Source organism: Ochotona curzoniae, unplaced genomic scaffold (genome assembly GCF_017591425.1).
Source record: "Ochotona curzoniae isolate NIBS_2020 unplaced genomic scaffold, NIBS_Ocur_1.0 contig_2294, whole genome shotgun sequence".
NCBI lineage: Eukaryota > Metazoa > Chordata > Mammalia > Lagomorpha > Ochotonidae > Ochotona > Ochotona curzoniae.
In genome coordinates this window covers 2,519,023-2,591,111 of record NW_024465405.1, presented here as the reverse complement: position 1 = coordinate 2,591,111, position 72,089 = coordinate 2,519,023, and the positions used below count along the sequence as shown (strand labels likewise).

General features: G+C 45.2%; 1 protein-coding gene across 1 annotated transcript; it reads right to left on the bottom strand.

The window, feature by feature from the left end:
- Positions 1 to 42,334: 42,334 nt before the first annotated feature.
- SPP2 (secreted phosphoprotein 2) lies at positions 42,335 to 60,381 on the bottom strand. Its single transcript, XM_040972478.1, has 8 exons — positions 60,173 to 60,381; positions 59,965 to 60,089; positions 55,345 to 55,467; positions 54,272 to 54,379; positions 50,014 to 50,068; positions 49,214 to 49,264; positions 46,557 to 46,646; positions 42,335 to 42,438 (listed from the first exon to the last, which is right to left on the bottom strand). Exons 1-7 carry the CDS (start codon positions 60,237 to 60,239, stop codon positions 46,567 to 46,569), a joined length of 609 nt encoding a protein of 202 aa, XP_040828412.1. The 5' UTR covers positions 60,240 to 60,381; the 3' UTR covers positions 42,335 to 42,438; positions 46,557 to 46,566.
- Positions 60,382 to 72,089: the final 11,708 nt, after the last annotated feature.

Genomic DNA, 72,089 nt, shown 5'->3' with positions numbered 1-72,089 from the left:
ACCCACGTCTTATCTTTAATACATGTGTCAAGTTTCTATTCCAAATATTCTGTCTCCCATGTTATATAAATACGACTTCTGAAAGAATTGGCTTGAATTGTAGGTTTATACCTTGTTGTGCTCATTGTATGTCCTACTTCCAAAACGATTGACAAAATGATTAGAAATATAGACATAAATGTATAAATAGCTAATAACCAGTCTAATAAACTAGGGAGGCTGGTGGTGAGGGGTGAGGACAGCTGCAGGTGTTGGACGGCAGGGAGCCCCATCATGACCTGGTCCACCCATGTCACAGGGGCGTGCTGGGCGGTGCCCTCCCACCCAGGGCTCTGCAGGTCGCAGCAGAGTGACTCCAGGAGAACTCCCTCCTCCTCGCACGAAGTCAACCAAGACCACCCCATAACTCACGGAGGGGTACAGCGAGGAACAAAGCCACCCCCTCCCTTTCTAACCTCTCTGATTTTCAAATAGGACAGTTCTTTGATCATGGAAAAGTCCCTTTGACTACCTGGTGGTCATTGTGTCATATAATATTCCAGCTCCTAAAAATTTCTGAAATTTATTCCTGTTGTTATTTTCTTTTCCCCTCCCAATGTAATAGAAAAAGGCTGCCTCCTCTCCGTTCTGTTTCTCCCCCAAGAGAAAAATGCACTCTTGGTAAATATTTGTTTTAACGTGTTGAACAAGCACCAAGAAGTCCAGACTGGCACATGAAAATGTGAAATTCGTTGGGTTCAGTTTACCTCTTGGTAGCCCTTGGATCTTAAGGCTGAAGACACTAAGCCAGAGCAGGGCTCAGAGTGGAGTTCCACTGCTTGCCTTCTCTCCTCTGGGGGAAGCACTTCCTGGGTTCTTGTTGTCATTTTCCTATAGTCTGATGCTCTCAGCCCAGCGCTCGGGGCATGACCCCGTAAGGTGAGGACACACAGTGCACTGCCTGCTCCATTACAGCAGCTGACCTCTCGTTCATTTTCTGTTGTCGGCTTCTTTGTCAACTCTCCCTTCCTCCCATGGTTATTCCTGTGATTCTGCAGTATCTTCACCTCATTCTGCAATATTCACATTTTTGAACATCACACTAGTGGCCCCTGAGGAATGGATGTCTTGCAGTAAACTGTCATGTTGCATTTAACGATAATGGATCATGGGTATGAGTCCGCTCCACCAAGCTAATAGGGGTGTGTATTAGATGTTACGTCGGCTTGGTGAGTCATGTCATCCGCTGTAGTGTGCTTGGCACTGTAGTTCATATTCTCAACACAAGCTGAACCCAACTTGGGCATCTTCAAGCCAAAAAGCTGAAGAAGAAAGAATAAGAAACCAAACAGGGTCTGTTTACCAGTTGTCCTTTGCTGAGGGGGCTGCGTACCTGAAGCCATGCCAGGGCTCACATGCAGTGTCCTCTGACTGCCTCTCAGATGATTCTGCCCAAGCAGGCGGCTCGTGGACCAGGGTATTTCCTGTGAAATCACCACAGCAACCTTTGCAGAAAACAGAAGGATGTGGGAGAAGGAGAGGGAAAGAAATAAGGACTCCCCAAATACCCTTCAGGTCAAATCTCACTGGACTCCAACAGGACCAGGGACTCTACCATGCCCCCAGGTGGGGAGAGAATTCTTACCGCAGGAAGATACCTTCACCACAGGGCATTGATGACTGTATGGCACTATCCATGATTTTCGCTGTGTTAAGAGGATTTAAGAAACATCGGTTTCCAAACAAACAAAAAAAAGAGATAACATATGAATTTATAGTTCCCAAACCCTAAGAAGACATCAAAAAGTCTGTGAACAACTGAATTAGAACATAAGGAGTATCGTAGTGCAGCAAAATGAGCCACCACTTGAACACCAGAATTCAAATCCAAGTGTCTGACATGGAGTCTTGCCTCTATTTCCAATCAGGTTTCCTGCTTATGCACGGGAAGGCTGCAGACAGTGGTCCAAGCGTTTGCATTCCTGCTAACCAAATGGGAGATCCACGTGGAGTTCCTGTGTTTCATAGGCATTTGGGGGTGAAACAGAAAATGGAAGGTCTCTCTCTCTCTCTCTTCTTCCTACCCCGCTCTAATCTGTCTCGTTCAAGTAAATAAATAAAACCCTTTAAAAAGGAAATGTTTGCCTTGGGGCAAAAGATGATTGAAATCCACACATAACTTTTGGCATAATTTACTTTTTTTTTTTAAAGATTTATTTTTATTATTTTTTCATTGGAAAGGCAGATATACAGCAAGGAGGAGAGACAGAGAGGAAGATCTTCCGTCCGATGATTCACTCCCCAAGTGAGCACAACGGGCCAATGCTATGCCGATCCGAAGCCAGGAACCTCTTCTGGGTCTCCCACGCGGGTGCAGGGTCCCAAAGCTTTGGGCCGTCCTCGACTGCTTTCCCAGGCCACAAGCAGGGAGCTGGAAGGGAAGCGGGGCTGCCGGGATTAGAACCGGCGCTCATATGGGATCCCGGGCGTGCAAGGCGAGGACCTTAACCACTGCGCCACCGCGCCGGGCCCTGGCATAATTTACTTTTTCCACCAAAGTTTATGAAGATTATTTGTAAATTTTTTAGATTATTAATTTATTTATCCAAATGACAGGATGACACCCAGACAGAGGGAGAGAGAAAGAAATTCTTCATCTGGTGATTCACTCCCTCAAATGCCTGCAACAGCCAGAGCTGGACCAGGCTGAAGCTGGGAGCCAGAAGCCCCATCCAGGTCTTCCGTGTGGATGCCAAGGACCCAGGTCCTCCTCTCACCGTCCCCTACTTTCCTGGGAGTATCAGCAGGAAGTTGGGTGAGGAGATCAGCAGCCAAGCCTCAAACTAGCACTTCGACATGGACACTGCTATGCCACCAAATAGCCTCCCAGTAGATCTAGACACTATTGGGAACCATGTTATCCCAGGGTCTGTGAGTGATTCATTAGCGTCTGCATCTTCCCTGATGGGTCGGTCAAGTAAGGATGATGAGTGTTCTCAGGACAGGGCGAGGGGACACACCCAGCTTTCTGCTGCCCCCAAGGCCGTTCTCAGCTGGGCAGGCATGAGCTCCTGCTTCCACCCCATTCCTGAGACGTGGCGTTCAGGTCCCCACGTTCACTCAGAGGTGGGATTACAACAGGCCATGCCCACTGTCCAGCAGGTGTCTCAGTGCAGTCCATACCCAAGGAAACTGGGTGCTGGACAGTCACCTGGCACCTCGTACTCAGCCCTTAGACAACCCTCTTCCTTCTGTGTGTTGTTTTTTGTTTGTTTTTTAGGATTCTGCTACTTTTTGTTAACAAGGGATATTTCTAGATTTTAAAAAAATAAATGCTTATTTTATTATTTTATAATACCGTTCCATAGGCTCTAGAATTTCCTTTCCCTCTTCCCCAATTGCCCTCCTCTCACTGATCCCCCCATATTATTACAGTAGTACGGTTCTTCATAAAAAGTCATAAGCCCATGATTCTGTTATTTAAATATATCCTAACATTGTAGGTATGAGCAACTAGAGAGAGTTCAGCAGAGGTAAGAAGCAAAACCCCCACCTGTCACATTATACAAAAATCAGCTCTACATGGATCAAGGACCTAAATCTGCACCCAGAAACCATCAAGTTGTTAAAGGAAGACTTAAGAACCACTCTCCAAAATATAGGAATAAGGAAAAAAATCTTAGAAAAGCTACCATAAGCACAGGCAAATCAAAGCCAAAATAAACAAATGGGACTACATCAAACCAAGAAGCTCCTGCACAGCAAATGAAATGATTAACAATGTGAAGAAGCGACCAACTAATGGGAGAAAGCCTCTGCTCCCTTTTTAAACTTCCTAACTGCTTTCTCTTCCCCTCTGTTAAGGCTCTAACATTAGGACGCTGCAAAAATCTCCTGGCTGTTTGCTGAAATGTCTCCCTTTCGAGGTTCTTTGAGTCTTTCTCTCAGCATCGGGGCAGGCTGTAGGGGTTTAGGGCACCTGGGAGAGAGCAGAGCTGTGGACCCCATTCTCGTTGCTGTCCATCATCCCAAATCTGAATTCACACCTGCAGCCACAGGATGAGAATACGTATTCTTATCTTTTGAGCACTCACTTGGTGCGGAGCAAAGCACTGGGCTTCCTCAAAGGACGTTCTGTTATCTTGACCTTACAGAGCAGATGGCTGAGACAGAGCGAGTTTTGAGTACACTTTTCCAAAGGGCTGTGGTCAGTGAATTGGGATTTATCAAACTCCAGTTGTTGTCAGTGTGTGGGAACAGCTACCACTGCCCGGATAGCACTCCCGTGCCCTTCCCCAGGGCAGGGCTCCTTTGCAGTCCCAGGTGCATCTCACAAGCTCAGAGCCATTTCTGCAGAACCCTCTGCAGGGATGTTTCCATGGTGAGAAAAGCCCTGAACAGGCCCCGCACTTCCCCCTCTTCCTCCTTCAGAATTCCAGATGCTTTCAGAGAAAGAATAAACCTCCTCTTTGACTTCCATCCATCTGCATGGTGAACCTGAATTTATAAATACCTCTGAGTGTTTCAAAAATCCTTGCCTTGTGAAGCCAAAAATCACAAATCCCTTGTGTCAGGACTTGCTATTCAAAGAAGCGATCACCTGCCTCTCTGTGTCCACCTGTACTCACTGCTTCTTCACAGACAGCTTCAGTTTTCTTTAAATTTTACTTCTTTTTATTATTATCATTTTATGATACAGTTCCATAAGCCCTGGGATTTCCATTAACCCCTCCCCAAACCCCTCTCCACTCACTGAGTTCCCCTATATCATTACCATAGCATAGTTCTTTTTCCACGGTCATATGTCCATCATGGCAGGCATGGACAATGGCAGAGACTCCAACATCCTACTGTCAAGATATAGTAAGCAGTTTCATTGGGAGTCCATCTTTGTCTGGAAGTAGAGATGCATACTGCATTGTATCCTCATATCTGGATGTTAGTCTCCGTTTCACAGCTACTGTACATCCCCTTAAATGAAAAGCCACAATACAAAATCAACAACAAGAAGAAAAAAAAAAGGAATTAACAATACCATGCTTTGGTTTTGGCAGGCTCTATTCATTTTCTTTGTTAAGAGAACATCTTGAAGTATCATTTGTAGGGCAGGTTTGGAAGAGGCATAGTCTTATAACTTTTCTTGACTGTGGAAGAATTTTATTTCATTTTCAAAGACAAAGGAAAGTTTTGCTGGGTACTGTTGTGCCCAGATTTTCAGATCCCCAGAAATCACCAGGAGTCTGAATTCGATCCAAGTGCACAAGGATGGTTTATTCAAACTCATCACATCTGAGCCTGGGTTCTTGGTTGAGACCAGGCAGCTGGCTGACTGACCAGCCAGTCAGCTGGCTGGGACCAACACCACTTACTGGAGTGTGGCCCTGAACAGCACATTCATAGGGTTTTTATAGGGTCAGTCCACATAGCTTGAAAAGGGGCAATTCACAATAGCCTGCAAGGTGAGGAGAAATACCACACATTCCCTATCTATCTTGGCTGGACAGCCCATGCCTCCAGCAACTAAGGCAAGCACCCACTTCCTTACTTGGAGCCACCTGTGAGATAACCAGACTTAGGTGGGCCTTGATTCATTAGAATCAGGGCCCATCAGTGCTAAAGTTCACATAGGCTGCTAAAAGTCACATAGGTCGTTTGGCCTGCAAGCTCACCCAGTTTCTTAGTAGTCATGAACAAATGGTTGGGATTTTGATACTGAGGTTCTTCAGTACATTATCCTGGGCTGACAATTTTTTGCTTTTAGAATCTGGAATATGTTGCTGCATTCTCTTCTTACCTGTAGAGTTTCCTGTGAGAGGTCTCCTGTGAATTTAATTGGCATTCCTTTATATGTCAATCATGTTTTTGCATGTGCATTTTTGTTGAGTATCTGCAATTCTCTGCTCATGTCGCCTGTGATGGCTTTAGCAGGACCTGCCAGGGGCCTCCAGGGAGCCGTAGGATAGCATGACACCTGTCTAGACAGTCTAAACCTCACCTGGACATGGAGCTTCTGTATGCTGGAGTGAGATGAAGGTTCTGCTGTCCATGGTGTGAGTCTGTGGATCCCAACCCCAAAACCTGGATGCACTCAGACAGGCAATGTGGCTACAGCTGACAATTAAATTTCTTTTCAGTATATAAAAAATAATTCCAGGCCAATTGTAAAATGGATCTCCTAGTTTTAGCTGTTTGAATATAGTTACCAAGGTTGTATTGTTTTCAGCACATTATTTGTGCCAACCGCTAGGTCGACAAATGAATCAGTTGCATAAAAAATCCATTTATGACGCAAGGAGCTTTTTTTCCTGAGGAAATAGCTCTAGAAAATTTTAGTAAATTTGGAGTGAAACACCTGAAATACAAACAGAATAGTAATGTGACAATTTTGGAGAACTTTCTTGAAAATGAAACCATAGCCAGTAAATTAGCATCTATTCACTCCAAAGAAGTTGAAAATAATAGAACAAAATACACCTGAAACTTAGAGAAGACCTATTTCTTGGAGAACTGTGATTGCCATTGTCAAGTGGTTGTTTTTCTACATCAAGAAAAGGGGTTTTGTGAATTACCATACATTGTTGCTAAGATAAGGAAGGAAGATCTCTAATGACGAACTCAATCTGATTTCTCTGTAAGTCTCCTAGAGTTCTGAGATGGCATTCACATCTCATCTGCCTTGTGATATGGAACCGATCACCACCACTCAGCCTAGAGCAGCTGGCTAGGCTGCTCTGGTTCAGAGTGTCTCGCCAGGGTGAGGCAGCTGTTGGCTTGGAGAATCCAGCTGGGTGTCCATTCACCGCCTGGCAGGCTCTGGTCAATGATTTCTGCTCCATGTGGACCTGACCCTGGGGCTGGCTCAATGTTCTTATGGTGTTGACTTCCTTGGGAAGGTCCGAGAGACCAGGGCAGAAGCTGACATGTCATTGATACCTAGCCTGAGAAGTCACACATTGCGTCTTCTACCAGTTCTCATGGTACAAAGAGTCTTCACTGAATCAGTGTGGGTAGAGCTCCAGAAGGCCATGCATACAAGGCATGAGGCCCATGAAAAGAAGCCGGTTATTATAGAAGAGCAAGTCTGGGGCATGACGCAATAGCCTGGAAACTCAAGTCCTCACCTTGAACGCACCAGGATCCCATATGGGCGCTGGTTCTAATCCCAGTGGCCCTGTTTCCCATCCAGCTCCCTGCCTGTGGCCTGGGAAAGCAGTCGAGGACGGCCCACAGCCTTGGGACCCTGCACCTGCGTGAGGGACCCGGAAGAAGCTCTGGGCTCCTGGCTTCAGACTGGCACAGCACCGGCCATTGTGGTCACTTGCAGAGTGAATCATCAAATGGAAGATCTTTGTCTCTCCTCTTCGTACATTTGCCGTTTCAATAAAAATAAATAAATCTTAAAAAAAAAAAGAAGAAGGTCTGGAAAGCCGTGGGAGAGACATTCGTTGTCTCAAATTAACATCCACAATGGTTCATACCTTCATGCAGCAGAACAGCAGCTAATCCAGACGTCCACATCTTCCATGGGCACTGCAGTTAAAGCAATGTTGCTATTTTTTCCATTAATAACAATGTGGTTAAATAAAGTATTTCTAAAACATCACAACTTAGTTTGGTAGATTGGTGAAATGTCCAATGATAGCAATAGCAAAAGAAGACAGGTGTGAAGAGATGGCAGCTACTTCCTGAAATGCACTCCAATCACTCCATGTTGAGATTCACATGTAAAAATACATCATATGTATTCTAAGTTGTGGCGTTTATAACATGTCTGCACACTTACGTGCACAAAATTAGAGAGCTTTGAGAAGCTGGGCTATGTTTTAAGCTGCTATGATTGTTTTATGAGTATTAGAATTAGTGTATATAACCAAATTAGTGTATATAACCAAATATATAAAATACAGCGATTTAAACCAAACGAAAGATTCTCTTTCTCTCTTTGAAAGAAGCCTACAGATTGGTACTCCACCCTGGTGAAGGGTGGTTTGCATTCTCACATTTGCTTTAAGAGCTCAAGGTGGCTATCCAAGATCCCACAGTCTGAATCCCAGACTACAAGGGCGAAGAGGAGGAAGAGAAGCAACAAGAGGGCCCACCCACTGGTGGCACTGATTGGCTTCCTGAAGGTCCCACTCGAAGCTCTTGCTAATGAGGCAAATGTTGTCACGCAGCAGATTAAGCTAATTCTTGGGACACCGACACCACACACTGAAATTCCTGCTGTCAAGTCCCTCGTAGAAGCATGCTAACGGATGACGGCCCAAGTACCAGGGGTCTGTTCTTCATTTGTGAGACCTGAATAGCGCTCCTGGCTCTGGCCTTCCTGACTGTTGTGGACATCTGGGGAGTGAATCAGCAGGTGGAAGACCCCCCACCATTTCTTTCTTTTTTCTGTCTGCCGTTCAAATAAACAAATACGTAAGTCTCTGTTTTTTTTTAAATACTTCTATATCTATCACATTGACCAAGACTTAATCATAGCCACACCTACCTGCAGTGCAGGAGGAGCTGGGAGATGTAGCCTCCCTTGGTTCTCACAAGTAAATATCAGGGTTATTTCTCAGATTCTCCAAAGAAAGACAAGAAAATGGACCTTGCATCGGCAAATGGCACCCTCTAGAACAAATTTATAATTTTTATGAGATGACTTACACATTAAAAAAGATTTGTTTCACATGATTTATGGACTTACACACAAAAAATAACCTTGAAAGTACCAACTGAGCAAAGATATATCAAAAACTGCTAACATCCCCAAATGGGGTAGGTTATTGTCATTATAGTGGGGATTTAGCAGGTTTTTAAATACTGAAAATATTGGAAGTTTATAAAGCAAACCTATTATTAAATAGCTCTCGTATGAAACAAATGGTAGTGAACCAAATGGCTTGACCTTGGTCTACATTTAAGCTTTCTTATCTTTAAAAGTGTTACAGACTTTTAAAATTATGCTTAAGTGAAATAAGATATAATGTTCTTTCTTGGAAAAGCAAAAAACCAACATATTGATGATCTAAATAAGAAAATAAGTTGGAAGGAACAAAGCAGTTGTACCATGATTGATTTCTTCTTGAGGTGAAACAAGTTCTCCTTTCAGAAGAGTTTAAATATTCAGGGTGGCACTGTTGCTATAGTACAGGGCATTCAAGCTGCTGCCTACAACACTGGCAGTCCATACAGCCACTAGTTCAAGTCCAAGCGGCTCCACTTCTGACCCAGCTCCATGCTGATGTGCCTGGAAAAGCAGCAGAAGAAAGCTCAAGTGTTCAGGTGCCAGCCACCTCCATGAAAGATCCACATGGAGTTCAGGTTCCTGGTTTCATTGTGGTCCTGCCTGGTGATTGCCATCATTTGAGGAGTAAATCAGCAGGTGCAACGTTTCTGTCTCCGATTCTGTCTCTCTCTTTCTCTTCCTTTCAAATGCATAAACAAATCTTAAAAGATAAAAACCTTTTCAGAGATAGTAGTTCACAAGAAATATGACTATAGCACTGTGGTAAATGTTTTGAGACCACAGCACAAGATCAGGATTAGTACCAAGGTTTTGATAGCATAAAACAGAATTTTAGTTTTTGAGATAATCATTAAACATTTTTTTAAAAAATCTTTGGAGCAGTGTTTAAACGAAAAGAGTCATTATCTGAATTAAAATAATGGAACAGGAGAGACAACTTTACAGAGTCAATGCAAAACTCAACATTGGAAATATGATACACTCAGCATCCCAGAGCTCACTTAGGCTCACTGAAAGCTCCTGGACTATCAGAAAGAGCAGGTTTCTGGATTGACTCTGCCAACCAGTGAGGCCTTGGTTTCAGTTCTGGTTCGCCCAAATGTGTGTTGATGCAGCCCAGCGGCAACAGGAGACTGGAGGCTCTGTGGCCTGCCCCAGATTCCTACAAATCAGAAATTGTAACCAAATGTGGAGTCCTGAAGAACTCCTTGCTGATGTGCTAAACTCGGCTGGTAAAATTGTGGGGTTCAACTACCCTTTGGCTGACTGAATTTAACACCAGTCACTATGTGTCCTTACAGCCCCAAGGCAGCCCCTGTGCGTGTGATTGTACCTCATTCCTTTGTGTCACGCTAAATTTTAACTATTAAAAGGTGATGATATGACAATATAAGATTATACCACAAAAGTTAATGAAAATAAAATTTTAGTTTATTTTGGTATACAATTTTTAAAGTCATGCGCACTTTTTTTTCATAACATACGTTTTTAGTGGACTTCCTGAAGTACAGCTTACGTTATATTCTGTCCAAAGCACTGAACATCTCTGCTCCTGACCAAGATGGAGTAATGGTGGCTCTTCTGCCTTACCCAACTGGGGGTTCATGAAAAACACATGATGAGACAATTTTTTTTTTTGAGAAAGTAGGCAACCCAAAACATAGGACTCCAGTTCCCTGGGTCCCCTGGCTCACTGCCTAGAAGTAGTTACCAAACAATAGCTTATGGAGGAAAACCCAAACAGAACCCAGCCACTTGCACAGCTTGAGAGCAAAGACGGAAATGTAGGAAAGTTCGAGTGGCAAAAATTTTCAGGGAAGAATCCTGGAGTGGAAAGAGCTAAGAGGCAGATCAGCAGTACTGGAGCTGGCCAGGGAAGAGCCTGCTGGGGCTGGCTGGGGGATAGCCTGCGATGGCCAGGGAAGAGCCTGCTGGGGCTGGCTGGGGGATAGCCTGCGATGGCTAGGTCAGAGCCTGCTGGGGCTGGCCGGGGGATAGCCTGCGATGACCAGGGAAGAGCCTGCTGGGGCTGGCCGGGGGATAGCCTGCGATGGCCAGGGAAGAGCCTGCTGGGGCTGGCCAGGGAAGAGCCTGCGAATGTTTGTTTGTGGATCAGTGAAAATGTGAAAGGCAACTGACTGGGTGCAGGAGAAGCTCCACCAGCAAGTGGAATGCAGGACAATTCTTCGGGGTTCCACAGAACTGGAAAAATCTGACATTGCCCACCACTCAGAGAGACACACAATTGCAGCCTTACCATGAAATGACAGTGGACCAGCCCTAACACAGCTTACACTCCAGTCTCAGAAACAGCAAAGGGGGTCCAAGTCATTTCACCAAGCCCAGAACAACATTCAACACTAGCAAAGTATTCAAGAACCCCAGCCCTCAAGAAAAAGATCCACAATGCCCTGTATAAAAGTCACCATGCATACACAGAAACGTGAGAAAAATGAGTTGATGGAAACTGAGCCAGAAATGGTAGTGGTGGCTCACAAGTGGCAGGATGTTAATAGAAACAGCCCGCAGGAAAGAGTGAGACGAAAAAATGTTGAAGTACTAAAACAAAAGCAAGCCACCAGCCTAGAATTCCTTACTCAGTGAAAAATTTTATACTGGCAATACTGGAGAAATCAGTATAAAAGTAAAATGTGGAAGAACAGCTATCATAAAATTGTATGCGATTCAGGCCAGTGTGGTGGCCTAGTGGTAAAGGTCCTCGCCTTGCATGTGCCAGGATCCCATATGGCTGCTGGTTAGGCCCCAGTGGCCCTGCTTCCTGTCTAGCTCCATGCTTGTGGCCTAGGAAAACAGAAAAGGGTGGCACAACGCCTTGGTACTGATACGTAGCTGATAAACAAGAGACCAAGGTATCACTCATGTGGGAGACCCGGAACAAGCTCCTGGCTTCTGGTTTCGGAACAGCTCAGCTCTGGCCATTATGGCCACTTGGGGAGTGAATCAGTGGACAGAAGATCTTCCTCTCTGTCTCTCTTCCTCTCTGTATATTTGACTTTCCAATAAAACTAAATAAATAAATCTTTTAAAAATTATATATTCAAAAATAGTCAAGGAAGGAAGAAAACATTATGAGGGGGGAAAAAAGGAAAACAAATAGCAATGGCAGATTTCTACTCAACTCTGTTAACAATGACACTATACCCAGAAGTCGACATAAGAACAATATTTTTGTTTGAAAGACAGAGTTACATAAAAAAGGTGAAACCAAAAGAAAAGTCTTCCATCCATTAGGTCATTTTCCAAATGGTTGCAAAGGCAGGAACTGAGCTCATCTGAAGCCAGAAGCCAGGATCCAGGTGCTTTGTCCAGGTCTCCCACGTGGTCCAGGGGTCCACGGCTTTGGGTCATTCTGTACCTCTCTCTCAGACCGTTAACAGGGAGTTGGGGACTCAAACCAGTGCCCTTGTGGGGTGCCAGCACCACAGGCACTTAGCCTACTGCACTGTGGTACCAGCAACTGGATTTAAGCCTGTAAGGAGCTGATTTTCAGTAAATGATAACATCCTGGGTAGTGGGTAGGAAGGATTGCTGTGTAGTCTTAAGCACTGAAACTGTTCTGATGAAGAGAAACTGCCAGATGTTGGCAGCCTGCCCTGGGACTTCGGTTTTGCCCAGCCAACTTCCCACAATCGCATTGGCCACCTCCTGACAGCAGCTCTTTCAGAATTTATCTCCACGGGCTCTGCTGCTCTGGTACTACCAGGTAGAAAGCAGGACTCTTCTGAGAAGATAAAATAATAAAACCCAACCAACGGTTGTTTCCAGGAGACCTACTTTATGTTTAAAGACACACTTTAGAAGAGTGATAGAAATACGAAGCCTGGTGCAATGGTTCAATGGCTAAATCCTCAGCTTGCAAGTGCCAAGATCTTATATGGTTAACAGTTTGTGTCCTGGCTGCTCCAATTCCCATCCAGCAACCTGCTTATAGCCTTAAAAAGCAATAGGGGATGGCCCAAAGCCTTGGGACCCTGCAACTGCACAAGATACCCGGAAGAAAACTCCTGGCTCCTGGCTTCAGATCCGCTCCACTCTGGCCATTGTGGTCGTAGGAGAAGTGAGTCAGCATATGGAAGATCTTTCCGTTTGTTTCTCCCCTGCATGAACTTGATCTGCCATTCCAATAAGAATAAATAAATCTTTAATGATAGAAATGTGTCTGTGTTCATGTGTGTATAGAAGGATGAGTTTAATCATGAATAAATCTTTAGCAAGTTCAGGGAAACGTGTACTGTGAAAAAGCTGTGCATGGATTTCAAAGAATTTCAAGCACCAAAAGAAGCTCAGCTTTTAATTCACATCTTCACGAATTCTTTGAAGTTTTGTTTATCTCATGTGAACACTTACCAGAAGAAGCTGGGAGGGTAGCAATATCAGACAGGGAGGTTTTAGAATAAGCAGTATTAAAAAGGGTAAAGGAAAAGTATTTTATAATGACAAACGAAGTATTGCATCAAGACGACAACCTATGTATCAAATAGCAGAACTCCCAATACATAAAGTAAAACCAGATAAAAATGAAAGGAAATTGGTGGGTATACAATTTACAGTCTGAGCTCTCCACCCTGCTTTTTGGTAAAATATAGACTAAGTAGATAAAATTCAGTAAAGATACAGAACAACTTGAACAAGAGACCAAGGTAGCTGATAAAACAGCTTGGTGACAGCACCTGGAGTCAAAAGACTGTTGCTGCCTCCGTGTTTTCAGCGCGCACAGGACCAGCCTCAACACTGGACACACCAGTAGTTCCCCCCCCCCCAGGTCAGGGTTATTGTCCAGGTACAGATGGAGGGCGGGAAACCCCAATGAGCTGGACAAGCAGGGGCACTGTCTAGAACAGAAGGGTGAGTGAATGGCTGGCTTCTGAGAGCAGGGAAAACAGCCTAAGCCTGGGGCCGGGCTGCCGCATACGGTGTTACTAAGCCACAGGACTGGGCACCAGCAGCCAGCACTCACACTCCGTGAGCGCAGCAACGTGCTAACATGCACAACCAGCCACATCCGTGGAATAACACTGCACTTCATGTCAAATTCTTCAACAAAATTCTGCAACATTATTTTGTGGCACTTAAATGACTCCTAGTGTGCTTTCCTTTTACTAATATCCTGACTTTCTCCAAATTATTTGTATAAAATAGTAAAATAAACATTTACATACCCAGTATGTAGATTCAACCATTGTTAACAACGTACTGTACTTGATTTCTTTCTTTCAATATTACATATATACTTATGTATGCTGCATTTGCATATGTGTAAAATATAAATATGTATTTATGATAGGGATGCATACATAATATGCATATGTAAACAGAGCTGTTACTCAGTATGCACATCTCAAGACACCTGGCTTTGCATATACTTTACACACATTGCCTCATATACTTGAATTCATTGATTCATATACTTGAATCATCTATGCATTACTTTCAGTATTGAATACAATAAGGATATGATGTAAATAATTGTTCAGTTATCATGTTAGTAGAGGACAAAGACAAGAAGAGTTTTTGTTTGACAATTTTTGATTGTGGTTGATTGACTCCTCGGATACAGAGGCCCAGTGGTTTGCACGTCTGTATGTGCAGGTAGCCAGTGCATCAGCTAGCTCTCATGCAAGAGATAGAATGGCATGCATGTGAACACTGACCCCTACGCAGGGCTGCTGTGCCTCCAACGCTGGAGCTGGAGGTTCCCAGGATAGGAGGCCAGAAGGGAAGCGAAATGTGAATTAGAGATCAAGGGCAGGCTTGACCCCACCAAGATGAGCTGGCACCTGCCCAGCAGGGGCAAGCACTGCCTGCAGCAACCACTGTTGGGTTTGCATGATTCTGGTCACCACCACCTTTGGTCAACCAGGTATGTGCAGTAGCCAGGGACCCAGCCTGATGGAGCTCAACACACACACACACACACACACACACACACACACACACACACACACACACCCCTACTCCTGACCCAGGAGCTAAGAAGCAGCCAAGAAAAGTGGAATTGCTTCGCAGGGTAATGAATGGGCCTGCACCCAGAAACAGTGAGAAAGCGTTGCTTTGCCGCCTCCAGCATCTCCCATAACCCAGGGACTCTTTTAAGAGAAAGCCCTGTGAAATGGTGCACCCCAGTTGATGCACTAGAAAGCCACCAATTTCAAGCAAGTTCCAGGAATTTGTCAATCACCCTGAACACTTTGGCCCTCTTCTGCAATGTCCATTCATAAATAGCACAAGTGTGTGTGACTCCTATCTGAGAAGCTTCATGTGGTAAATGGGGCAGAGGTTAAGATGCTCCCTTCCCTCCACAAGGAATGTCTAGCTGATTTCTGACTCTCTTCCTCACTCCAGCTTCCTACATCCTGGTTGGAGGAAGCATATCCCAGGAGGCGGCATAATGGCTCAAGTGCTTGGATTCCAGGAGGGAGAACTGGGATAGGTTCTGGGCTCCTGGCCTCAGCTCACGCAGGGGGCTCTCTGGGCTCCTGGCTCCTGGCTCCTGGCCTCAGCTCACGCAGGGGGCTCTCTGGGCTCCTGGCTCCTGGCCTCAGCTCACGGACAGGGTTCTCTGGGCTCCTGGCTCCTGGCCTCAGCTCACGCAGGGGGCTCTCTGGGCTCCTGGCTCCTGGCCTCAGCTCACGGACAGGGTTCTCTGGGCTCCTGGCTCCTGGCCTCAGCTCACGCAGGGGGCTGCTTGGGCTCCTGGCCTCAGCTCGCACAGGGGTTGTTTGACACATTTACAGTCTCCTGTCTTTTTCTCTCTGCTTCTCAAACATGTTTTTAACAGAGTTTCTAGATCTGTGGTCTTCATTATTTCAACAATAACACATAGCAGATGCCTGGCCTTCATACTGGATTCTGCTCTCATTTACTGTATGTGATGTCTTCTTCATTGAAAAAAAAATTTTTTGTTCAATGTCTCTGGCTTCATCTGGCATGGATATTTTAATTTTTTCCCACCAAATAGAAACTGAAACGATCACAATCATTTTTACAAACACGAAACTGTTTTTATTTCAGGAAGAGCTAGTTAGCATAAAACTTCTGCTGGGGAGCCTGTTTCCCAATGAACAGCTTGCGCTTTCCAATGAGTTTTTTGACAAATGGGTAATTTTTTTTTCTCTCCTTCTCAAGCTGTTACGACAAAATTCCCACCCTAAAAAAAAATAGAATCTTTCTTCTTGCAGATCCGTCTCGGAGCTTTTATAAAATATCGCTCTTGCTTGCTTTGTTTTCCCTTCTTGGCACTCCTTGAATAGCTGTTGCTAATGACCAACACTCATAAAAAATGTATGCATTGTCTCTCATTAGAGCCAGAATATCCTTAAGCTGTTGAAACATGAGCTGAATTAGAAGCAGCAGATGAAGAAATTGTAACCAAGCAAGACTCCATAGCAACAAGTAATTTAAGTTGATTGTCACTAAAAGGCAGTTTCTCAGGAGTTTTTTTTTTTTTAATTCATGAGAAAATTCAACATGATAGAACATGTCTCAGAATTTCCAAATACACAACGTGGCCACACGTAAGCACCCCTCACATTAGGCTTGGTGATTGCAAAAGTGAATGCATGTTTTAAACTGGAGGGGAAACTTTGCTTTGAGAATCCCAATGAAATGCAGTCCATTTTCAACCAGGTGAAATCCTACAGATAGGTGTTTCTAGTCGGAGATTCCCCCCTCCCCACAGTAGCATTGTTACACCTGCTAGTTTGGTTTTTGGACCCACACACATGCCCAAACAGCTCTACTCAGACGATTTCAACGACCTCTAGCTTCAGTGTTTTGTGGAAAACATATGCTGAATTCCCAGGTGGAATGCCAGGAATACAACTTGTTGGAACCCCAGAGCTAGAACAGGGTTTAAATTTTTGGAGTAATAAAGAACTGTTGGTAAGATTTTCCTAGATTTCTCAAAAAAGAGGTAGGACAAGACTATGGCCAAGTCACTTTAGGAAGAGCTGCGAAGCCTGTCTGCCTGGGAGACATCAGTGCATGGCTGTGCTTTAACTCTCCTGGAAACCCTACAAAGAAGTCATCTGCTAATCCTTTCTTTTAACTTAATGCTTCCCAACGATATTTGGGTTTTGGCATCAGAACGTTAGGTGAAGAGGTAATCGGGAGAGAAAGAGAGGATTTTAGTTTAGGCGAAGGGTTTTATTTGGGGAGAGTCTGACAGGTCCGTTTCTGGCAGGAGACAGCCCGGGACCACTTCCACATGGCGGCATGTCAGTGTGAGGAAAGTGGTCACCCAGGGTACACAGCAGTAGCATCTCAGTTCACAGGTGTGTGACGTGGAGCACTGGGCACTCATCGTGGCAGGTGTTAACCTGTGCAGAGGTAAGAATCCAAACATTCCTGGATGAGAGTGAAATGCTTTTTTCATTCCTAAAAGTTCTGTTTTTAATTCTAATTTTAAAAAAATTAAAATTTTCCCCAGGTTCCTTCTAAAAGTATCTTATACTTGTGCCTCTTATTCTGAATGGAGAAGCCAGTCCAGGATATCACCTCTAGATCAACTGAGTCAGGAAATTTTGCATGTGATAAAGCACAGGGCATCAGTAACATGCAAATGGGCTTGTCACAACTCCTTGCTGGATTTGAACCCACAGCATTCAGAGTTACCAGCTATCTAAATTGTAATCTGCTAGTCCAAAGGGGAGCAGAGATGTCCCAGGGCAATCAGAAAGCCATTTCAGACACTGACTATTTGGTTCTATTTAAAGGTGCTTAGCTAAATCTTGCTCTCGTCAATTAAACTGAATAAGACACCTTGCTATTAAGTGTGATCCAGAAGTGCATGATGTCACAGGTACATGGATTCTAGTTCTTGATAAGAACCCCAGATGATTCACACGCACGACAGAATTCAAGATGCAGTTCTATGAGTAACTGATTGAAATAATCAGCTGTAAGACTGGTGCTCTTCCAACAGAGACTGAGTCTAGACAGGAAGGGAGCTTGGAGCTTGGCAGGAAAGCTGCCCACTCGAGTCACTGGTTGTCAAGTTAGTGGGTTCAGGAAGGCATTGCAAGGGGTCAAGGCCACACACCACCAACACCAGCAATGACACTAGTAAGCCTAAGGTCAAACTATCCTAAGGCATTGCAAAAGAAGGGGAGGGTTCCTGTAGTGTCTTCACGTTTTATAGAGGCTGGGCCACCAGTCTAGGAGTCAAGGAAAAAGCCACATTATCTTGGAGAAGGAGGTAGAATGGAGGGGCCAGATCAGCTCAATAAAGCCAAGCAGAGACCCAGGGAAGGAAGCCTGGGCTCACAGGGATCAAAGTGGCTGACAAGTGGGAAGTGGAGGGTGCTGGGGATAGAGGAAGCCCCTGGAACTGACCCACCATGGGTTGGTTGCTGAGGTTTCAGTGCTACCTGTTCTGCTCTGGGGCCAAGATAAAGGCAGCATCATCCTTTTCACATGGGAGTAAAAAGCCTCTTACTCTTTGACCAACCATGAAAGTCAGTGGATAAGAAAAGTCACCCCAGGAGCCTCTCCCTTCCAGAAGAAAAACCAAGGGTCGTCATGGTGGAATTCCATGGCTCCAGGCCACACGGAAAAGCTGAGCCTGACCCACTTAAACGTGCTCTGTGCTTTGCTTCCCCCAATCCATGTCTTTCCCAACACCTGCAGTGTCTGAGGCTGAGACATCGACTTGCATTTCCTCTTTTGATTTCTAGCTGCCACAACTGTCATGCTGAAAATGCTGGCCTGTCTCCTTCATGTTAGTTTCAAATTCATTTTTAAAAGAGATAATAAATGTACATGAAGCAAAACTCACCAAGCAGCAAATGCAGTCTAATGAACACTGTCTCTCCTCCATGCCTTCTCTGGCCACATCTTCTCTGACCTGTCATTCTGTTCACTTGAGTCGTATGATTCCAGCAAACCTGTGGCTCTACCATTTCAGTCCTAATACTATAACGCAATGGATTTGGTGCTCGTAGGTGGGTTTTTAGCAGTTGACCTTTCCATGGGGTGAATGTGACCTTCTGGAAGCTTTTGCTGATTTGAAGATATTCTCCACTGCCTTTTTTTTAAAATCTTATTTTTGATGATGTTTACATAGCTGATTAGGGTGGGAAGGGTCCAGGATCAGGGGGAAATAGGTGAGACTTTTGTTTCCATATTTTCTTTTCCTTTTTCCTGTATCTGGGGGAAAGGGAGAGACATGGGGAGAAAAACACACCCAGCTTCTCAACTGCCTTAGTACCTGGGGATGGGAAATGGCCACCCCATTGCGGAGGATTTCTCAAGGGTTCTGCTCAAGTGGTTTCAGTGGTTCTGAAATGCTGTCAATCTTGCAGATGCAAGGCCGATAACCTTTCAAGGTCCATTGGCTGACACAGTCCACCTCTGAGTCATGTATTTGCTGATGTATTTGCTGTCTTGCTTCACTGGGGAAGTTGATCAATTTGTTCCACTCTTCTTCCTCTGCTTTGGTACTAGGTGTCTTCTGCAGGCTCCAGTGGGATATATCCTCCATGTGCTTCCAGGTCTGCCAACCCCTGCTCCATCAAAGCCACTGAGGGGGCCCAGTTTTGAGTCAGACCACAAGTCCTACCACTCCCCCCACAGTTGGAGTTATGAGTCCAGCGGTTTAGTTGGGGGATCTTCAAAGCAATCTCATCCAAGACGATCTCAGACCTATCTCTGGTATGTGTGCCCACCTATAACAGGATGCAATTCATTCTGTGACATACATCAGCCTACATCCTCACTGGTAATTGCAATTGCTAGGTCAGATCTATCTCCAGCCCCATTTCTTACACAAATTAGTGGTGCTGTGGCTGAACCCAATCCTGCCCTCCATGTAGTTGACCCTCATGCTCACCATCGGCAGCTACAGCCCAGTCAGAGTGACCCCTAATAACCCCGCTATGCTGGCCCCCAGCCCTGGCTTCTGTGTCTACCAGCATGTGCAGTGGACTGATTCAGTCTGTCCCACCTCCCATTCAGCTCTCACATTGGAGCCAAACTCAACCCAACTGACTCCAACCTCCAGCCCACACTCAAGCCATCAGGTGCAATTGCTTGTCTATAAAGGCCTGTCCCCAGCCCTGGTTATCATACTCGCCAGTGTGGGCTGTGACCCATCAGGGGTGCCCATAGTTTCCCTACTAGGCCCACTCCCAGACCTGGATCTTGCACTGTCCAGGAGGTTCTACGCTCTAGCTCGACAGGATCTGCTTCTTGTCCCAGCACTTGCCAGCTGATGTTGCAGCAAAGCCCAACCAGCCTGCCATTATTCTGGCTTATGCCTGAATCAATGGATAGTCAGTTAAGACAGCCTAACTCTCCTCCCAAACCAATTCACATGCAGGCCAACAGATATTGTAGCCTTGCTGAGCCTAGATTGTGGAGCTGTGGCCCACCAGAAGAGTCCCCATAGCTCCTATACTGGGTTTGCATCACCCCCACCAGGTCTCATGTGTGCTGGTGGGCATCACAGCCCAGTCTGGCATGGTGCATCTCATCTCAGCATTTGGCAGCAGGTGCTGTAGCCTAGCCCATCCCAGTGTATCCCCAGTTCCAGCTCATGCTGGTGGGTGCTGCCATACCTGGCATAGCCAGTGTCCAATCCTGGCCCTAATGTTTACTGGCTAGTGTTGCGGCCTGACCGGGCCTGTCATGCACCCTGTCTGGTACTCAGATTTGCCACTGAGTATTATGAACTGGCCCAGCCTGGCCCACCCCGAGACCTGAGCCACACATATGCCTGTGGGCTGTGGGTATTGTAACCTGGCCTGGTTTGAGCTACTCTCAGTCTTGGTTCTTGAGTTCACCTGCAGGGACTGTATCCCAACAAAGAAATTCCCCAAGCTCCTTTATCAAATCTCTTCTCAGTGGCAGATCTCACACACCCCAGTGGGTCCTTGGCCTAGGCTGACCTAGTCTACCTCCTGTCATGGTAGGAATGGTGGCCTTGCCCAACTGGCTCACATTCATTCTAGTTCTTGTTTTGGGGAACAACAGCCTAGCCACAGCTGGTCCATACCTAGACACAACTCTGATGTGGCTTAGCAGAAGCTGAGACCCAGCCAAGCTAATCCTATACCCACTCTGGCTCTCACAAGCACCAGTGAGTGCTAGAGTCTAGCTCGATCTGGTACACCCCAGATCTAGCCCACACCTGTGCCGAGGGATACTGCAGCCATGGTCCAGCCCAGGATGCTGCACCCAGTCCAGCTCCTGTGCTCACCAGTAGGGACCACAACCCACTCAGGATGTCCCCTCAGCTCCCCAGTTAGACCTGTTCCCAGCCACAGCTTTATGCATGCCAGTGGCTGCTCTGACCCAGCTCAAAATCGCCCATTCCCCATTTTGACCTAAACCTTTGGATGCTGCAGCCTGGCCTGACCCGACTGAACCCATAACCCAGCCTGCGGGTGTTGCAGCTTGGTCTAGCCCGGCCTGTACTCAACCCCAGTATCCATGATTGTCAAAGGATTTCATGACCATGCCTAGTTCAGACCATCACCATCCCCAGTTTAAGCAAGCCAGCAGCTATTGCAAATCACAGGGGTGGGCCCACATACACCCCCACAGACTCTGCCCCCAGACCTGATTTCCTTGTGTGTTAGTGTCATAGCCCAGTCCAACATTGCCAGTCTCCAGTTCTAACTCTCACTGGCAGATATTATGATCCAGCCCTGTCAGGCAGTTCCCAGTCACAGCTTTAGTGAGCACCGATGAATTGTATTCAGAGGTGGTCAATGTTAGCTACCCCAGCTCTTGTCTCCCATGTGGGCTGGTGCTTCTGTCTGACCCTAAAATATCCTCCAGTTGCCCCCTCCAAACTGCTCAGTTTCTACCCAGTTACCTGCAAGTCCAGTGGCTTTGTCAATGGAAGTGCCTCAGTATTTATTCCTCACCTGCAACACACACCCTCATTGGTCCTCCCTCCCACACATTTACCTATCCTCTTCCTTGGCAATCTGCTCTCCCTCCTCTGCTATGGTAGCAGATATTCTCTGCAGACCCCTGTTGACTACCATGTCTTCTTTTTGCATCTGGGTATACCAACCTTTGCTCCTTCTAAATCGCTGAGGAGGCTCTGATCTGCAGGTACAGGGATCTTATTCATGCAGGTGCCTCAAAAGTCATTCTACACCTGGAAGTGAGCCCTCAAGTCCCTGCACGTCCCTACCTGTGCCATCCCCCAGACCACCTGTGAGCCCAGACACTCAAGTGTTCAGAGGACAGCACCAGGCAGCCCATGGACTTCATCCAGCACCATTGGTGCCTGGGCCACCCAGGCCTACTTAGGCAGGTAAACCCAGGTCCCACAGGACACCTCTCCCCTTCCTTTGGGGCTCAGAGGCCTGGCCCAGCAGCACCACGGACACTGCTCAAGAGGGCCTGGCAATCCCAGGCTCCACTGGGTCCTTCCATCCCCCACTGCCTTTATCTGCGAGGCAAGTCTAAGAAGCTGGAAGACTGTTGGGCGTGTTTTCTCGTGGGGCCTCCTAGACCTGTTCTTGGAGAATGGGTGTCTGCCATGCCGTACTCCGAGAGGTGATCCAATTATCTCATGTCTTGATCTGGCTGTTCCATATAAGATTCTTTCTGAAGTCAGATGAAACTGCCAAATGTCCACACAGAGGCTTCTGCACGAATATTTTCCTCTGGGGCATGCTGTTGGGAGCTTTAGGAATTAAACAACCCAGTCTGCCTTTATTTCTGGGAGATGTGTTTTGAAAGGGTTCTTTAAATATTGTTTCTGCCCATCCTGCTGTAGTCGCCTTCGGAGATTTCACCTGTGTGTGTGTTTGATCTCGTCCTCACTTCCTCTCCAGCTGCTTGGCAATGCTTCCCTCATCTTCCTTCTGTCCTCGATTCTGCTACCCTAACCTGAGCTGCGCATTCCCCACCAGCCCTGCCCCTCTGGCACCCTCCCCTTGACGTTCTTGTCTATATTATTATGTTACACCTACTCTTCTTTTACATTTTTCACAAGATTTGATCACAGTGTTTATCTTCTCATGGAGGCAAACATTTTTCTGAGGCTTGCTTATCTGTTATGCATTTTCTTCCTTTTTCCTCTTTGTTTTTATTTTATTATTATTTTTTTTTTACACAGATTGCTTGTCAGTAATTCTGTGCCAGGGTGTTGGTTCTTTCTTTGCTAACACTCATGCATCAAAGCATCAAGCTCCTAGTAAAAAACATACAAGAGGCTTTTCAAAGAATTTTTATTTATTTCTTTTTAATTTATTTGAAAGACAACGCGACAGAAAGAGAGAGATGTCCATAATAGGCAGGGCTGGGCCAGCCTGAACCAGGAATGGGGAGCCCCCATCCAGGTCTCCCACACAGGTGGCAGACACCCAAGTGCTTGAGCTTTTAAAGGGTGCAGCTGCATCAGCAACAGAGGACCTGGAGCCAGCCAGCTCCTGAGCCAGGTACTCCTGTATGGGATGTGGGTCCCAAGCTGTGACCCAGTCTCTGCTAGGCTTCCTTCTCCTCAGAAGTTGCTGGTGTCTAACACAGCTCCTCTCGACACCAGTTCAAGAGCCATTGCTTCCATCTGACCTCAGGCTTCCAGCCTCCCCAACAAGATTGTCGCTGTACAGTTGTGTATGAGCAGAGCCCCACCCCCTTCATTGATGCCCACAAGACATCACTGTCAGCAGTTTGGGACTCAACTAGGTTCAGAGAAGGGCGAGCTTCTGACCTATGCATAGATGCTCTACATTCTCAATAGTGAGTTGACACTGGTGGAGGGGTAAGTGAGGACAGAGTGGGGAGAAAGAACGCCACCTTTACACCAGGCCTGGCGTGTGTTCTCCATGGCTGCATCAGTTAGTTCATGTGTTAATCTTCTCTCTTTATCTATGAGAACAGGGAAATGGCCACACATAGTGACATGTCAATGATGTCTACCCAACAGACAGTATATACGATGATGCTCTTGTAAGGTTATAACAGAGCTGATAGTTCTCATCCCCTATGGCCCAGGAGCTACCCGGATGCTGAGCCTGGCAGATGAGTCGCACACTGAGGTGATGCTGGGGAAAACAAACTTACCACACTGCCAGTCAGAGAGGTCTTCCCTGTGCTGGTCACTGCCCAGGTGGCTACACTGGCCAGGGCTGGGTCAGACTTAAGCCAGAAGCTTCTCCCACAGGGATGCAGGAGTCCAGGCACTTGGGCTATCCTCCACTGCTTTGCTAGGCGCACCAACAGGGAGCTGGAGGAGAAGATGAGCACAGCCATTGCTAAAACCAAGGTCCCTGTGGGATGGCAGCAATGAAGGCAGGGGCTTAACTCACGATGCAACTATGGTAAAAATGATATACAATTTTTAAAAAATATTTTTATTGGAAAGGTAGATCAGATGTACAGAGAGAAGGAGGGACAGAGAGAAAGATCTTCCATCCACTGGTTCATTCAAGTGGCTTCAAAGGCCAGAACTGAGCTGATCTAAAGCCGGAAGCCAGAGCCTCCTCCAGGTCTCCCATGTGGGTGCAGGGTCCTGAGGCTTTGGGCCATCCTCAACTGCTTTTCCAGGCCATAAGCAGGGAGCTGGAAGGGAAGTGGAGCAGCTAGGATACAAACTAGGACCCATATGGGATCCCAGCTCATGCAAGGCAAAGATTTAGCCATTGAGTCAATGCACGGAGCCCTGATAAACAAATTTTCTATGAGCTTGTTCATGGTCCACAATATGCATAATTTAAAGCAAAGTTTATATCAAAGTAACTTCTTTGAATCTTGTTTTTCCATAGAAGTCTGAAGTGACAGGTTTATTGGGCAACTTTTGGGGAGAGGTAGCGGAGGGAGGGCAATCCTGGGAGTACGGAGAAATAGCAACAAATGGAGCTGTGGTCCTTGCGCCAGCCCAGAGAAGCAGGGGCCCCATCTGGAACATGTGCTGTCCGTGCTTGCCCTGGGAATGGACGTGATCCCATTTCCCATCGATCACTTTAACAGTGCGGGTGACACCTCCCCAACACACTCTCCAAGAGGTGCAAGCTCTGCTCTCAGCGGCCCGTGACTGTCACCCTTCACATGGAGGGATTTCACAGACAAGTGAAGGTGGAGAAGATGGTTCAGAAGAAAGAGAAAGAAACAGACAGAGAGACAGAGATCTGGTGCTGGGGTTGTGCATCTACCAAAGTTGAAAATGATGCTTTTAAAATGACCACTTTTGGACCAGGCGTGGTAGCTTAGTGGCTGCATTCCTTGCCTTGCATGTGTTAGGATCCCATATGGGCCAGTTCTTGACTTGGCTCTTCCACTTCCCTTCCAGCTCCCTGCTTGTATCCTGGGAAAGCAGTGGAGCACGGCCCAAAGCCTTGAGACTCTGCACCCACATGGGAGACCTGGAGGAAACTCCTGGCTCCTGGCTTCGGATCAGCTCAGCTCCAGCCATTGCGGCCGCCTGGGAAGTGAATAAGTGGTTGGAAGATCTTTCTTTCTGTCTCTCCTTCTCTCTGTAAATCTGACTTGCCAATAAAAATAAATAAATCTTTAAAAAGATTGATCACTTTTTAGAAATTTGTCCATAAGCCTATCCCAAAGAATCAACAAAGAAAGCAAGACTTAGGGAAAGTCAGTTATTTGCCCAGAGGCATCTATGTTAAAAATAATCCTCGTTCAAGGCATATTTGATGCTGTATATGGTCTCCCAGCAATTCACAGGTCACTGACAGAGAGAAGCTGCCAGACAGTGGCATTCAGTGCAAAGGACTCCCAAGGCTGGTAGTTTGGAGTGCAGAGAGCAAGCTCTGCCTTCTCATGCTCACCGGCAGAGTCCCACAGCCTTGTGCAGCAACTCCTGCGCACTGCTTTTTTAAAAATCATCTATTTAATTTCTTAGTTTTAAGATGTAGCAGTCTTTTCTTTTTAATGAACATGTAATCACACCCACTTCAAATGTGGACATGTGTACTGTGTGTGTGAGTTTTTCTTACTATTTTTAAATTTTCATTAGAAAGTCAGATATGCAAAGAGGAGGAGAGACCAAGAGTTTCATCCAATGATTCACTTCCTAAGTGGCTACAATGGCTGATGGCTAGAGCGGAGCCAATCCAAAGGCAGGAGCCCAGATCCTCTTCCAGGCCTCCCACGCGGGTGCAGGGTCCCAAGGCTTTGGGCTGTCCTCAACCGCTTTCCCAGGCCACAAGCAGGAAGCTGGGTGGGAAGCACAAGGGTTAGAATCAGTGCTCATATGGACTCTTGGTGCATGCAAAGTAAGGACTTTAGCAGCTAGACTACCACACTTGGCCTTGTACTGTGCTTCTTGGACGCATCCTTTGATGTTTTTGATTTCAGTTTAAATTCTTCCAAAAACTTTCTCCTGTCAAATTCATCGCTGGCTCATGGATTACATGGTGGCATCATTTTGCCCAAGATACTTTTGTGTTTACTTTTTGTCACCCATGAGTTGGTTACTCAGTGGCACGTTTTTTCATGATCCTGTAATTTTGTTGTTGCTGTTGTTGTTCCTGTTGTTCAAATCCATACCCATTGTTGATCTTATTTCATGGCTTCTCATTTATGGGAACGTATAGTGATGGAGTACTGGAGTCTACCATCACCAGATGTGGGGATACAATGCAACATGCATCTCTGTTTCCAAATCAAAGATGGACTCCCAGTGAAAGTGTTGGACATGTGTAGACAATGGGATGGTGGACTGTCTGACATTGTATCAGCAATGTCGGGGCACACTTAAATAACTGACTGATGGAATTATCACTCCTTATGAAGGACTACACTATTGTAGCAACATGGGGAAAATCTGTTGGAAGGTGGGAGTTTGGGGGAGAGTTCCAGTCTATGCAAAACTGTACCATAAAATTCAAAAATTCAAAATAAAAATTTAACAAAAAAAGAAGGCAGATATTAATGTCACCAAGGGAGGGACTCATGATAGTGGCTGCAATACAGAGGATATAATATGTTCATGTTAGGATTCAGGAAGCAACATTTACAGCTGTGTACCGAAGGATATAGCATCAACATGATTGTTATACTCTCCATAAACGTCTATGAGTAAGAGAAAAGTATGCGGTATTCTTTTTTCTAGGTGTGGTTTATCTCACACAGCAGAGCCATCTCTGGCTCCCATCACTCTTTTGCAAGCGTCCAACCTCTGGGTTATTTCCAGGGGTGTCATTCCCATCCTGTCTTCTCATTCCACACCCCCAATAGTATCGGAAGATGCCAACACAGCTGTGCTGGTGCTAAGATCCTCTTTTTCCTTCCCGTCTTGTCTGCTGAGCCTTTGTGAAACTAAAAGCCTTGGGAACAGACAAGACAGCCTCAAAGGCAGAAAAAAGAAGGAAGTCAATATTATCTGTCTACCCACCGATGCTGCACATTGAGGTTGACGTCACACGTGAGTTGCTGTTTAACCCTCCCAATTCTCCATGGTGGGCAGGCAGCCCTCTGTCTACGTAGGCAAACTGACTTCAGTCAGAACAAACAACTTTCTTGAGTTTAAGCGATCCTTACATGGCAAAGCTCTGTGTCTCTTTGTCCCAGAGGAGGTTAAGGAGCGTCCCTGGATAGGGATGGTTTTATTTTTGTCTGTCATTCACAGGTCATACAAAATTATCGACTGAATACATAGCCTGTGATAGATATGTTGAACTTCAAGTCTCACCTGCAGTTGCCTTGGCAGGGCCAGAACTCACGATTTCACACATGGGCCTTTCCCAGCCCATGGCCATATGGCCCAGGTCCCAGCTGTACATCAGAGTGAAAACCTTGTCCTTCACAATACCACACAGAAAGCCACACCTCTGATGAGCGTAACCAAAGCCAAGTACATGCAATTGTCCAGGTTGACCACACCCACTTTGCCCATTCCTAAGGGTGTAAAAAAGGAAGAGACTCCAAGCAAAGGTTTTCTCTCTTTCTCTCTCCAGCACTCTACATGTGTCTCTCTGTATCTGTCTTTCTCCATCTCTCACTCCTTCTCCCATGCACAGACCACAGACTCTGCCATGAATGAAACCTTCTCCAAGATCCCCCCTGTAAATTACTGGACAGGAGCAAGACAAGACTGGGGCTCCAACTTGAGTTTCTGGCCCATCAGGCTCAAGTCATGGATCCTGACCCCTGGGTCAAACCTTGTAGACTGAGTGCTTAGTTACTCATTCCCTTTTAGCCTCCATTAAAATGCCTGCCTTATTATCACCTGTGCTCCAGGACTGAGCATAGCACCTGGCACAGACTGGCTGCTCACTCTGCATCCACCGCAGTGAGACACAACTTGGCCAGCTTCTTCTGAGAAAGTGGCCAGGGACATCAATGCAAGAACACAGCACAGCGCTACTCTACTCTTTTTTTTCATCCACATTCCCAACTTATTAGACAACATAGGTATCCCACACATTTGGCATGGTGGTATGGTGGTATGGCAAGTAAAGCCACTGAGTGGGAGATCAGTATCCGATGTAGGTCCTGGGTGCTTCACTTCAAATCCAGCTCCCTGACAATGTAGCTGAGAAAGCAATAGAAGAAGATCCAACTTCTTGGACCCCTGCCACTTCCACGGGAGACCCAGATGAAGCTCCTGTCTACCAGCTTGGTCTAGCCCAGCCCTGGTTATTGAGGACTGGGTTAGACCATGGAAAATCTCACTCTGTCTCTCCTCTTCTTTGTAACTCTTTCAAATATATATAATTTAAAATTTCCCTAAAGTATCACTAAAAGAAATAGCAAAGCTAAATTTCTCTTATCTTTTATCCATCCCACTTAATTTCCAAAACATCTAAATTTACCACCCCCCCATGGTCTTAACGTAGGTAGCAGCTTACATATATTACATGTGCCCACTTGTTTTGTCTCTTGCTAGATGAATAAGAACTGCGTCTTCCCTTAGTACCCAGAGATCTATGAGCCTGCTTTGCTTGTCTCCAGAACTCACCCAAGGACCTCCTCTGTCAGTCACCCTTGTGCTACTTGCAGCTTTGACCAAGCAGAGCAATCAGTTGGTCAAAAAATCCTTCCCGAGTTGAGCCCTCAGATGAGATGAGGGCCCTGATCTGCGTGAGCTTTATATCACAAATTCCAGCAACACTCTGACCAGGCTTCCGACAAGCAAAGGGCCACAAGCAGTGAATGTGTGTGGTTCTGAACTGGTTAGTTTGTAGTACTCTGTTTCACAGGCAGAGATGACTTATTACCACTGGGAAACTGCTCCTTCCCAAACAGTTCCTACAGTGCACTAATCCCCAGGGCTTCTGGAACAGAAGCAGTCCAAGGTCATCTGCAAGCTCTGAAGCCGGAAGTTTGGCATCAAGTGTGGGCAGGGCCTCCCTCTGGGTCTTCCCTTCCACTTCCCCCTTGGTAGTCACCTCAGTTCTTACCTGCCGTGGCCCACAGCACTTGCTGTGATGTCTACCTCTATCATCACACACTGTCCTCCTAGGCGTCTGTCTTTACAGCCTGGCTTCCTGTGCAGACAGCGCCTATTCTGGTTTAAGGCTACTCTGCTTCCACACCACCTCCCCTAGCCTTTCAAACTGAAATTCTGGGGCTTAGACTTATAAAAGGATATTAAGGATGGACTGAAAAAACCCAACCCATAATATATTTCAAGGATAATTTTAATAAAGGTGTTACTGTCTCCTGAGTTAAACCAGTTTCCTCTGTTTTAACCACAATCTTTCTGTAGCAAGTAAAACTTTGCATTCTTTCTGATTTCATCCATGTGTGGGTGATTAAACAGAAAACAAAAAGTGAGACACGGCGAGGATATCCCCGATGTTCAGTACATAACCAGCACCAACCCACAGTGGTGTGCAAACGCAGGCCAAGGCTACAATCACATTAGCCCTCTGGTGATTCTGATTGACACAGTTATTACACAGGAGAGAAAGATGGCAGAACACGAGTGAGAAGGCATTTTGCTTTGCTACTCACAAGAGTTACAGAATTGCGGAGGAGAAAGATGACGGGAAGTCTAAGGAGAACCCGGATGTATACTAGTGTTTAAAAACTGGGAACACAACATTACAATCAGTTAATGCTCCACATTTTTATTCATGTCCCCTCCATAGAAATGCAAAAAAGTTTGTTCATGAGAGAAGCTTACACCTTCTCTCTCTCTCTCTCTTTTTTTTGCTTCATTTTGCAGTGTATTCAGCCACAAAGAGAAGGAGGACAAGGAAGGGTGGCCTCACACTCTCTCCAAAGGGGCTTTCCCCACATCCTCTCTTCTCCCTTGAGAGGCACAACTGTAACACATTCTCAGGAAACTCCAGGTAAGGTGTCCCATTTGGAGCACTACAACAGCCAGGGATAGAAACCCTGTACTGCAAAGGCAAGAATTAACTGGAGAGCAGGTACCTCAATTACCATCCCTCCCAATAGCAAAACCCTGAAACAGGATGGTACAGGCATACAGCTTGGGGTCTGAGCCAGTTCCAAGAAGCCCAAAGAGACAATGCTTGATTGATTTTATCCACTTACAGTACACTAAAGACTCCTCAGAGCACCCAGAGATGCACCCAAAGCCTTGGTCATTCGGAAATGCTTGTGGGAGAACTCCTGCCATGAAGACCAAGGTGATAAAAGTTGATGTCACTGGAAGACTGAGTGCCACCTTCTGATCTTGTTGGAAACAGCTGATGATCTTGGGCAAGTCCTTCAGCCATAGTCAATGGACTTTGGATTCTTGTGCAAAGCACGAGACGTTGAACATGACAGCAATCACAACCATGACAGGGGCAAGAGAAGATATGTTAAACATGATAGCAGATCATAATGTGACAGATCATTCGATGCCTGTCAATGCAAAATGAGGTAAACAATAAAGAAAGCTTTGGCTTGGAAAATACAGATGCAGGTTAAGGCTGAAGCTGAATGAACCAGAGAATTTCTGATTCTCTCCACTACACACTCAGCCACAGGTCAGCTTCCACTTTATAGAGGAAGGAGAGACTCCAAGAACACAGCAGTATCTCCAGCAGGTGCTTCCTTGCTTAGTCCTGGCCTGAATGGAATCAGATACCCATCTCTGAATCCATCACGGGAAGACGCTTGTGCTCTCACCACTTGGCCAATCCGGGCTCAGACCTCACTGAAGGAGGAAGAAAGAGTGCTGAAGGTCTCCAACAATGTATCTAATTCTGAAAAATCAGCAAATTTTATGAATTAACACAAACACATTGAACCCTAGGAGATAAATTATCCATGAGTTTTGTAGTGTGTAACTTAAGGACCAATGTCTGCTGTGCGAAGACAAGTCTTCATGATGTGCAGTATTACTTCCTCTTGCTAAGAGAGAGGGACTGGCTTGCAGGTGCTGGAAGGCAGCAGGTGGAGAGCTGCCCTGCCTCTGTGTGCATGTGTGTTTGCAGGTGGATGGACACGCGTGTGCACGTGTGCCTCTCTTAGAATCAAGGCTTGCACAAGAGCTCTCAGTCAGAGAAATCACACACCTCTTCTTGGATGGCACATATCAGTTTCTTTTAGGCAGAAGTTTGCAAACTCTTAGACTCCAAGTTAAAGTGACACGGATTTTTCATGTGAGCTTATGGCAGGTCATACAATTGTAACAATCCCATACTTCATACTTGTGTTTTAGATAACAGATATTTTGGTAATAAGTCTTACAATTTCTTTTTTTGTTTTTAATAATAACCGTGGGTGTCCATATAGTAGCTCATAGAGCAAATGGATGTTTTTATCCAGAGGGGGAAAAATAGAGAGAGATGAGCTCCTGTGTTGCTTCTGTTTAACATAATAACAACTAGGGTTGGACCAGCCCAAAGCAATAACCCAGGAATTCAATCCAGTGAGTGACTGTGTTCCAAGCACTTGAGCCATCACCTGTTGCCTGCATAGTAGCAGGAAGTGGGAATCGGAGGTTTGAATCAGAGCTGCAAACCCAGGGGTTTTTATATGGAATGAGGAGACCCAGCTGATCCACTAACTATTACACCGAACACTGACATTCCTGACTCCAGGTGCCATCTTTGAACAAAGGCCACAGGAAGACTTGTCTAGGTGATGTGGTTTAGACACATCTGCCTCAATACTTGGAAATAAAGCGGCCTTCAAAAGGGTCATGTATATGTCGGCAGGAGGGAATCCCTGACATCTGAATACGTGTTTAGCTCGCCATCCTTCCTGCCCAGAGAATGTCATCAAGTGTAGTATACCCAAGGGCAAATAAGCAAAAATAGACTTTGAATCCCAGATCTTTTGATCCACAATGAGCATTGTTTTCAGTCACTTTTCTATATTTACTTCAGAACAAGCATGCTTCAAGATTCCTGGGCTCTCAGCACTGCCACTGGCCTCACATTACTTTATTACCCATTGCAGAATGCAGAGGAAGCTAACTCAAATTGCTTTTGCATGGAGTGCCCAAGGATGCCCATATTTCAGGACTTAATTTTAGAGTTGAGATCAATAAAACAAAAGTTACAAGGAAGCACATTTTTAAATACACATCTGGAAACCAAAATTGAGGGATGTGAGCTGGTTGTGACTAAAATATATCGGATGTGAAAGCCAGACGGCCAAAGTGGCAGGTTGTGCCTGTTCTCCACGCTCACAGGAACAACGCTTGCAATCACTGCTACAGAATGAATCACAGAGTTATTACATGTCTTGGACCAACTAGCACAAAACGATATTTACCAAAATTACAGGCTCTCAGGGCTAGGTTTTGTGCAAGAGAAGCATGTATAGACCAAAACTCGGGGTGTGTTCTTTGACCCAGTAATTCTTCCCCAGGAAAACTTCCTACAGAAATTATCAGACACGAGGAAATGTGTGTTCAGGCGCGTTTAACTCATTACTACTTACTGCATTTCAACGTTAAAGTGCCACGTATTGTACAATAGAGAACATGTGCTTCCTCTAGGGGCACGCTCATGGTATTACCACCAGCCTCAGCCCGATGGCTACACAGTGGATTACCAACAACGGGACATGGCTTCAAACAGCAGGAATGCATTCTCTTACTAGGGAAGACCTGAATTCCAACAGAGCCCTGCTTTCTCTGCAGATGCTCAGATGCGATCCCTCCATGCCCCTTACCACCTCGGTGGCTCCTTGGCTTGTGGCCAACACTTCACTCCTCCTCAGGGGTCCAAGTGCCTTCTTTTTTTCTGCATCTCTGTGACTCCACTCTTCATAAAGGGAAACCTGTGCTTGGGTTTCAAGCTTCTCCTAAACCCAGGACTGTCCTATTTTAAGATTCATAGTTGAATTACAGCCACGAAGATCCTTTCTTTAAATAAGGTTGTGTTCACAGAAAAACAAAAACAGAATATATGACTGTAATCATATATAGTCCCTCTTCAAAAAGTGACTAGAAATTACGTGAGCATGCGCGCGCACACACACACACACACACACACGATGTTTAAAGTGTGACTGGAGAACCACAGCAAGAATGCAAAGACTCTGCGCCTATTCCCAGCATGCAAGTTTCAGAGGAAACGGTGTGGACCAGAGAATCCTCAAGTGAGAGCGAGAAACTGCATGGAGGACCAGGGTCCACATGCCACCAAAAACTGAAGAAGGCAGGAGCAGAGGGCTGATTTGGCAGGGGGCGGGGGAAGCACATGGTCCAGGGCTTCTTATAGCAAATAATTTTGTGGGTGTTTCCTGGGCCAAATGTGGTTAACGAAAAAGTCAGTGTGATCTTAAAGAAGTCCCACAGACTGCGAACTTAAAAAGGCCGATCTTTTATTCTTGCCGGTGCTGGAGACCAGAAGTCTGAACACAGGTGTCAGCTGTCTTAGCACCCATCATTATCCGGCTTTCCTCCTCCCGTGTCTCTGCTTGTTCTTCTCAGGACCTCGGGCACTGGATGAACACCCACCCTAATCCACATGACTTCATCCTGACTAATCACGCTGCCAACCTCCTCTTCCAAACAATAATGTCACAATCTGAGGTTCTGCACAGACCTGAATTGGGGGGAATCGCTCACCAACCCACGATAAGCTGGGGCGACCTGAGAGAGTCAAGTCTGGCTGAACAGAACAAAAGGAAGCAGCGGGACAGAGGGGTGGCCATGTGCCGGAGGTTGGCATCAGTCTGAGCGAGGGTGCCCAAGGACCCCTCAGGATGGGGCTGAAGGGGAGCCCAGGGCATTTCCCATGATCTGCCAGGCCCGTCCTCTGAGAACCGTCCAGTCCCTTAGCTGTGCTTGTGGAGTGAATGTGAATGGAGTGACTCGTGCCCTCTTCCACATCGCACGCTCAGCCCCCTCCCTGGCTGATAGAAAGAGGAAGATGCTGGGCACGTGGCCTGTACCATGAGACATGTTCTAACACGTACGGATTAGCATGCACTGTGATGAGTGTCCTGCAGCTCAGCACTACCCTAATGAAAGATATGAGTCTCTCCTAGGGCTGAAATGAACCGGAATGACTTTTTATTATCTCCCAGGGATCCCAGGCAGCCACTCCTCTCATTCCTGCTTAGAGGAAGATTTCCACCACTGATTTTAAAGGAAGAGCAAGGAGCTTGATGCAATACCGTAGGATTCTGGCTGCATTTGAGATTTCTTCACAACTACACGGCTTCCTGACACAAATACAATGTGTTCTTCAGAGAGACTGAGACCTCCCATCGCAGAAGCTAATCCGTGAGGAGCACAGGATGGTGGGAGGACAGCAAGCACCCACCTCACTGTGTGGCAAGGCCCCTGCTGTGACGATCCTGGGTGCTGCCGGGGGAGGGGCGACCGTGGAGCAGGAGGAGGAGCAGGCCCCGCCGCCCTAGCCACGACACAGAGCTCCCCTTTGGAATACGCAGCAGCAGCCCCCGCACCCGGGCGACACGCGTTTTCCGTTTTAACCGTGACCCAGTTACCGGATCCTGCAGACAGAGCCGAGCTTGGCACTCCTCCCCTCCAGCCCCAAAGGCCCCCGCAGAGCTGAGCTAAGCTGCTTCTGCCACCTAGCGCCCCAGGTGGGCCGCCGGGAGACCCGACCCCGGGATCCTGTCTCCTGGCTGCTTGCTCAGGTGACTCACAAAGCCATTATCTCCACAGAACCCTGGTGCAGAGAAAAATAAGGCTCGGGTTTCATTCATTTCAGTTTTCAGGCTTGTGCAGGGAGGTTTTATTTGGCTTTTAGGCATGCCAATTTTCTGTTGAGTGAAAGCCAGGGAGTGTCTATTTGGATATCAAAGGAAAGAATGCCAGGGTCATGGGTAAAGGAAAACCTGGCATGAACCCCAGCTGCCTGGCTAATTGCATCAGCCAATAAAATGCCAAGTCTGTCCATCCAGGAAGAAAGTAAGCAAGCAACACTCGGGACAGGAGGTAAAGCTGGGTCTTGAGAAGGGGGGTGGTGAATTCACTCCCACCTCTGCGTGGCCCCTGGAGTGGCGTCAGAGGGCCAAGGGCACTGGGCTGGCTCCTGGGCAGCACTGCGAGGTGGGCTTACGAGGGTCTTGTGGAAGTAAGCCCTGGCAAGCTGTGAGGACGCGAGAGGCCCATGCGGCCCAGGGTGGAGCTTACCAGTGCTGCTTCACATATTGCAGAGAGCTGAAATGTTGGCACTAGGCAGGCCAGAATTCAGAGAACGGAGCTGTAAACCTCAGTTTTGTCTCTCCCTAACGTAGGGTCAGGCTTTAAATTCAGATATTAAAAGTAGCTACTGATATAGGATTGTTTCAGAATTAAGTGATACAGAGGCGGACTGTGGCACAACAGATTAAGCCACCACCTGCAAAGCCAGGAATCTATGCGAGAGCCAGTTAGAGTCCTCACTGCCCTACTTCCAATCCAGCTGCCTACTTGTGGCCTGGGAACACACCAGAGAACAGTTCAGAGTCTTGGGCCCCTGCTACCTACATGGGAAACCCACATGGAATTCCATGCCCCTGACTGGTTTCAGCCTGGCCCACCCCAGCTGGTAAGGCCAATAGAGGGGGTAAATTAGCTCACAGAAGATTTTCTTTCTTCCTCTGCTTTTTAAATACATAAAATAAACTTTAAAACAGAATTAAAGGGGCAGCCCCTGCCTGCAGCACCAGCATTGCATGTGGGCACTGGTTTGAGTATCTGATCAGTTTGCACCTCTGATCCAGCTTCCTGCTAATACACCTGGGGAGATGGTCCACGGACTTGGGACCCTGCACCCACATGGGAGGCCTGGAGGCAGCTCTGGACTCACAGCTTCAGCCCTGCCACTGAGGCGATTTGGGGAGTGAAGCAGTGGATGGAAGATCTCTCCCTCTGTCTCGTTTTCTTCCTATCTGTAACTCTGCCTTTCAAATAACTAAATCATTTCATTAAAAAAAAACATCTGAAAAGAATGAAATGCCTCTATATCACACCTCAAAGGCTGCAGCATTGCATAAATGACAATCAGTGGCTGATGCGTGTGGCTGCTGTGGAAGGCAGAATCATGGTCTCCCCACTCCCAGAGGTGCCCAGAGGCGGCTGTCTCCAAGTCTAGGCAATTATGAATATTTCTGCTGCAAATATATCTGCATAGGTCTTCTGTGTACACTTCAGCTTTCAATTCCTTTGCATAAACACCAATAGAATAGCTGGATCATATGATGCTGACATGTCCAGCTTTTCCCTAACCTCTCAGGCTGCCTTCAGAGTGGCTGTACCACCTTGTGTTCACACAGAAGGCTTCCATTGTTTCATAAATCACCAACACTGGCTCTCGTCTTTTTGGATTTTGGTCACGTTCCTGGATGTGCAATATCTGAATGTGGTATTATATCTTTTTGGATCCTGATATTTCATCCATTGATCTCTTTTGGTGGGATCTGCTTGAAACTTGACATTGAGTCACATCCGTTTTCTGGTTTTCTTCTTGTCCTTTCATATTTATTTGTATATTTTGGATCTTCTGGGTCCCCATGCAAACCTTACAATTAATTTAAATATTCACAACATAGCTTTTAGGATTTTTACTGGAATTATACTGAATCTATATACATCACATTGGAAAGAACTTGCAGCTTGATAATAGTGAAACTTTGAGCAGTTCTGTGTTTATCCCATTGTTCTTTGATAACATTCCTTGGAGTTTCCTAAGTTTTTCTCATATAAAACTTGCATCTGATTTGTTGAAATTTTGCCCTAGTTGTTCATGTGGAGGGTTGCTGAAGTAAATGGCACTGTGTTTTAATTTTAAATTCAACGTATTCTCTGTTAGCATACAGGAGAACAGTTGAGCTTTTGCCTGTCAGCATGTGAGTTGTAAGTTGGGATTCTCTATATTTGCTTATCTAGTTCTCCAAATTCATGAGTAACAAATTGTCCTGTGACCCCATTTCTGTGACATGTCTAAGGGGGTTTTAGAATTTTCCACTTATTTAGTTTGGTGGTGACTTTTAAACGTCCTACATACTGCACTAGAACATCCAACATTTTTTTTTAATGAGAAAAAACAACAATTCTCTTCTAATCAATAGTACAAGGGTGAGCCTATTAGCAAGAAAAATATTGATTGAAAGGTTGACCATTAACTGATTTACTATGGGCACATTAAAATGGTTATTTTGAGATGAGTACACAGCATTTGGAATGGAATAGATCTACACACACACAGAGAGCACAGAACAGGACAATGGAGAGAAAACTCATTGTATCGCTGAAAGTAAATGCTTGGTTCTTTGCACAGGGTAGATCATAGGATGATGGTAGCTGGTGCTATCTGTTACCAAGGATGTAAAGAAATCAGGAATCAAATGCAAGGTCTTACTCCACATTCAACATGAACAGAGCACAGAAATGGAAGGAGGAGGCTGCCCATTATCATCTTCAGAACTGAGGCGTCTGTTCCTTTAGCTGGCTGAGCTGAGAGATGGAACAGTACTGTGGCCATGACCCCACTATTCTGGGTATGGGATAGCACCAGGCAAGGGTTGTGAGGTAAAGGTTGTCAACAGTTAAGTTTGTGTTCTTGTCTCTCAAAGTTCCTGGGGTCAGCAGAAGGAGCAAGCATAGCTGTTTGTTACAGACTCAGCTTCTTCCTAAATGCATGTGGAAGCCCTAATCCCCAGAGCGATGCAGAATTTGGAGATGGGGCACCCAGGAGGTAATTAGGTTTACATGGGGTTATGAGGCTAGGGCCCTCTTGATAGGAAAGAAGAGAAAGAGAAACTAGAACTTGCTCTTTCTCCTTCCTATGAAGAAAAAAAAAAAGAAGAGAAGAGAAAAGAAGAGAAAAAAGAAAAGAAAAGAAAAGCAGCCATCTGCAAGCTAGAGACCATTTCCTATTAGACTTCTGGTGCCTGCTGTGCAAGCCAACCCTTCCACCAAGTCTGAGAAACCAACTGCAGCTCACCACAGCCAGAGTCCAAGTCCTCCTTTGGACTGGTGGCCACAGCTGCTGCTATGGCAACTGCAGCAGGACCCCTGGTGATGCAACAGCATTTGAAAGCTGTATTTAGACTTGGGACCTCATATCTAGGAGCACCACTTCCTCACTCAGCTTTCCCTTTCATCAAGCCGTCTGATGTGACTGGGATATGCAGTCGCGAGAAGAGCACAGGGAGGAAAAGGGCAATTTGAACTACACAGAGTTGATCAATCTTCACTGGAAAAGAACAGATGCTTAAATGTAGCTTCGTTGCCTAGACTAGACCTTGACATCCCTGCAGAGTGGAATCCTCTGATGAGTGGTCCTTTGCTTGCCCCTTTCTCTTTTCTCGTACGTTCAGGTAGCCATCAACACCCCACAGTCCCTGAAGAAGTGAGACCACCTGTTATAAATTGTGTATACATTCATCCACATGATCAACACGAGCTCTCTTGTCACACCTAGGAAGGAAAGTAAAGTAGGACAGGACATCCCTGGAAAGCAGCAGACGCAGGTGCAAAGCTAAGGAGAGCTGACCTCCCAGCTTCTCTCACCCACAGTGGCCTGGATGAGAGACAAGCAGGGTGGTCTGTGACAAGCTGGCAACAATTCAGGCCCCATGAGATATTCCAGGGATAGAAAACAAGGAAGAACATTAAATATTTGAGCTCTGGGCAATTTTTAATCCCAGCTGTGAAGGGACAGGAAGGCCAGCACAGTCCAGCTTAAAGCCATCGGCGCCACTGCTGATTTGGCAGGAAAGCAGGTGCTCCTGACACTAGCCCTGGTCACACCTGCACTAGAGTGAGGCTGAGACCCCGGCTCCTGTCTCACAGCAGCATGATGACACCTATAGGGTGGGGCTTGCCACTGTTGACCTACAGAGTTGGAACTGAGAGTAAATCCTGCTGGTGTTCACCCTCCTCAACCCCAAGCCAAAGGCAGGTGGTCACCCCTCCAGAAAAGTTCATGGAGCTTGTTGTGTAACTGAAAATTCCTCTCCTGAATGCTGACCTGCAGCAGGACCTGCTCATGTTGGTTTTTGGAAAAAGCCTTCACCAAGAGTTCATAGTGCACAGGTCTAACAGCCGCTGCCTGCGTCTTTTGCCACTAAGGACTGATGAACCCAGCATGACTCTGACACCCCTGACCTGGGAAAGCCTGTGGCAGGCCGGCTGAGCTGCCAGTGGATGCCGTGTTTAATAACTATATTGACTTGCACAGACGCAACGCACACAGACAGAACAGTTCAGTTGGTTTTGTCACCAGACAGCCCTTCCACATCCTCACAGTCCCCTGGGCCACTGACCCTGTGAAACAAGAACTAAGCTTTTCAAGTATTAGTGTGTGCTGAGCGTCTTTTTCTCCAGAAACAAATTGGAAGAAAGGTGTTGAGGTGAGGGGAATGTTTAGAAGATGCTGGAAAATACAAAGTTTGGACAATCCAAAATGTATATATGAATTAATACGTGTGTTTCGGTATATGCAATTAGTATCCTGTTGTGAACATCTTAAAATCATATTTATACTCTATGGATGCTGAAAAGTAAGGTTCTTTCAGCCTGATAAGATGGCTCAGTGGCTAAATCCTCAGCTTGCATGGGCTGGCATCCCTTCGGTTCATGTCCCTGCTGCTCTACTTCCCATCTAGCTCCCTGCTTGTGACCTGGGAAAGCATTCGAGGACAACCCAAAACCCTGCACCTGCATGGGAGACCTGGAAGATGCTCCTGGTCCTGGCTTTGGATCAACTTAGCTCTGGCTGTTGCAGCTACCTGGGGAGTGAATAAGCAGATGGAAGAGCTTTCTCTCTGTCTCTCCTCTCTGTAAATCTGCCTTTCCAATATTATAAAATAACTCATTTAAAAAAAAACAAAAATAAGGTTCTTCATAAAACTAGAAAATTGGAGATTGTAAGGGCAGAGGGAGATGTACTAGAGAGGCTGCAATGATAGGAAGGATTTTTTTTTTCTTTTAAGACTTACTTGTATTTGTCAGGTAGATTTACGGAGAGAAGGAGAGAAGGTCTTCCATCCGCCTACTCCCGCCCCAAAGGCCACAATGGCCTGAGCTGATCCGGAGCTAGGATCCTTTGCTGTTTTCCTAGGCCATAAGCAGAGAGCTGGCTCAGAAGTGGAACAGTGGGGACGTCAACTGGTACCTCTTCAGGGTCCCAGTGCTTGAAGGTGGAGGGTTAGCCCGTTGAGCCATGGCACCAGTCCCGATAGAAGGGATTTCACAACATGAATATTCCAAACAGAACTAGATCACTCCACTCGCCTTTATGAATATTGATGAAGCTATCTCACATAAAATGTAATAAAGAACAGTAAATCATGACCAGTGGGGTTATTCCAAGAAGGCAAAGATGGCTCAATACACATGACATTTCTATAACTCACTTTAGTTTCTTATTAAGATAGAAAAAAAAAATAAGATAGCTCCAAGTCATTTGATGAAGCTCAACATACATTTTTATGTCATAAACTTAATACTGGAAAAATAATTACAACATTTATATGATTAAAAATGCAGACACAGTTTCCACCAAACCAGGAGTTGGTATAGTCTTAAATGGAAAGACACTAAAATGCTTTTCAGAGTGCTGGCAAAATAAAGGACAAAACAAAAGAAGTTGATCAGCATACTGTTCTTTAACCCTGCTGGAACATATACTCACCAAAGAACACAGAAATGGGCAATATTTTAAAAATAGAATGGAGAGACAAAATTAATATTATGTGCAAAAGCAATAGTCATATATATGCAATATTGCAGAATATCAACTAGCAACAATAAAAAAACTTTAGCAAGATTAAAACAAAACCTAATCTTGCATTTATCAATATTGCATTGTAAAACATAATGACAAAAGACTCCATTTAAAATAACACTACAAGGAATAATATTAAAAAACAAATTTCAAATATCTAAGGAAATTCATGAACTCTATGAAGGGACATAAAAGAAAGCATTCGAAAATGGAAATATATGTCTTAGTTTTACAGAGTAAAATTCAAAAATTTGGAGATGTCAGTATTTCCATTTCATGAAATTAATTTGATTCAACATGCCAACAAATTTCTTTTTCAGAGCTTGACAAACTGACCTTAAAGTAGAGTTAAAGTAAGCACATGGGGATAGCCAGGCAAGTTCTGGGGAACAACAGAAGGGCATCTTAATAGATATTTTAAAATGGTAGAAAATAAGTCTTTGTTTCTGTAGCAAAATCAAACATAACACCTACACCAACGTGCAAATGACTGAATACGACTTGCCATACCATTTATCTAGAAAATAGTTCTTGCGGCATTTTCATGTGACACCAGGGCAGTTGACGTGGGCTCCGGTCATGATGAAGACCATGCTGAGCCTGAGACTTAACTCCTTCAAATGCTCCACCTGGCTGGTCGGTCTCACAGTGGGCCTGGCTCCTGAAACAACAGCCTACCGGGATGCCCTTCTAGATCAGTGGCTAACACAAAGCTCTCTTGAGTATTGAGGCCTAAACTAACAAGGCCAAAGGTAAAGAAGCAATCACAGTACACTCATGACAACAGCGATGGGGCAGGGTGCCTCTTGCGCCCTAGCCATCAGACACTTTTTATTAACAATTTTTAAAGATTTATTTATTTGTTAGAAAGGCAGAGTGATGGAAAGGAGAGGCAGAGAGAGAAATCTTGCAATTATTGATTCATTCCTCAACTGCTTTCCTAGGCACATTACCAGAGTGCTTGATTGGAAATGGAACAGCCAGGACTTGAACTAGTGAGCAATACTGGATGCCAGTATTACAGGCAATGACTGAACCCACTGGACCACAGCGTTAGCCGTCTAAATTTTATATTTTGGATTAGCTTTAGGTTTATAGAAAAATTGAGCTTAAAGTTTTCATATACCTTCTATTCTTCCTGCTCACCCAAATTTATTCTATTATTAATATCTTGCATTAATAAATCAGTGTTGGCACACCATTATTAACCCATTTATTGTGTATATATGACACAATCATCGTGTCATACTCTCCACAAGTTTTTCACAGACATGGAATGTCACATATCCACCATGATAATACCATACAGAGTTTTACTGCCCGAAAAGTCCACTTGAGCCCCACAAGTGATTTTTGTGAAATTAAAACTTAGACATAAAAGGACCAAATTTCCCCTGACACTGAGCTACCTGAGACTGACTTTCTGAACCATTGTGAATTGATCTAAACAGTCACTTTATGAATCCTCAATCCTTAAAAGTTTTCACTAGTACCATTCTCATGCCATCAACTTCTAGTCTAGAAATTTGATAATGTTATTTTTTTAAAGCAGGCAATTAAAGAGTCTTGCAGGGAAAGTAACATGTTTATTACAGACTGCAATTGATCAGAAGAAAAATTACATGGTTCATAAAGTTTCTCTCATTGGAACTTCTTTTCCTTCCATGAATCTTTCTGTTAAAAAGAGAGAAGGGAAGATAGAATTAGATTACGTTGGTGTTCCTTCCCTCTGCTACTTTGGATACCCAAGGCCCTGAAACAGATCTAAGAGTGCACTTCTAACTAGAATATGCAAAGCAGCCAGCTCTTGGAACAAAGAAAAGAGTTGATAGGCAACTGCAGGAAGAGATACCTGGGTCTGGAAAATGGAAGCAGAGCCCTAGAAAGAAAGTTTAAGTTTCAGGAAGGTGGGAACCAGAAAGACTGAGGAAAACTTACAGTCTGCTGCTAGGAGTAAGTCTGATTTAAGGAGGAAGTTATGATGTGATGGTGGGAAGGAAGGAAACAATAAAATCATTAAAGGTATAGGCAGTCATCTGCAGATGAAAATACTCATCCATCCATCCATCCATCCATCCATCCATCCAACCACATATCCATCCATCCATCCAATCAAAGATCCATCATCATCCACCTATCTGCCCATCTGCCCATAGGTTTATCCATTCCAATCACCAGGTATGTATTCAGAGATTATTGGGGGATCATAATGCACAACCTCAACTTTAAAAATATCATAACTAGTGAAGAGGGCAGTAGTGTTTGGAATACAGCACACTAAATACAACTCCAAGAATGCCTATGTGCAGGAAATGGTAAGTGAAAAGGTTTCTGGAGGAGACACATAGGCTATCCTCCGGATAAACTCAGGGATGGGGGCAAATTGCATTACAGAATTAGGGTCCTGGGAATACATGTGAGACCCAAATTACAGGAAGGTGGAAATAGTCAGCTTTTGGAATCTCACCCCTGTGAACCAACAGACAGAAGAAAGCTTTGAAGCTGAAAGCCAGATAGGACCCAGACCACACACCACATTATTGAAAGAAGTAGATGCTGTCCAACCCCCAGATGAACAGGGATGTTGAGTTGGTAAGAACTGGTGTCAAGGTGATGGTGGACAGGTTCAAGATGAAATCACCAGGAAAACATGAGTACTGAATGTATCAGGCTGGCAAGGATAAAGCCAGACAGAAGCAGACAGCATGGCGAAAGGCTGGGAAACACTGCAGAGGAAAGCAGAAGATAGTGACCAATCAGATGATGGGTAGGGGGGCAGGCAGAGAATCCATCTCAAGCTAGGACAACTGGGAAATGAGTTGAATGCAGGATGAGACTTGGGTTTCCAAGGAAAGGATGGCTTTGAGCATGGTGTGGAATACCTGGATGGAGGTGTCTAACCTGCCATTGTTTACTCAAGCCTGGAGCTCAGCTTAGAAGGACAGTCTGGAAATAGAAGTTAGAATAATCCTTGGGTAGGTGAGCATAGAAACCCTGGTGGCGCATGAAATGGCCCAGAAGAAGGGCAGTGAGCAGAGGGAGAGACAGACTTGGAATCCTGGGGAACATCATATTTGAGAGGCAGCAGGAAGAAGAGGGATCCATGACGCATAGGACAATGTTGGCTGCAGAGAAGAACTGAGGGGGGAACCAAAATCCAAAATCTCAGAAGTCAGAGGATTTCAAGAAAGTGTGGTCATCAACATCCCAGGCAGCTATGATGTTCCGCAAGCAAAAGGATGGATGCAGAGGGTTGGGAAGGTAATGGAAAGGCAAGCACTCTGTGGGGAAGGTGCTGGGGGCCCTAACTGCAGACAAGATAAGAAGGGAGCACAAAAGATTAAAGAGATTCTAGGGAACCACCTTGCAACTGATCCTCGCTATGCACGGACTCCGTATTTGTGATGTCACCTGCTCACTCATCTTTATTTGCAACCACCCATTCTCAGACATGCACAAAGTGGTGAAGAATTTCAAAAATCGCTTTGCCCATTTTTTCTTTTGTTTGTAGATGATGTCACTGCTTAAAATGAGCCCTCAAGTGCTTTGTCTCCCAGTGTTCTGAATACAAGGTGGTGCTCCTGCCTGTGGAAGAAGTGTGCAAGATCAGTTTCACGCAGCTCCAGGTCAGCTGGTCAACAACCTCTGTGAGAGAGAGCATCTAAACAAAACCACGAGGCAAACAAGGCTACACGCAAATCCATCACTCTATCCTCAAACATTGTATTTCACTAGCCAATGTTCTGTGTTAAATGTTGTCTACCATTCTGAAGGAATCCCAGAAAGGTGTTTAGTACATTACAGAAATGATGACTCAGCTCCTATTTTATTCTGTGGATTGAGCCAGGCTCTGGGGATTCCATGATGAATGAGTCGAGGCTCCCACCCTCAAGGAATGCCCATGATTTGAAAATACTAACCTTGCTTTCAATCAGGCTTTCATTTGTTCATTCTTTCTTCCTAATCTGTTGGATTACATTAGATCCTATTTTTATCATTCTGAAACTTACCAAGGATAATGTTATCAATCACTTCATTTGTATAGACATATTATTAGTAACATGTTTACTTCTTAATAAACCAAAACAATTAATAAAAAATAACAGGGGAATGCAGCCTTGATGAATAGATGGTCTTCTAAGAACAAAAACAAGTAAACAGTAATAAACCTTAGAGAGGACTGGGCTGGCAGGGAGCTAAGGAGCTGGGTCAAGATTGCAGGTGTCAGAGATGGCTCACAACTGTGTCAGATGAGCCCAAACCCACCAGATGGGCTCCATCATTGTCCCTCTGCTTCCTGGCCTCCCTTACAGCATCTAGCATGTCAGAGCTAGACACATGCCTGGCTCAAGGCCATTGGAAAGTAAGAACATGACCAGCACGGCCATCAAAGCCAACGTTGTGGCCAGGGCTGCAGCGTTTGGCTGTTAGTTTGTGCTGCCCTTAAACCGACATGCTGTCAGCAATCACCCACTTTACTGAAATCAACAGCAATGATACAGATAAATCTATATCTCATAGATAGATACATACATACACACATACATACCCAATTGCCTGATTTCATTCATAGACAAAACCTAGCCAAAACACTTAGAACTGCCCTTGTTGGCCCCATGTGGAGGCTCTGAAAAGCAAAAGGGATGAATTCATTTCTTCCTAATGAGTGGTTGCCTTGATCTCAGTATAAAGCTGGTTTTTATTTTTAGAGCAGTATACCATAGATTAAAAAGAAACCCTACCATTTTCATTTTCCATCTAAGGTGGCCTCTGGTAAATCTTCCTCCTACTTTAGTAAAATATCAGTTGACTTTTTAAAAATTCCAGTGGTTAAACATTAATTACGCCAAGCTGGGCTGCTTTTTGGTAAAAGAATCATGGGAACCCACCACGTATATGTACATCAAGGACATATTTTTGGGTGTGCCTGGCTCTGGGGAGGGCACTGGGTGGCAACGGCTGAGGACATCCTTGAAGCCAGCCTGGGAAAGTCAGGCGGGCAGAGAGGCCCTGTGCTGAGGCTCCATGGACATGCAGAAAGGACATCATCTGTGATGTAGCAGAGGTGGTCTATAACATCAACGTCCACCTGCAAAGGGAGTGACAGCTGGGCTGAGAAGGTGATGCTGCCAGTCACAACACAGAAGCTTTACTGGAAGTCAGGTGAATTTCAGGGGCTCACAGGACACCCCTGGCAGCTGCTGCCAGTGGGCAGCTGACACAGGGCCTGGATATCAGAAAATAATGTTGTAAAAGAGCCACATTTGGGGAAACACGTCTGTGAGGCCTGAAGTTCAGCAAGTAGAAAGGCTGACAGTAACTTGCAGAATATGGAAAGGACTGGGCCAAAGAGTTAATACAAATAATCACTAATATTTAAATTACTGCTCAAGAAATTGGGGCTCCACCATATTACAGTGGGGAGATTGAGACAGCAGTAGGGAGATTGAGGCAGCTTTGATAGACCACAATGCCTACCAGGGTAGGCAGGCTGGAGCGAGGCAGCAACTGAGATGGGTGACCCTGACTCAAAGGAAGAGCGTGTTCAATTGTTTTATTGTTTGCTGCTTGGTCTTAAGCAGAGAAAATTAAGCACATCTGTGACAACAGATGTAAGTGCTCTGGGTGGGCACTGAGGAGGAGTGAGTTGGGAAAGTCAGCTGAGGAGCAGGATCCAGGAAGAGGCAAGAGAAGGCATGGAAGCAAGGGTGGGAGTTGAACAGCATGGGACAGATGGTGGTCAGCAGGTTGAAGGCGTCCCTTCCAAGTAGGAAACAAGGATGCCCCCTTACCTCAAGACCATCACTCAAAGGCAGTACGGATTCTTGGTCTGCGCTGGTAGTTCAGGTATCTTCCAGGAGAGAAACTCCTTCTCACAACATCTAAGGATGGAAAGGGGAAGCAGAGGCTCTGCCAGTGTCATCAAGATCCAATACTGCGTGGGTTGTGTGACCACAGATTAGTGAGGACAGTGCTCAGGGCAGCCTGAACCCACACCTCCAAGGCAAGGCCCAAGGCTGCCATGACCCCATCTGCCCTGGCAGAGCTCTCCCAGGCCCCCGTGTTACAGCTAGGACCTGGGTTTAGGTCTTCCTCCTCAGAATCTCCACACGTGGTCTGTCTCAGCTACAACTGCAACAGGGGTTGTAACATTGATCATTCCACCCGCTGGTCCTCTGTGGGATCTGCCCCATAACAGGCGCTCACATTTGTTGAGCTTAGTTGAAGGAGCATGTTGGAAGCCATCTCCAAGATGACAGAACATCTCTGTCCATGGTCCTCTCAACTCTCAAAATATTTTCAGAATTTGGCTTAGAAATAACTTCTGAGTCATATAAAGGCTGGCAATTATAGCCATACAGTATAAATTTCCTCCTATATGGATTTTTCCAAAGCCATAACCAGTCTCCCAAGATGGCATTCACATCTGGGAAGAGCCCCACCTTCATCAGCCCACAGCTGGTCTGTGTGACTGACAAAACAGAGATGTGATGGCATCGCCCTCCTTAAGCAGCCAGGACACACTGGCAATAACAAAGTGCTCAAGTACCTTACATGATCTTGCATATAACTTATCTGTCATTCTTCCATACACAAAGAAACTTAGAAACTTTGTGGAAAATGGAATTAAAAGATAGGCTTGCACTCATTCAACATTTAAAAAAATGCATACAAAGCTTTCTCGTGAATACCTTTCCCACAAACATTTGGAGACCTCACTGTATCTGCATCATCTCTGAAGACTCATCACCCTTAATACGAGGTAATGTTACATAAATACTTGCTGTGCTGTGTTGTTTAGGGAATCGGGACAAGTTAAAGAAAGTCTATATATGTTCACTGCAGGTGCAATTCATTTCTCACGTATTTTCAATCAGCCTTTGGTTGAAGTCTTCACTGCAGAATCCTTGGCTACGGAGGAATGATCGCCTGATTTCCAAGGTTAAAGAGACTGTGCTTTCTGCCTTGAGTGCTTCCTTGCCTGTTCATTCTTGCTCTCCCCCTCCCCTTGTGTGTGTGTGTGTGTGTGTGTGTGTGTGTGTGTGTGTGTGTGTGTGTCCCTAACCCACTCCTTTTCTGTTTGTCATTTTCAGGGATCTTTGTCTCTGGAGAAATTCACACCACCCCATGGAAGGCTCATGTAGGAAAACCCTAAACAGTGAAGTCTAAGAATCCACAACCATGTGGGTGAGCTTGGCAGCGGGCCCTTCCGTCTGTTTCCCATGGGATCACAGCCTCAGCGAGCATCTTACCTGTAACAACTTTACAGACCAAACTACCACTGGTTTCTTGATGCTCACAGAGAATCCATGATTGGTTTAAGCTGCTACATTCTAAGTATAACTTAATCAGTGTAATAAAAAAATTCAGTGCTTCCAGGTTGGTCACTGAGCTAATTCTTCAGATTTGTTTCCAAAGTCAAACCAAGATGACCACCAGTATAGGCCGTGGATTCTGACGGCAAATCCAAAACGAGCGTTCAACTAGAAACATTCGCAGCAGAAATCACGCTGTTGCAATAACTACATTCTTCCCAAGTACTCAGTTGGAAAGAGGTAGCAAATGTAGGCATAGTTATTGCATTGTTTCACTCTAGCCACATGAGGTAAGCCCCAATACTTTTCATAAACTGGAGCATGTCTAATGAAGATGGGATACTGATCCTAATGAAATCTATGAATGTCTGTGTTTTTCACTCTAATGAACTGCTTTGAACATGGAGCAGAGTTCACACCAATTCTAGAAAGCACAGGTGCCAGAGCCTCTCGGCTCTCTTAAGTCCTGTCTGCTGTGCTCTGCCTTTGGCAAAGTTCTTGTGGGTAGCGTCAGCTTAAGCAAGTCACAGAGACTCACTGAACTTCGCTTTGCTTCCTGAGGAAATGAGAAAAGGCACAGAGCTGCCTCACAGGGTGGACACAGGAGGAGAAAATGGCATTAAGCAATTAGTACAAGGCAAGCATTTGTGTGTTTCCATTAGTGCTATGAGTCATCTCCCATTGCTTCATCCATTCAGGCAGGCAGTGCATCTGTTACAAAGCTCTGCTAAAGAGAAAAGGGCAGAATGGGTCTGCTCAGAGCAAGGACTGATCAATAACCCACTAACTAGTAACCCACTGGCTAGTAACCCACTAAGAAATTTGGTAGAGTACAGAAAAGATGAACTCATTAGTATGGGCTGCACAGGAAGTACTCACAGTGGGGTAGAAGACAAATAATGCTGATTTTCTGAGCAGGATTTAATCCCTGTGCTTCTAGTCACTCTAAAGTGAGTTGGTACCTCCAGGCTCCCATTTCATTGGCTTGTTAAGTGGGGTCTCTTATTACTATTTTTTTCACTGTCACCTACAATGTTTCATATTCTGGAGACTTGAGCTATCAACCTCAGCAATAGTGTGGGCTGCCCAGACCAGGGTGTGATGATATGCACAGAAAGAGACAGACCACTTACCAAGTGAGCGATCATAAAAGTGCTCATTTCTGGGGTCCTCGCGAGTCAGACCTGGAACACAACAACAGTCACAAGACAAGAGGCTCAAGCCCAGCCCTAGAACATTCTGTGATAGTATCCTGATGCCACAAATGGTCTCCAGCTCTAGAACATTCTGTAGTATTATCTTGATGCCACGAATGGTCTTTATAAATGAAGAAGCAATGGGACTATAGGGTGACACCACCATCAATACCAGTAAGACAAAGTCTCAAGGATACTTGACTCATAGGACAACCACCCAATCCTACCTCAAGCCATAACAGGGAACAGAAGGAGGACATTTGTCCTCCTACCAAGACACTCAAAGGGATGGTCCACTACAGGCACACTGGGGGATAGCAAAGGCCAGTCCCAACCAGTCAGGTGTAGTCTGATCCTGATTCTCCCAGCTATATATTATCACGCCCCTGGCCCCTATGACTTAAGCAATACACCCGGGATGAAACACACATGTCTAAATTAGGGAACCCTCTTACGGGGAAAACCAACACTGGCCCTGTGCATTTGATGGAAAAGTTAGGGTCACCAAATGGACTCAGGTACTGAAAAGCTCCACATAATACAAAGCAGCATGAGATTAGTAGAAGTATTATCAATATCAAATGATATGGAAGAGTCAAAAGTGAAATAAAATGTGGATTTCTGAAATTACCGTATTTAAAGGCTATCTTTAGATATTCCTAGAGTTAAGTAACTCATTAGAAAAAGCTTCAAAACAAAGTTATTTCAAGAAAAAACATAACAAGAACACAGCTTACCAAGTGGATGTTCATTTCTCCACCTATTGGCTCTCAACACATCTCCAAAAATCATCTAAGGAGTGGAGGCACCAGCGTGTATCAGCATGTGAAAGGGGGAAAAAAAAGTGAATATTACGTAGAGGACTCAGAAGCAGAATTCCTTTTTTAATGACATAATGTATTGAACCAGAAAACTCAATAACAAACATTCACAGTTAAGAAAGTGCAGGAAAGAGCAACTGACATGAAATTGAAGTCAACTCCATGGTTTTCAGGGAACTCCACATGTGCTCCCAGATACCGTGGTCAGAAACTGTTACATGAGCTTACAGACACACAAAACTTTAGTCTGGAATTGAGGTCTCCGTGACAGCGTCCGTAAAAGATGTCATGAAACTACTGCAATTTCCCAAACTGTCGCAAAGCAAAGTGACTGCTGGCTGCTTAGATGAGGGACAGAGAATGAAGGCTGAGCCTGAATGGCAGACCCAGAGCCAGGCCTGCCACAGGGAAACCCAATGCCAGGCTGACTTCCATGGTCTGAGCCTCTGGAACTGCATTAGGCAGCCATGGAGCTGCCTTCGCTACACCTGTCCCAGCCTGGAGGAAGACTCCACCTGTTAGAGTCCTCCTCAGAAGGAAAAGTGCGTGCCCAAGGTGCCAGCATCCCACCTAGGTGCTGGTTCCAGTCCCTGCTGCTCTGCTTGCTACCCAACTCTCCGCTAATATTCCTGGGAAAACAACAGAAAATGGTCCTCGTCCTCGGCTCCCTCTCCTGCATGGGAGATCTAGACAAAGTTTCTGGCTCTAAATTAAAAAGAAAAAAAAAAACTAGGAAGAAGAAGCAAAAAAGCAATCACAGTCATCATGAAAATCTGCAAAAATACCAATCTTAGCAGTGCAGTAGATATACACAGAGGAAGAGAAGAAAAATAAAATAACAATGTATGTTTATTTTTTCTGGATTTCATTTGCTGTATATTTAGTCAAGGGTCTTTCCAACTGTATTAATTAGGTGTATGGTTCAGTCCTATTTTTTTTAATTCACTAGGTTTTGATAGCAGAGTTACATTGATCCCTTAAAATTACTTTGGAAATACTGATCCTTTTGTATTTTTTTTTTGAAAGAACATATTATTGTACTATCATGCACTTTTCAAGAGTTTGGTGGAATAGATCAGTGAATCAGTGAGCCACCCAGGCCTTTATCTATGGAGAGGATTTTTTGATTAATTTAACTTCTTACATACATGTGAGGCTATTGAAAAACTTTTTCATTTCACGCCAGTTTCCTGAACTTGCTTTTTGAAGAAATACACCCTCTTTACATAAGTTGCCAAAATTGTTGGTGTAAAATGTTCCGTTCTCTTAAACATCTGAATCAGAGCTGTGCTGTGACCCAGTATCCCATTACTGACGTACTTGTGTATGTACTGGAACATAAATCAGGGTACCAAGGGGAGAGCAACACTCCCGTGCTTATTGCATTGCTACTCCCGATAGCCAAGAGTTGGGATCAACCAGGGCTAATCAACAGTTAAAGAGATCAAGAAAGTGTGTGTGTGTGTGTGTGTGTGTGTGTGTGTGTGTGTGTGTGTAGCTGTGAAGATTCAACTTGGGATTGTTCCATCCCATCTTGGAGTACCTGGCTGTGACCCCAGCTGGACCCCTGCCACCCCCACCAGGTCTGGCCCAACCCAGCCCTGACTGTTATGGACCTTTGGGGAACAGACCAGTAGATGGAGATCGTTGTCTGTGCTTTACTTTCTGTCCCTCTGTCTTTCAAGCAAACAAAAATTCACTAAAACCAGCATCTAACATGTATAAAATACCACATGTACTCAGCAAATAGGTGTCATTTTAAAATAAACATGTAACTTGTATGCAGAAAGGTATGAAAAGAGGTATATGAGCCTGTGGACTAGGACAAAGAAAATGATGCAGGACATTTGTCTAGTGCTAGAGAGAGCTGCGTCCTTTCCCACCTGTGTTCAGAAGGTGGAGATCCAAGGTGGGTTGGGGCTTCACTCTCTGCTGCCTTGACAAGACTTGGGAGGTAGGGAGAATGCAGAAGAGCAGGCAGGGAGCAGATAACGAGACCTGGACGTGCAGTTAGAACACTACGAAATGTGTGGATTGCATAAACAATCAGTAAACCTCTCCAAGACAGAAGAGGGGTTAAATGAGGAGATCAATCATTGAATTAGTTTCAGTGGTGCTAAAGGTCATAGAAGGAACTAGAATCTATTTTCCCCAATGTTTTCTACCCAGTCTTAGCCCCATGTAGCCTTCTCTCACCTGCTCTGCTCCTTCTTATTGCTGTGTAGTCACTTGTACCTGCCTGGCATCCATTCCTCACCCGGCTCAGCCACTCTCCACTCATAACCTCTCAAAAGCCCCACTATCATTAAGATAAAGCCAAGCATCCCTGACGTGACCCATAAGGCCTGTCTCATGCGGGAGGCTCCTCTCCAACCCGACCTTGTGTCTCTCCCCACTGCATTTTGCTTTTCAAGGCTTAATATGCCAGCTTCTCTCACATTTCCCAAATGATTTCCAGCACGCCTGACAGTTCCTTTTTACTCTGTCCCCAACACCCTTTCTCCCCACCTCCCATTCTTGGTTGGCAGGTCAGTTCTCCAGGTTAGCTCTCACTTCTCTACCAACGTGGTATCTATTGTCCTCCTCCTGTGGCCCCCAACACTGGTCCCATGAGTAGTCAGGGTACAAGATTCTCTCTTAGGGCTGTGCTTGTCTTGCTGCCCACTGCTTTCTCCCCTTGGAAATCACAAAATAAATCCTAGAACACTCTTGCAAGGTGATGCACTGGGTCATTGCGATACCTGGGCTCAGTGTGTGATAAGTCTGACTCACTTCCCAGACTTGTCGGCAGAGCGTATAAAAAGGAGGCCCAGGGCATTTGCCCCAGTGTCCCTAAAAGATCCTTGAGCAATGGCTCCACGGCAGCTCAAAAATCCCTTGGAAATTGGCCCTCTAAAGTTTGTGTGAGCTCAACTCATGAAGTTTTGCTCAACTAAGATTTACAGAGAAAATGTTAGCACCCTGCACAGCAAAGGAACCATCCCTCACAACACCTCCTCCTCAGAGTTCTTTGGTCACTGATATCATTACTCTCTAATTCTGAGATGAACTTGCACACAAGATAGTTGGAGTGTGTGTATATTAATACTACAAAAACATAATTGGATATAATTATTGAAGTCAAAACCTTATATTCTTTTAATGTTGTTTCCACTAGAGAATGAAATTTTGAATAATTGAATAAAAATGTTGGAGGAATTCACTGCAAAATAATACAGATTTTTTAAATCTTATTGTTATTCTAATACAAATGAATTGGTACTAAAAAGTACATTTTCCCCTAGTTAAAAATCAAGAGATTTTGTGTATTGTATACTTGATTATTGCTTCTCCATTGTATCTGTATTCACTCACCAAATTTTTTTTATCAAGAAAAACTGTGTTGTATCAAAACATTATTCTAGATCGACAAAAACAAACACTCTATACCCTCAAGTATAGTCTAGCAAGGAGAGAAGTTAATAAATGTGCAATAGAATTTCAAGTTAGAAATATATTTCTCACCTCACAATATTGCTACAATATTGCTTCAATGTCATTTGAAAGTCAAGAAGGGTACTGTCATCACGGGCATCCATCAGATACCAGACACTGTCCATCAGCTTAAATACAGCATTCCTCAACAACCCTCAGACTGATGTTCCTCACCACACTTGACAAGGACTCTGAGGGTCATTAGTTAAATGGAGAGCAAGTACATTGACCGGGACTGCAGAACTGAGAGCCAGCCTGAAGCACTGGCCCAATCAAAATGATCCACTTCCTTCCCTCAAACTACAGTGCCAAGGAGCCACACACTTAGACCCAACACTTGGAGGATTTGTTAATTGTTTTTTGAGGACATGTCCCAAATCTTAAAGCAGAGTGGAGAGGCAGAAAAACAGACACACACACACACACACACACACACACACACACACACACACACACACACACACACGGCAGGGGAGGGAGGAGCAGAGAGAGACAGAGAAAGATACCAAAATACAGAGAGGTAGAGGGATAAACAGACAGCACGGAAAATAGGAAAAAAGATGTTGTTGGTATCCAATATATCCAAATTATCTTATCTAAGCATGGGTGATGATCCAGCTACCCTATCAAGCCATGCTGCATTTTAAAGACCCACAGAGATCCCCAAGAGCTGCTGTGTAAGACAAGACTGTGGCCATACCTCTTCACTGCTGTTGGAGTCGGAGAAGGAGGACCAATGGCAGCGAGCCCACACGTCCTGCACCTCTTCTCCGGACATCTGCACTGTGCTTCTGCATGTGACTGTTGGCTGGGAAGGAAGACAGTGAGTTACAGCTCTCGGGATTCACAGAGCGAACCTCTGTGAAATAAACCAAGCAATGGTGAAGGAGTTGACAAAGTAATCCAGAAAGGAACAATTCACATGAGCATTTCAATTTTCCCAAATGAAAATGTCTCAGGATGGAATTAGAAAGAAATGAAATACTTGGATGCTGCTTGGGTGTTTGATATGCTATAAATTTCTCAGAGAAGCAAACGTTCCTTTCATGGACAGTGAGGGATGTCTTAGGTCCATGCCAACAGCACCAACTCTTGGCACTCAGACACTGTGTTTGGGATCTTTTGTAAGTCACAGTAAAAAGTTTCATGAGACAAATAACTAAGCAATTAACAACAGGAGCCTAAGGATCTGTATGCCTGAACGCAAATATTTCAGAAAGCATATTTGGGGCTGAGAGTTGTGTTGTCCTGTTCAGATGGTATTCCTGCTGATGAGGTTGATTTAGTGTGGTCATTTGTAACGGACAAAAGGAAATGAAAAGGACTGTGGAATGTTCCCAGTCTCACAGACCCAGAGCCGAGTCGAGGAGGTATATTGCACACGGCCAGTAGCAGGAGAAGCTGCCTGAGCCAACACCACAGCTGATGACTGATATCCATCTACCGCAGCATTTGAAATGTGTGGGGATTTGATTTGCTGTTGGCCTCTCTGTATGCACTTTACCTAACTTCATCACCATTTTAAAAGTAGGGGTTAATTTATTACAATCCCTCAGGAGCATGATCCCTCTGCAGCTCATAAGCTCAAGTTTACAGTAGCCAGTTCACACTGTCCTCACCAGGGAGCCCAGACTGGACAGTGGAGTGGCCAGACGCCAGCCAGGATGTATCCAAGCTCTCTGTGGCACTCCAAATCTGCTCCAGGTCACAGAAGAACCAAGGCCATGTCCTACATTATTTTCTGGAGTCAAACTTTTCCCCCATCATGCTCACCACATAGTAGCCCCTTTGGAAGGCACATGAAGAAGGATCTTCTCCAGAATCTGCCCTGCATGTAGTTTCTCGAATGCTGAATTCCAAATTCATGATCACATTGTCCTCGTCCAAGGCATTGACCTTCACAAAAACAATAGATGTGTTTGTGAAGTTGCTGATCCTAGAAACGACTCCCTTCACCCATGGTAAAGCAGGCTCACCCACCACGAAAGCCACGATTTGCCAAGTCATCAGTGGAACTAGAACTTGTTGTCCTAATAACAGCATCCAATGATTCACTTTCACAATGGGTCCTCATCATCTGTGAATCCCAAGTTTGTGAACGTGTCTGCTCACAAAAGGTTAGCTGTAGCCCCAATTCGATAGTTACAACCCCTTTCAGGCATTCACAGACATGTACAGAGTGGAAAGTTGAATCTTCCAAAATGCATGCTGAGCAGGACAGACACCCCCTTCTGCCTCAGCCCCTCAAACATTAAACACGCGTACTTCCTGCGGCCTGCTCAGTGCTACAGCTTGTGCCTATAATTTATTGGCAGTAATTTATCATCACTTTAAATAGCCCCCCAAGCTACTGCTGAAGAGCTGTCCAATGTCCCTCTGAGTCCAAAGTGTGTCACACACCTTAGAGAGAAAATGTGTGTCAGACAAGCTCTGTTTAGATGTAAGTCACAGTGTCTTCAGCGGCAGCCTCAAAGTTAATGAATCAACAGTGTGTGTAAATAAGGTGGCATATTCACACCAGAACTCAAGCAACAAGATTATGTATTGATGGGTTGGCTAATATGGTGTCACTCAAGGCCTGCATAAACCTAGCCCTGTATTTCCTCTAGAAGCAACGATTCTGTACTTATGAATCCAGTATTTATAGTGATTTTACATATAGCTATCACTGTAGGTAACCAAAATCAACTGCATGAAATTTGAAGAATGTTCTAGAATTTCTTAATTTCTGAAATAAGTCATCCAGCAGCAGATGCATCTCTATTGCACATAGGGTTATTCTGTCCTGGCTTCCTGCATCAGCAACTTGGATCTGTGAATGAATGTGTGTGATTTTTTTTAGTCCTTTCTGCCAAGGGTGTGATGCTGGAGGAATCTTTCAGACCTCCATGAGAAACCCTGGAAATTCTTTGGCCACAAAAGTCTTGTGATTCACTGAGAGTTAAGCTCCAAAGGCAGAAGGGACAAATACTATCCTGCCTAGGTTACAGAAGGAATGCCACTCAGGAAATGCAGCAAAGGAAGCTACCAAGATTATTTCAGATCAGTAAGGTACCCTGAAGAACAAAAGCAATAGGAACATGGTAACAGGAGTGGGAGGCAATGGCAATGGCAGTTACTTTAGAGAAAGTGCCACAGAACTCCTCCAGACCTGAAGGATGGAGAGGAGCCCGTTGTGCAAGGATGACACAGAACCAATGCATATATCACTTTCTAGGAGAGAATCAGGGACACCTGTTAGACAGAGTGTCTTCAAAAGTTTCACGTAAAGTCAGAGCATGAAAGTCCAGGAACAGGTTTCTGTTTTATTTTGTTCGTTTGTTTTTGTGTTTTGACTAAAACAAACCTCCTTATTCCATCAGTGCTTCTTTTGAGAGGAAGAGAGACACATAGCGAAGTAGAGATGGGTGGGGGGTGGGAAGAAAGAGAGAGACACACAGAGAGAGGACTCATCCATTCCCCACTCCCTAACCAGATCTCCCCAAGGCAGGAAGCACCCAGTTGCTCCCAGAGTCTGCACAAATAGGAAGCTGGAGCAGGAATCCAGAGCCAGGAATAGAATCCAGGAATCAACCCAGGTTGTCTGATGTAGAGACAGGGCAGGCATCTCATTTGCTGGGCCAGTGTCTACCCCATGAGTGCTTGAGACACCTTAGTCAGTAGCAAACTCAGATCTTCAGCTGCTTGATGAGTTTTCCAAAACCGAGTAGGAATTGACGAAGCAAACCATCCATGAAATAGAAAAGCCAGACTCTCCTCCCTAGGCCTGCTGTACCGAACCCAGAAACTCCCACATGTGCCTATCCATGACTTAAACACGTATTTCCTGTGGCAATATTCCTACAAGTGAAAGGGTGCAAGCAGAAGTGTAAAGTGTTTGTTTATAAATACACTTAACACATACTTCCAAATTGCTTTTCAAAGAGAATTTTTGTCAGGTTATTCTCTCTCAGGGAGCACTGGGAATTCCTTTTTTTATTCTGTCATTCTTCCTTTTCACTGTGTTAATTCTCTCTCTCTCTTTTTCTTTCTCCCCCCACCCCCAAAGCAAAAGGCCTAATGTTTCATAAATATTTCTTACTCTTTTTATTTCTTCCCTTCTGAATGGCTTCTATCCTCCATGCTGGAGAAGTAACCATTCCACTCTGTCCAATCTTTGCCTCCACGTCGTAACCTCATTTCTAGCAGATATATTTGGGACCATCTACAGAGCCTCTGACGAAGACACAATTGACACACATAGCACAAGCCCCAAAGTGAAATGCTTCTCAGAGGAAAGAAGTATCATCAAGGGGTTTGAAGGAAGGCTTCCTCTCACTGGGAAAATAGAATTTTCAAAGAGGCCGCAAAGGTAGCTTCAACAGTTTGAATGCAGCACAAAAGGCTGGTGAGTGGTAAGGACAAGCCAGCTTGTAGGCAAGAAAGGCAGAGAGGCAGCTCTCCTCCCTGTGCCCATCAAGGTTCCCACGATATATCTGGGTATGCTTATTTTTAAGGGTCTGTTGACTGGGTCTGGGGCCAAATGCCCAAATCAAGATGGCACACATGCTAGAGTGTGCCCTAGTGACCAATATCTCACACTAGCTCAACAACCCAGGCCAGATTTCCATAGTAACAGCATTCAGCTGCCTCAGGATTTAATGTTGAGCATTGCTTGTCTTCATGTGCTCTGGTATGCAATGAACTGCGAACTTTCTTCTGTGCTGAGCACTAACTAAACAACCAGGACATTAAAGCTGTCAACCTTGCCAGCTTGGCAAAGGGCATTGCGCAAGTGGGTCTGTTTAAATGCCAGTGGAAATTGATGTTTGCAACCCAAGACAAGTGCTGTGTAGTGAATGAGGCTCTCTGTTCTGACCCAGACCTCTTCCAGAAGAACTTCAACCATCAGCTTAGCAGCTGACCACACACACCTTGCAGGGTTTTCATACCTCCACAACATCCAGTGCAGGGACCCCACCCACACTACCCACGACCATCTGGGACTGGGGTGAGCATCTTAGTTAAAGCCTGGCTCATTGTATGTCAGCTGATTTGTTAAATAATGAAATAATAGAGACAAGCTACTTTACAGAGATAAAGTGGTCATGTAACTCCCAAAGTCAAAACAACATGGTGCAGGCTCTCGTGCTGGCCTCTTCAGCTGTATCACATCCCAGCAGATGGCCTTTCTGGTGAGCATCACAAGGCAAAAGACAGGGACAACACGCATCTGGGTGTTGGCCTAACTCTGTCCCTCTTACAAAAACATTTTAGTCATGGCGGCTCCAGCCTAACCGCCTTACCTAAAGCCAGCTCCTTCCCAAAGGCCCCTCTCTAATCGCCAGGGTCTGAGTCAACTTCCACTCACTTCATACCATCAACCCAGGGCTTTGGAGATTCAGCTCTTTCATGGATTTGGGGTAACAGATTGTGTCTGAACCATAGCTGACCCAATTGACAAAGACAGCTGGACCAATCTGATTAAATAACTTGGGACTTGTACTGAAGCAGTGTTTCTAGAAAGGGTTAAGATGAGTCTACTTTGTATTTGGAGATTGGGGTGAGGAAACCATGAGCTGTGTCCACCGAAGAGCTACAGAGGGAGTGAGCTGAGTGTGAGCTAAGGGGCGTCCAGGAGAGGCGGCTGAAGGGAGCCAGCAGGCCGGGGAAACCCCTAAGACAGAGATGCTCCCAGTCACGTCCCCATTCTTGTTGCTATGCAGCTCAGCTGCCTGCAGTTGTCATTCCTGAAAGCTGAAACTTCACAGTCCTCTTCTAGCTCCCACCTTGAACTGAATCCTCTGGAAGGCGCTTCTGCTTTACCTCCAGATGAGCCTCATTGCTGTCTAATAGCCAGTGAAATCCCCGAGGGACCAGGGAGGCACGTGCAGACTCGCTGCCCAGGGCTCCCATTCCCTTTCAGTCCTTGTGCCTGCCACAGGCTGGGCCATCAGCAGCACCCCACAGCCTCCTCGCACATTTCCCCAGCTTACAAAAAACAGAATATTAAATTGACAAAGGAAGGCAGATTTCCTGAGCTCAGAAGCCGATTTTTTTTTTTTTTTTTTTTTGCTATAGAGTTAGGAGTAGAATGGTTAAGTGGAGAAGCGAAACTGCCTCCTTTCAGTCAAGGGAGAAGTTCATCCCAAGATGCCCAAGGAGAACCCACAGAGACCTTGGCCACAGGGGCAAGGAAGCAAGGCAGCAGGAGTAAGCTGAGGGGCAGAAGAAAAATCAGCCCTTGAGAGCACCATGGCCAAAGCTGCAACCAATGCTTTTGTGCCCAAAAGAAAGCAAAGCAGCCTGGAAGAGTCACCTCTTTCGTGAAATTTCCTAAGTGGGGCTTCCGAAGAAACAAAAACGAAGAAAGTGGAGACAGGAAGGGCAGAGAACCCTCCAGCAAGCACTTACTCTTTTGAGTGAGCTTCTGAATGCCCGAAACAGGTAGGGACTCAGCGACTGGGAATTCACTTTTGCCACAGAGGCCCTGAGGGCTTCCTGCAAGGAGGCAGGGTCGTAGTCATACACAGGGAAACCTGGCAACACAAGCACAGGGTCACAGTCAGACAGGGCAGGAGCCTTCACTCAGGTGGCCCCAGGCCTTTACCTGAGCCCTTACCTGAGCAAGCCCAGTGGTCGGCCCCAAGAGCAAGCACGACCAGGATCTTCACCACCAGCCTGTCCATTGTAAGGAGAACAACCTTGATTCAGACTTGGGGAATTTGAGGATGACAGTTTTCCCCCAAGGAGTCACTTGCCTGGATGTAGCCCCACGGCTCTCTGACCGCAGGATCTGTAGCTCACCCAGAAACCGTTGATCCTGGGGTCAATGTTTGCTGCTGACTTTTCCTATGGAAAGCTTCCAGGGTGAGGCCACTTTTAAAGTTCATCCCTCATGTGGGGGGACTTCAGGCCACAGCAAAGGGCATCAGGAGGTTTAGGACTTCACCTACACGTGTTGTTGATCTTGTCTCTCAATTATTTTATTTTGAGATTTATTTGTATTGAAAAGTCAGATCTACAGAGAGGAAGAGAGACAGAGGAAAATGTTCCATGCCTCTGATTCACTCCTCAAGTTGACACAATGGCTGGAGCTGTGCCAATCCAAAGCCAGGAACCTGGAGCTTCTTTCCTGGTCTCCCACATGGGTGCAGGGTCCCAAGGCTGTGGGCCGACCTTGACTGCTTTCCCAGGTCACAGGCAGGGACCTGGATGGGAAGCGGGGCAGCTGGGACACAAACCTTTGCCCATATGGGATTCCAGTGTGTGTAAGTTAAGGACTTTAACCACTAGGGTACTGCACCGGGCCCCTTGTCTCTCATTTCTATCCACATGGGCTAGTGATTAGCTTTTTACATTTCATTCATTTGAGGCAAGAGATACAGTCTCATGCTCACCCGTTAACAGGTTCTCTAAGTGGTTGCCTGTTTAGTTCTCTCTCAAGACCTTGTTCTTGGCCACTTTAGAAAGTGGTGTGGGTATTTCAAGAGCTTTTTGGAAATTGTGACCACAAAGAAGAGAACTTGACATGAGGACACTAATGTCTGATCTGGAAAATGGGAGTGAAAAGCTGTGAATTACCACAGCTCTCTGCCCATGGATGTCTTTGAACATCACCTGTGTTACAGGCATTTGCCTGTTGGTGAAGCTCATGACAAAGAGCTGTGCTGGAAATTGGCTCCACTGCTTGCTGGGGAGCATCCTTGAGGATGATGCAATGGGCGTAAATGTTTGGTGTCAGGTGTTGTGTTGGTGATAGCTATGCCGAGAAGAAAAGATGGAGGGAGACGGGGAGGTGCATTTTAAGGAATGGGTCCATGTGGCTTTGGGATTGGCCAGTGCAGGATCTGCAGAGTGTCCCGGCAGAGTCCCAGGGCAGAGCTGCAGCCTCCTGCAGAATCCCTTCCCCCTCAGGATGGTCCATCATCACCATTCAGTCTTTCGGTGATTGGGTGGGGTCTACCCTTATGGTGGAGGTGCAGTCTTCACCTCACACTCAAAGACATCCTCAGAGAAAGATCCAGAACAAAGTTAGCCAAAGACCTAGTCAAGCTAACTCATAACGTTTGCACAGAAGAATTAAAGAACAAGTCCAAGAACAGAAGTTGGCAACCAGTTGGCAAACTTCAATGTTTTCTTCTAACCATCTGTCTGTCATGCGTAACGCAACAGGTCTGGAGGATGCCTTAAAGGAAGTAACATGCTCGCTCACGAGGTACAGCCACGGCCAAGCCAAGGATCAAAGAAGAAGCAAAAGTTCCTGAAAGACTTCCTGGAGACACTGGGGCCACCAACACCCAGTGACCAGGGCAGCCTTTGTCTTTTTAACTTGACCTTGATGCATGCAAACTCATTGGACAGGAGAGAGGAAGACACAGCCCAGGGAGATGGAACTGAAAGAGGAGTCGGGGAGGGGGTGGAGGACAGCAGCCTGGAGCCTGGAGCCTGCTGCTCATCAAGGCTGGACATTGTCGCCAAGCACATGGGGCAGGAGCTCCCTGCATGGTGGAGTGACAGGCAGCAAGGGCAAAGGCAAGTTGGAAACCAGTGGCCACTATGATAGGTGGTTTTCTAATTCCAAGTGTGTCCCCCAGGGTTGCCTGCCATCCTCAAGGACGGGCAGAATCGCTCTCTGACAACCCCATTTCACCCACTTTTCCCCTGCGTATTCTTGATCAGCACTTAGGCACCAAACCCCAGGATGCTTTGCAGCGGGCATTTGCCCACTAAGCCACAACTCTAGGTCTACCCCATCTCTGGCCAGCTTTCCGTCTCACAAGGTTCCAGCTGGCTGAGCTTTCTTCTTAGCTTGGAGATACCAAGTGTCCTCTATCTCCAGACCTGTGCTAGTTCTTACTGCTCAAACTCCCCATAGAGCCACACTGTCTTGGCAATGCTATTCTGAACCACCCGGTTAGGAATACAGTTAAGCATTTGTTGAGTGAATGAGATAGTAGACTTGGTCTCTTGAGTTTAAACCCAGTCCTTTTGTCTGCAATCTGTCCTCATTTCTGATGTGTAAAAGGTACACAGAACAGAGTGCTCTGAGGTAATGACCACTAAAATTTGTAATTCTATTACTTTTAACCTGGTTTGAGCTGAATTCCATTAGAGTCTTCCAAATATAACAAATGGCACCCCATCTGGCTGCAAACTCCACGGTCTCATCAAATGAGCAGTAGTAATAAAAGACATTGCAGAAGAGGAGAGGAGATGGAACAACAATGAAATAATGTTGCCAGCCCAGGGTTATTGATTTTGTTTGTAGCTTTCTGGTGTGGAGAGAGATCACTTTATTGCTCAGGATTCTCTAGGCTACAATCAAGGGTTGGCACCAGCACACAGAGCAGACAGTGCTGAGTGCTAAAAAGCAATGATCTAAAACTGTGTCTGTGGAGTTCTGTCATGTCTGGTCAACGTAGGACATTAAAGAGAAGCCATCCGCTGAAATTCAGGTCATAATGGTTGCTTTATCACCCTTTCGACAACCGGTAGGAATGAGGACAGCATTAATTCTGCCCATTTTCTGCTGCTCCAACACAAATTATTTAGCCAAAGTATTAAAAATTATGGGGCACTAAGCATAACTGTGCTGCAAAGCTCTTTTTATACAGTCCCTGCAAGTGTCTATAAAATACATCTCAAGCGCAATCAGGAAAGATGCTGAATAGACAGGAGGGTGTCTGTCACACAGGAGCACGATTCACACAAGATTGCTTCTTTTCATGTTGCAGCCATCTCTATAATCCTGTTTCTTAAGAAAAAAAACCACTAAATTTAGAGCACATGCCAACAGCACCCCACACCCTGCCACCCAGGCCATCAACCATGTGTCTTGCACCTGCCTTGGTATTTCATGTAAAAGGGTGAATTCAAGACTCCTCAATTTGACTATCAAAATTCCCCTCAAGGCCTGTCATCACAACCCTCTATTGTTCTGTTCTGGAAATTTCCGTACTGTTGTTAGGTTTATCATACAGAGGAAGATGCTGTAGCCGTAGAGCTGAGCAGCCCAAATCACGGATTCTCAAAAATGTGATCCCCCGATCCGCAACTGCTGCAGCTTTAAAGAAAAATGCAAATTATCCTGAGCAGCCTCAGTTCTAATCAGAAACGCTCCCTGAATTTCGATCCAAGACTTTTCTGATTGAAGCCTACACTCAATTCTCATGTGTAACAGGGCCACAGAGCCTTCTCTGTTTTACAAATCCCCCGGTAGGTCTCAGCTGGGGGAGTTTGGCTCACTTGGGGGCATTGGCGATGTCTGAAGACACTGGTAATTGCCACAGCCAAGGAGAGGTGCACCTGGCACCTGGAGGGTTCAAGCCAGAGATGTTATAGGACACCCTGTGGTAGACAAGACAGCCACTATCTTGGGTCCAGTCCAGGATGACAAGCACGCCAAGGCTGAGAAGCCCAGGTGAGTGGGAAAAAAGCTCTAGTGACCATTTCCTCTGGATTTACCTAGTGACCTGGGGCAGCCCACACACTGAGATAATATCATTATCTCCAGAATGATATTCAGAGGCTGGCCTGGACCAGTCGCTAGCTGCTTGGAGCCTCGGTAGGTGGAATATGAACATGGGTGGCAAGCAAAGAAACAAAACCAAACCAGAGTTCCAGAGTCTGCCCAGAAAGCCAGGCCTTGTCAGGAGAAGTGAGAGAAGGCAGCTCTCTTCCCTCAAGACCTTCCTGGCCCCAAAATGCCAGTGGACACACTGCATCTGAACAAAAGCGAGAATTTTGCAAGTTTTCTGGAATCTCTCGCTTTCTCCACTAGCTGAAAGGATAAGGAAAATGCTTGAGAAATGTGGTCCCCATGCCAATTGTCTGTCAGACAACCTGGACAGTGCAAAGGAATAGTTCTGTATGTGTGGTTCTTTCTGACCTTTTTAACCGGATTCAGCTAAATTCACTAGCCACACAGGGACATGTGGGTTAGGGCTCACCCCATTGGCATCTCCTTCAGTCATCAATGAGGTTCAAGTGTTTTGTTGAGTTACAGTTTTTTAGAAATGAACTGGATATTGTTTCATCTTGTCTACTATACTTTTGAAAAGTTGATAACAGTATTTTCCATAATAAACACACCTGCCTCTTTGATAACTCTGTCCTAAAGCTCCCTTCCCCAACTTTTTCAGCTGTTTTTAGTATTGTTTTACGTGCTTAATTGTCCTATGAAAGATGTTGTTTTTGTTTTAAACTATTGAACTTGTTTCTTGTTTCTGCTGGTGCCATCTTCAGAAGGTTTTCCCCAGCTTAGGGTCATATGGGTGCTACTAACCTGTTCACATTATTCCCCATTTTACATTTAAACATTTCAGCCACTTGGACTTGATTTTGATAAAAGTTTGAGATAATGTCCTAGCAGTTTACTTGTTGCTATGTATTGGAACATTCTTCAAGAATGTAGTCACTTCTGATTCCTGGGCAAGCCATGATTGAAAAGGTGACACGCTGTACAAAATCAAAGGAATTAGCTAAATAAAGGGACTTTGAATCTGCTTAATTCTAACAGAACCAAAACTTCAACACCAGATTAAATACGATAGAAATTTATGCCTCAATTACCACGAGGAATTGGAGTGCCTCCAGAGGCTGAGAACTCTGAGGTCATCCACTCCTGTCTGGATCTCCCTCATGAGATGGAACAAGCCCAAATCCTTCCTCGCAGGATCCAAGGTCATCGGAACTACAACCAGGAGCCTTGAGCGGTCCACAGAAACAGAACAGTAAACTTCCTTTGGGACTAGGCAGAGGAGCTTTCTCTGGTCCTTACTTAGTTCCAACTTTGGATCCCCACCCTCTCTTGCAATGACCATCAGGGTCGCTCCAGAGCCCACTCCCCACCCCCCCCGCAAACACACACACACACACACACACACACACACACACACACACACACACATTAGAATAGATAGACAGAAAACAAGAAGGAAAGCTTAGAACCAGACAGGAAATGGTCAGCATGGACTCATACATACCTTACTAGGTAGGACACAAAGATTAATTACTCCTTACTAAGGTATTGAAGATTTCTCTGCACACCCTCCTAAAACTGGTCTGCACCTCAACTGTTGACATATGCCTTGTTAGAGTTATAAGGCATATGTTATAAGTTTTGACTATCCTAAAATCTGGCAAGTTCAGCAAAATTATGCTTCAACACTATAAACTGCTAAATTCAAAAATGAAAATAGACATGAGACAGCTGAATAGTACCCTATAGTCATTTTAAGGTGTATAGCAGCTGATTGTGTATAAACCAAAATAGAAATGGCAAGTCACAGGACATGGCTAAGAACATTTTCTAACATATTGGTCACTCAATGCCATGTCAATTAACTCCATCATGTTGTAAACTGTTGTTGATGTTATGTTATGGTTTTTAATTGGTCAGGACGATATTCTGCCAGCTCTGCCTTCAGACTAGAGATGGTCTCCCCAAGAGATTATTGAATTTATCTGGACAATAAGATGCTGAACTCTATGCTAGGTATACACTTGCAATGAAAGACTCATGACTGAATTTGAACTGTAATACTGCAAAAAGGTGGAGTAATCCACCATAAGGGGTATGGGGAGGGGTTGGGGGAAACCCAGAGCCTATGAAACAGTGTCATAAAATGAAACGTAATTTTTTTTAAAAAAAAAAGGAAATTTATGCCTCAGAACAAAAAATGTGTGAAGGTAAGCATCCTGTGGTTACTTGTCAGTTCTGCAAACATCAAGGACGTGATCTTTGCTGTGATGTTCCAAAGCAGCTGCTGGAACTTCCATTCTGCTTCATGCAACTTGATGAAGAACTTATAACATCCCTTATCCTTGTCGTTGCTAAGACATTTTCCCATTGCTAAGTCACCCTATCCCTGCTGCTTACACCTCATTGGCCAAAGGAGGAAGGCAAGCACATGGGATGGATCCATTGGGAGAACAGAGGCTGGGATGATAAGACCATTTGCCAAAGATGAGTTGCAGGAACTAGGAGAGTCATACAGGACTTTCCCAGGACACTTTTGTGCAAGAGATTAGAAGGCTCCCCTTGCCTGGAGAGTCCCAAGGAAGAGGTGAAATGAATGCAGTCCCTGCTAGATTTCTCTGCCTGGTGGAGACTTTAGGTTGGATTTCTAGCAGGTACAGAGAAATTAAAGTGTCTTTTAAAATGAGGCATGGTACATTATAGGAAAAATAAACATTTGTTTAAGAAGTAGCTTTAGTTAAGGCTGTCTTGGTTCACAAAAAGAGCAAACATTCTTCAAATCGCAATGGCTTCAGACAGTGACATTGCCTTTCACTTGGGCTTGAAGTACCTGAGCAAGGGAGTGGCTGTCTTTTGGTTATCCTTGTTATTTTCATCATTATTATTCCTATAAATGAATGGTCATTCCTGAAAGGCCGTCTTAACTGAGTTGAAGTCCGCGGTGCAGGCTGCGCTTGTACCACACAGCACAGTGGATCTCTAGGACCATTTTGCCTTGCACCTGCTCTCCAGAGCTTCCCTCTCCCCTCTGCTCATCCACCCTGACAGCGGCCATTCTAGCTGCTGAGTCTAAACATTGGGATGCTCCAGACACTTCCTGCTACATCTTCCTGTGACTTGCTTGTTTCATACAGCACAATGTCCTCAGGTTATCCGCAATCTGTATGGCATGTGACAGGGTTTCCTTCCTAGCTGAATAGATCCCATTCTGTGTGTGCACTGCTGTTTCTTAACCTTGCAGCCTGAGTGGGCATTTAGGTTGTTTGTGCCCTTTGGCCGTTATGGGCGTTGCTGCAGAGAACTTTGCCTGATTTCATCCTTTGGGATCATACACAGAGGTAGATTGATTTAATATCCCAAACATTCAGTGACTTCACATAACTGTTCTAATGGGGCTTTTCTTGTTGGATCTTTAAGTCATTCTAGGTGTACAAGCTTACATTTTCTGCAAAGAGATCATGTCTTCCCTTCTAATTGGGTGACTCTGATTTCCTTTTCTTGTCTACTGTGGTGGTTGGGATTTCCATTTATCTGCTGGATGTGTGTGATTAAAAATGGAAATTTTTCCCATTCTTCATGTTAGACAAAAGGCTGTCAGGCTTTCACCATTAAGTAGGAGACTAACTATGGGTCTTTATTTATATGGAAGTAGTTTCCTGCTCTGCTCTGGCTGTTGAGTGTGGTGTGTCATCATGAAAGGGCATTGTGTTTTGTCAGATACCTTTTCTGCATCAATTAAGATAATTTTGTACTAACAGACTTGAGGCCAGTGGGTAAAACCACAGCCTGAAATGCCAGCATTCTACATGGGTGCCCATTCAACTCTCAGCTGCTCTACTTTTGGTCAACTCCCTCCCAGGAAAGCACTAGGAGACAGCTTAAGTACCTGGGTTCCTACACCCATATGGAAGACCTGGATGAAGCTTGTGACTCCTGGTTTCAACCTGGTCCAGCCCCAACTATCTGTGGCCATTTGAGGAGTGAACCAGGAGATGGAAGGTTCTTCCCCCTTCCCCATAATTCTGCCTTTCAAATTGAATAAAATAAATATCTTTTAAAGTCATATTGTGATTTTCATCTTTTGTTTTGTTAATATACCATATCTCATTAGTTTCAAGACATTCAGCTGTCCTTGATTCCCAGGAATAAATTCACTTTCTCATCTGGATTCTATTCTGTTAATGTGCTGGAGAATTCATTGGACTTGCATTTTCCTGAGGATTTTAACACCTACATTCATCAGAAATGTCAGGCTGTAATTTTATTTTCTTGCAGTGTTCTGACCTGAAATAATGAATTTAAAAGTATTCCCTCATCTTCTGTTTCTTGGAAGAGCTTGAAAACTGGCGTTAATTCTTTAAATGTTTGGTAGAACTCACCAGAAGCCATCTGGTCCTGGGCTTTTCTTTATTGGAAGTTTTTGGTTACTGTTCAGTTTCTTCCCTCACCATACATCTGTTCAGATTTTCTATTTCTTCATGGTTCACTACTGGTCATTTATTTGAAAGCATTTGTCCAATTTGTTGGCATATAATTATTCTGAGTGGTATATCAGAATCCTTCTTATATTTTTGGCATCAGTTGTGATATCTCTTTGTTCATTGCTGACTTTATTTACTTAAATCTTTTTCAATTTTTTAAACTGAAGATTTCTTATTTTTGTTGATCCTTTAAAAACAGCTAATTTTTGCTTATTTTTCTATTGTTTGTCTAACTTTCATTTTGTTTATTTCCCTTCTAATCTGTATTGCTTCATTTCTTCTGCTAAGACTTAATCTCTGGTTCCTTAAAGTATAAAGTTTGTTGTTTATTTGGGATATTATGTTTTAATTTTTGTTGACCCTGAGAATATGGAACCAAATATCATCGCAGAGCACCAGTGACAAAAGGAATGTGATATTGCTGTGGTAATATTTACCTAGTTGTGTCTATAACAACATCAATGGTGGACAGCAGGAGAAACTACAGTATGACTCTGGTGGGAGGACAGAGAGCCAAATGAATGGAGTTGAGAGTGAGACAGGATACAGGAGAGCTGAGTCCTGTTCCTCGATGCGAAATGACAAGCACTGAAACACCAAGAAATAGCACTATATACCTGTTAGTTAGAAATACAAAAATAAATAGCATGAGCACCAGGCGAAAGATTGCCAGGTGGCTCTTCAGATGAGATGGGGCAAGGACTGCTATCTCTGTTTTTAGAATGAGCCCTACGGCACCTGTTGACTTTTTAAGAATATATACCTAACATTATTTTGAAAGGGAAAGAAATTTAAATTCCAAGAGTGGGTGTGAAAATGCCTCAGACGTTTGATAAAGACCATCTCTTTCTCTTAAACAGATGAGATCATATCCCAGCCTTCCAGGAGCAAAAGGGACAGGTGCACGACATGCTTCAGTGACGGCACTTCTTGCACTTGATTCTGGGTCGTCAGACCTGCAGCAGATCCTATATCTGTGTCCATGCTCACCGCTAGTGAACAATCACCACTTCAGAGCAAAGAAAACCACAGAACTGAGTCATTTCTGTATGGAGGATGATGTAGAGGCTTTTATGCAACCAGTAGCCAAGTCTAGCCCACTCTTAGTCCCCTGACTACATGCCTAGAATCCAGATGATTTCAAAACCACTCGCTTTCCTTTTGGAAATGTAAATCAATGAAAATGATTGTTGGCTCAACCATCGAATGCGTGCCAATCTTCCCTAAAGCCTCTACAATGTGTCCATGGTTCTCTTGAGTTGCTTTGTACCTCTATGATATTAATAAGGATTCACTTTTTTAAACTGATAAGATGGAGTTTTTAGAGCCTTTTCCAAGCATGTGCTGGTTTGAAAAATGTGCAGAAAGGAAGCTATTTGGAGACCGAGAAAGTTCTGTCTTCCTGCAGGCTTTGGCTGGGACAGAGCCCACTGAGCTGCAGGTTTGACTCATGGATGTGAATAATGATGATGGTCTTACTTCTCCTTGGTGGATGCCCTGAGCAGCCTTGTCTCCTGCCTAAGGACTGTGATGACGGTGCTAAAAGAAGAGGAAAGATAGGAGACTACAGAACTTGTAATTCATCTCAAGGCGTAGCTTGCATTTCAAAGACAACTTCTTACTGTCAAATCCAAATCTCACACATTAGAAACTGAAAATTATGTTGACCCTGAGGAATTTCTAATCTGTCTGTCCACCCCCAAGGTGGACAGAGATGCTTGGCCAGCTAGGGGAGAAATTGTGTTACCAAAACAGCAGAAAAAAGAACTGTATGGCTAACTTCCAAAAATATTTGATCAGTTAAGATGCTGCCACTTGCAGGGTTTTCATATGCACCTGTCCATGTGGAGAACTCACATCTCCACAATCACTTGGTGGACCTAAGTCGGATACCCTCTCGGCTCTAAGAAAGCCATAGGTTCATTTATTTTTATTGAAAAAGCAGATCTACAGATAGAAGAGACAGAGGAGCCTCCATTGATTGATTCACTCCCCCGTTGGCTGAAACCGCCAAAACTGAGACAATCCAATCCAAAGCTAGGAGCCAGAAGCTTCTTCCAGGTCTCCCAAACGCATACAGGGTTCCCAGGCTTTGGGCCATCTTCCATTGCTTTCCCAGCCATAAGCAGGGAGCTGTTTGGGAAATAAGGCATCTTGGACATGAACTGGCACCCATATCAGATGCTGGTGTTTGCAGGTGGAGAAATAGCAAACTGAGGCATCACACCTGCCCCCAAAACTGAAGATTTGTAACCTGGCCATTTTCACATTCCTAGTTATATTGGAGCAAATCTAAAAGTGGCATCTCCTAAGCTTTGATGATAAAAGGGTTAACATCAAGAACTATGAAGGTCATATTTCCGACGGTGTGTGGTTGACATGGATGCTAGAAGATGACAGTCACACACAGCAGGAGTCTCAGCTGTTCTGATTGGTTATCTGAGCCACAGCTCCCATAAAGCACTTGGAAGAGCCATATTACACCTGCATGTGTGACCAGTTCCACCAGAGTGGAAGAGCACTTATTTAAAGAACCTGCCTGCCCCATTCCCCAGAAAACAATCTCCTTGTGCTATTGGAAAGCTAGCATGTTCGTCCATTGCTCTGAAGGCAGACTTCATCTGTCTTGTTAGATCGTTCATTAGGCGAAAATTCCTAAATGGTTAAAAACAAGGAGACTCAGCATATGTGCTCAGCAGAGTGGAGGCCCAAGGAGCCAACGGACACGCACCTCCTGGGAATGCCCAGTGACTTGCCTAGTTAGTAACAGCTGGCTGTGCTGTGCGAGGCACGGAAATGAACACGAGAGACACAGCAGTGAGCAAAGCCTGGCTTGGGTCCTGATTTCAACGTGGGGGAGACAAATTTTCATCCTGGAATCTCATCAATATCTGGTGTTGATGTGTCTACACCAGATGGTGTGGATTCCTCCAAAGAATGAAGGCTGAGATGGCAAGCACAGGGTGAGGGAATTCTCCGCTGGGCAGAGAGCAGGAACCAGCAGAGGCCTGCTCCAGGTGGGAGGCCGTCAGTTATTTACAAGAGGCTGAGGGAGTGCACACAGGAATAGAGCAGTGAGGTTGTTGGCCAGTAAAATGAGACTGGGGAGCAAGGGGGTTGGAGGTGGAGAATGGCCACGATCGGGATGAGACCAGAGGGGCAAGGAGCACGAGAGCTTCAAGCCGAGCGTGTGAGTGAGTGCACACACATTCACACACGCACTGATACACTGACACACACATACACACGTTCATACACTGACACACACATTACCACATCCTCACACACATACACACACATTCACACACACACTGATACACTGACACACAAACATACACACATTCACACACTGACACACACACATACACACATTCACACACTGACACACACATTACCACATCCTCACACACATACACACATTCACACACACACTGATACACTGACACACATGTATACACCTTCACACACATTCACACACACATTACCACATCCACACACACATACACATTCACACACACTGATACACGGACACACACGTACACACGTTCACACACTGACACACACATTACCACATC

Excerpts from the sequence above, each read along its gene's own strand:
- SPP2 (XM_040972478.1), bottom strand. The coding sequence starts at position 60,239 with ATGGACAGGCTGGTGGTGAAGATCCTGGTCGTGCTTGCTCTTGGGGCC. Across the intron at positions 55,468-59,964 it reads TCAGAAGCTCACTCAAAAGA|GTCAATGCCTTGGACGAGGA; the intron begins GTAAGTGCTTGC and ends GTTTTTGTGAAG. Across the intron at positions 50,069-54,271 it reads ACTCCAACAGCAGTGAAGAG|ATGATTTTTGGAGATGTGTT; the intron begins GTATGGCCACAG and ends TCCACTCCTTAG.